At 47.0% G+C, this 71,848-nt stretch overlaps 1 long non-coding RNA gene and 2 pseudogenes across 1 annotated transcript; 2 read left to right on the top strand and 1 right to left on the bottom strand.

Annotated features, from left to right (window-relative positions):
• Window positions 1–36,345: 36,345 nt before the first annotated feature.
• LOC110558798 (MICOS complex subunit MIC13-like) lies at window positions 36,346–36,707 on the top strand (annotated as a pseudogene).
• A 21,009-nt stretch (window positions 36,708–57,716) lies between these two features.
• LOC132649558 (uncharacterized) lies at window positions 57,717–60,612 on the top strand. The gene is made up of 4 exons (XR_009588060.1): window positions 57,717–57,817; window positions 58,042–58,110; window positions 58,910–59,041; window positions 60,335–60,612. It is a non-coding gene; the product is annotated as an uncharacterized LOC132649558 (long non-coding RNA).
• On the bottom strand, window positions 58,302–58,654 carry LOC110561120 (small ribosomal subunit protein eS26-like; annotated as a pseudogene).
• Window positions 60,613–71,848: the final 11,236 nt, after the last annotated feature.

Below are 71,848 nucleotides of genomic sequence, written 5' to 3'. Positions count from 1 at the left end.
GTCAACAGATGTCCTTGTCTGCTGCTCAAGTACTGGTGATGCTGGCCTGGAACTGTAAAAATATGGGTCAGCCCCAGCCTCCCTTGGAGAAAGGCAAGGACCCAAGAGACAGCGAGAAAGTCACACCTGTGTGCTCTGCCTCATCCCCCTCCCCCATGCTGAGCTCTGCTTCTGTTTTAGGAAACACCCAGTTTGGGTTTGTATCAATGCACTGTGGTGGCACTGATATGGTGGTGGGCAGTGCTGCAGTGGGAAGCAGCGAGTTCCCCGCTACCATGGGGAAGGACAATGACCAGACCAGGAAGGGGCATTTCCTTTGGCCCCATCTGGCAATCAGGCCTAGCCGTGCAGCACACAGTCTGAGGGTCTTGGGGTGTTTGTCTTGGCAGGCGTTTTTATGGCCATTGCTGTTATTCAGGACCACGGTTATTCTTTCCTGAAACCTGCTGTTGCCTCATGATGCCACCGCACCATTATGATATACGGCCATGACAATGGCACTCTAGGTGGAGGGGAAATCTCATTTCCTGGCTAGAGGACATCCCTCAGGGCATGCTGGCCACCTCGCCATGGCCTTTGGAAAGAACTTTTCTAATCATTGTGGTGGCAGCCCTGCTGGAGTGTGGCCTTCCATGAACGCTGCAGACCTCGGGGACAACTAAATTCAGATGCTTCGTTTATGGCCTGGTCACCTCCTACGCAGTAACAATGGCAATCGATGTCTTGTCCTGAACACCGGAAATAGCACCACAGAGCCAGTGTCCTCTCTGTTTCCTGAGACCCGCTGGACACAAACACAGCTTATTCTTCATGCGTCCTGAGCTGGCACGAACCTCTCAGGAGAAATCCTTTGAGAGTTGTTTTCTCTGAACATGTGAAGTCCTGGAAATACCAGGGACAGGAGGGACTGTCCCTTTCTCCAGGTTCAGCTTTGATGACAACATCCAAACTGCTAAAATATCCCAACGTAGCTTCTTTGTTGCTCCTCTCTGAACCATGTCCGGGTGTTTATTGGTGACAGTAGAAACACGGACTTCAAAGAAGCTGAAGCCTCTGTGCCTAGCTCAGGGGAATCTTCCTCCAGTGAGGGAGCCAAAGTGCTCTAAACAGGTCATACTATCTGGGCAAGAGGTCTTGCTCTATTATGCAGCCCAGACCTTCTGGTTGAACTTAGGGGTAATTTTGCCAATCATGGTGACTATGAAGAGCTTATCATTTGGGAAGGAAGGACAGAATGTGAGAATAGTCAGCTGGCAGGGCTTGGTGAATCTTAGACAATCACTGACATCCCAAGAACCTGACTTATAGGCATTGGGATGGTGTGCACCCCTGTGTAAGCACCTGTGTCCACAGCTTGTTGGATTTCTACCCCCCCGAACAGTCCCAGCCCTGTGACAGGACTTAGTCCATAAATGGGGGATTTCGGCTGCAAGTACCAGTGGACAATTTGCTACCTTAGACTTCACTCACTTTGCCTGTGGCTTTGCTCAACAGCTGGTCCTCAGATGTATGTGGAGGAGAATGGGGACAGCACTAAAGTGCTATTCTTTGGCTTCTAAGAGAACCCCAGAAAACCTATAAAAACAAAATGCCTGTGCCTAGCTCAGAGGAGCCTCCCAGGCTTAGGAGAGGAAAGGGTAGAGCCACGCAGAACAGAGGTTTGTGACAGGGGGAATGAGCTGAACTAGACAGAGGTGGGCACCTACCTCTCTTACAGAGACGGGACTTCCCATTGCTAAGGCTGGCCTTTCCCCACCCAAATTCAAAGAAGTGTCTCATTTGTTAAAATTCCCCAGCCACTGCTCAGAAAACTACCTGCCCCGAAAGCTCCCCCATCTCTGGCAATCTTGAAACGGGCTATCCTGATGGGTCCTTCTTGGACATAAGTAAGACCATGCCTGCAGTTGTCCACCTATACGCGGAGTGTGTCCCTGATCCTTACGAACTTTTGTATCTGAGTGTGAATGGAAAGTTTAGATTCAGTAAACATGTCCTTTCCAAGGTCCCCACTGGCTCTGCCCAGATATGTCTCACTCACACACACCCCTTCCCACCACTGTGAGTAAGCATCTTTGCTCTGAGATTGGGCAAGTGAGGAGGGACACCTTAAACCAGTGCACACCTGGACCTTGTGCTGTGGGAACACGGAGGTTGGAGCGAGGTGGATGATCTCAGTAAGGGTGTGGTTGCCCACCCCGGCACACAGGAGGACAGCAAGACTAGGCCCTACCATCTTCTTTGGGATCTGGAAGGAGTTGCCTCCCTCCCACTCCCCACTCCCCCAGCCCCACATCTCCGCTTGATAAGGCTTCTCCCAGACTGCCTTCTCAAAGATTAAGACCTTGGATAACATCATACAGAGGATGAGTCTATGGTTGTGAAGACCTGGCACAGCGGCCAAGCCTGTTCCCTACGGGACCGTTAGCGGCTGGAGTAGTTCCCAGCTCCAGCTTGCAACTGAGGAGAAACAGGCGGGGAGGGCCTCTGTGTGGTTAGTAATGGCTTTCCACACAAGGCAGCTGAAGGCCCAGTTGGATTCCTTCCATAGGCTCAGAGACCCGAGAACATGGGCAACCGCAAGAACTGCAGAACCGGCCTAGCGGAAGGGCAGCCACAGGGCTGAAGAGCAACACTGAGCTCAGGCAGTCCGTCCTGACACCGCTGCCAGGCCGCTCACGCTTTCCCCGGGAATGAATCTAAATTAGTTCCTTTTCTCTTTGCTGAGGCAAAAGAATACCTGACAAAAGCAACTTGGTTAAGGTTTGTTTGTTTGTTTGTTTTTTCTTCTCACAGTTCAAGTGGACAAGCCTGTCCCCTATGTCAAGAGGGGAAGGCGTGGAGTATGAGGCAGCTGGCCCCACGGCAGCCACAGTAGGGAGAGGAGGTGGAAGACGCAGGTTCTTTACTTGGCTTCCCCGTTGGTTGCAGTTCACAGCGTGGCCACGCCCACATTCAGTTAACTCAGGAACCGCCTTCTAGACATGCGCAAAAGAAAAGTCTCACCGCAGTGCCAGGGCCCTCCCCTGCCCGGGAATCAAGGTCTTAGACCCTTGTTCTGGGCAGCCTTACGGACTGAGATGACTCACAGAGAAGCCACTGCCCCCACTCTTGTCTGTACCTGGGTGTCACCAGGTCTCAGAGACTCCGGCACTGTGTGACCTGGAGTGCGTGCCGGGGAGCCTCATGCCCTGTGTCTTCGCCTTCCCTTGGCTGGCCACAGGCCAACTCTGCAGGGCAGTGAGGAGAAGCTTTCTTTGAGCTTAGTGGAAGCAAGGACTATGTTAGTTACACTCCGGTGAAGGAGCGGTCAGTGAAGGCGCAGGGACGCTGAGATTAGACGGTTAGATCCAGTATCCTAAATCCTGGCTAACTAAAGGAATGATGTTGCCCCCTGCTTCTCTTGAAGGATGTGTCATGCACCCTACACTCGACATTAAGGGAAGCTGGAAGGACCGCTCCGCTTTGGGTAATACTTTCAGTGTCGACGCTATGCTGCCTGCTTCTGTGCACAGGCAGCCCCCTCTCGTGCAGCCTTATCGTGTGACTGTCGTTGACATTCCCTGGCTCTGGGTCCCACAGAACCCTCGGGCCTGTGATGGAGAGCCTGATCTACCCACCCTCTCTGTGTCTGTGGAGGGGGTGGAGGGCAGAGGACTCTGAGGCCCTGTTTGCTCCTGAGAGTGCCACTAGGAGACTGACGTCATGCAGGCTTTGCCGTTGATATTTGGACCTAAAGCTCCCTGTGGCGGTTTGACTAGGAAAGGTCCCCACAGACTCAGGTGTTTCAATGCTCGGCCCTTAGGGGGTGGTACTCTTAGGGGGCGTGGCCTTGTTGGAGGAAGTTTGTCATTGGGAGGTGGGGCTTTGAGGTCTTAAATGCTCAAGCCACACCCAGTGTTAAAAAAAAAATTCTAGTCTCCTTCTGTCTGCCTTGGGATGGAGACTCTTGGCTCCTCCAGGACCACATCTACCTGCAAGCTGCCATGCTTCCTTTCATGATGATAATAGACTAAACCTCTGAACCTGCAAGCCAGCCCCAATTAAATGTTAGCCTTTATAAGAGTTGCCTAGGGCATGATGTCTTTTCACAGCAGTGGAAATCCTAACTAAGATCGTCTCGGCAGTGGTTAAGACTTGCCCTGGGTTCTGTGAAGCAGCTGTGGCCAGAGCATCCGCCTCCTCTGCTAAGCCGTCTGTCCTGTGAGACCCAGCAGACCATTGGGGCACACCAACATGGAATTACACAGAACAACAGCAGCAGACCTTCCCTGGGTCTGTAGCTTGAGGCTCCGGGGGGAGGAAGCTAGGAGAGGGCCGGGCCCAGTCCTCCTTTGCAAGGAAAGATTTTGGCCATCAATAGGCTGTAGTATGATGGTCCTATGACCAGAGTCCCCTTTGGTTCATGTATCTGTTTATGTCTGCAAAAATCATTTTCTCACAAAAATACCAGCCATGGTGAGTGTCCTCTTTGTGACTAATGGCATTGGTAGTGACCTTGTCTCCAAGCAAGGCTATACCCTGCTGCATAGGAGCTTAACTCTGGCAAAGCCCTAACAGATACAATTGGTAGGCGGCAGAACCCTGCTGGCACCCAGGTGCCCACAAGGTCCCCCACAGCTGCAGTGGAGACCCCCTAGGTCCACCCAGGACCACAGCTGTTCTGGTGTCAGCTCCCTCCTGGGACCCAACTGCTGTAGTCTGCAGGTCTGAGACTCTGCTCTGTCTCTGTGGAGAGGGGAACCAACCCGGCTCCTGGGAGTCTGCAGGACCCTGCAGATGCCTTTTCCAGACTTGCCACCTGATTTGTTTTCTCAGAGGAAGCTGGTAGCAGTATGGGCCTGACCCTACAGCCCCGGCTCCTGTAAAGTGATCCCAGCATTGCAGGAAGCCAGCAAATCACAGCCTGTGATGACAAGAGGGGCCTCATTAAGATCAGCACCCTGCGTGATGGGGGAACTGGGCCCCCATCTGCCAGCAGGAAGTGATTTACAGCCTCAGTGGCCACTATGGGCTGGGGGCATGACTGTTGCCTGTCCTGTGAGGAGCAGGAGGGCAGTGGAGTGAGTACAAGCCTTTTCTGTTCTGTTCTACAGGAAAGGCCTGTCTGGGAACAGCTAAATACCAGCACAGGAAGGGTCTCAGCCCAGGGCTCCTGAGATCCCAGGGTATCGAACCATTTCTCCACTCTGAAGCCAGAAGAGAAGTACCGTAACCATGAGAGCATTGTGGAGATCTCTGCAAGCAACAAAGAGCAAGTGATTCAGGCTTGGGGGCCTGATGAGCTTCTTAGAAGGCAAGGTGAAAAGCCACATCTGTCACACGGATTTTTTTTAATCCCTTCCCAAGAAAATGAAAAATACTCTATATAAAAGAAACTATAGACAAATATGGCAAAATGAAAAAAGCATTACAAAAAAACACATTCACAAAAGCATCAACAATAAAAAACCATATAGAAGAAACAATTTTAACAAAAGAAATGTATGTATGCATACACATACATGTATATATACACACCTACACACACACACACACAAAACCCAACAAAAGGAAAGCCAATCTAAGGATAAGGGATTCGATCTTCATGGCCTGAGAGAACCAAAGTGATCAAGACAGAAGTTCATCCTATTGGGCCTCCATTCCCACGAGAATACCAGCAACCCTTTTATACAATTGGTAAGCGACAGACCCCTGCTGGCACCCAGGTGCCCACAAAGTCTAGGACTGCAGCTGTTATGGTGTCAATTGATAAGACAATCTTAACATTTGGTGTGAAAATGAAAACGACGTAGCCCACCAAACAAATCTAAAAAAGAACATAGCAAGAGGACACGGCACCTGATGCCAAAACTCACAGTAAAGCAACTCTAATTAAGACGCTAGCCTTGGTGAGAAGGTGGATAGACGGCCAGGCATGAGCTCCAACATTCTTGTCATTTGATTAGGCAGTGACACCCATGCAACTGACCAGAGAATGAAAAAATGATTTAAAAAAATCCATTAGATTGCAAAGACAATGAGCTAAACAGAATGGGATAGTTGGGTTCACATAACGAAAAAACAAACCAAGACCCTTATCTTACATCGCACATAAAGACCAAATGCTATGAAGTAAAGATTTTAAATGTTGAAAGTACAAAACATCTAGAAGAACAATTTGTGACCTTGGTTTAGGCCAAGACTTCTTAGCTGCACCTCCAGAAGCATAGTTCCTGAAACAAAATATTGCTATACTGTGTTTTGTAAAAAATAAAGGAAAAAGTAAGTTATAGATGGGTGGAATACATTTTTAAAATGCGTATTTTAAACATAAAATTTATGCCCATAGTATGTAAAGACGTGCTATTCATTAATGACAACCACTATATAATGTTTTTAAGTTATTTATTTTTTGAGATTCTATCACTTCCCCTTCCCTTTCCTCCTTTCAAATGCTCCTATGTATCCCTCCTAGCTACTTTTCAAAATTTATGGCCTATTTTCTCATTAAATGGTTTATTCATGTATGTATATATGATATATTCATGTATGTATATAGATATATTCTTAAATACACAAGTAACAACCTGCTCAATCCGTATGTTATACATACATATATATGTGAGGAGATGATAGTTTGGTATTGGATAACAAACTGAGACACTCTTCCCTGGGAAGGATTATTTCTCCCACACTTGGAATTTCTTTGTTACCTGTAGTTCTTTGTGTAGGGTTGAGGTCTCCTGGGTTTTCCATGTCCATATTAGCATGTCCATTGTGGTTGTCCTTATTCAGCTCATGTTTAAGCAGTCATGTCATTAAGACTTTATGAGTGTAGTTTTTATCGTTCCTAGGAGACCCAATCTCACAGAAAACTCCCTGATCCTCTGGCTCTTACAATCCTTCCACCACCTCTTCAGCAATGACCGCTGAGCTTCAGGGCAGGAACTGTTTTGCAGACCATCCTAGGCCTAGACTCCACAACTCTGCATTTTGATTGCTCATGGTGATGATCTCCCTCTATTTAAAGAGAAGTTTCCTTGATGAGGGGCGAGGGCTACACTTCTCTGTGGGTAGAAGGACAAATACCTAGAATGCAGTTAAAGATTATGCTGGTTTAGTAAAGTGGCACTTATAAGGTTCTCCAAGACCCATGACTTCACTAGCCCCTGGGTAGGGAGGTTGGCTAGGTTTTCAGTACTAGGCTTAATTTCCTCTGTTGATCACTATAGCACCCTTAAGGTGCTGGTCATCGTTCTGGCTCACAGGCATCATGGCTGGGTAGGACTGTTGGTTGCTTTCCTTCTTTGAAAGCTCGCCTCATGTGTTCTGGTACCATGAGAGATAGTCCTCAGGGAGAAGGATTTCAGGTCAGTTGTAGCTCACAGCCTCTGGATCCTGTGTCTTAAGCACATGGTGTCTTCAGCAGTAAGGACTTAATTTCTACCTCTGAGAGGCAATCAGGGTCAATAGGAATGGCCTGTCACGCTTGTTAGAGTCTCTCAAAGTCAAAAGATGGTTTTTCATGCCTGGTGTTGAGGTTTTTGTTTTATGGCCTTTGACTTCTAACAAACACTTCTTCTCCCTGATGGGAACCCCCACTTTTCCCCATTTGATGGTTTATATCCTGCGATTCTCCTCTTTTGCACCCACCCACCCACCACAGGGTTGTCTTTTTACTGTCCCACATTTTTGCGGTTACTCCAGGATGTGTCTCCTTACTGATATTTGGAGGTAGGAGCCTCATATGAGAGGAACATGAGACATTTTTCTTTTTGGTCAGGGTAATCTTACTCAATATGATCTTTTCTAGCTCCATCCATTTACCTTCAAATTTTATTATTTCATCTTTTCCCTAGAGCTGAATAGTGTAAATGAACCACTTTTTTTTTTTTAAATTTTCTGTTTGTCAGCTGAAAGACATTGGTTTCTTTGTCTTACCTAGTGTGAATAGAGCATCAATGAACATGAGCAAGCAAATCTGCAAAGTACGATGTTAAGTTCTCTGGTATATGATAAAGAGAGGTATGGATGATCATATGGTAGATTTACCTTAGCTTTTTGAGAATTCTCCACACTTGATTTCCAAAGTGGCTGGAACAGTTTTTAATCTCACCAATAGTGAATGAGTTTCATTTTCCCCACATCCCTTCCAGCATTTGCTGTTGGTTATTACGTTGGTCTTTGTTGTTCTGCCTGAGACAAGATAAAATCACAAAGTTGTTTTTGATCTTTATGGAAGGTGAATTTTTAAAAGATGTTTCTTAGACCTTTCTTCTTCTTCTTCTTCTTCTTCTTCTTCTTCTTCTTCTTCTTCTTCTTCTTCTTCTTCTTCTTCGAACCCTCTGTTCAGATACTGGGCATTTTTTTTGAATGGGTCTTTAAAAAAACTGTTTTAATTCTTTTATATGTGCTAGATTCGATTCTCTGTCAGATACATAGCTGGCAAAGATCCTTTCCATTCTGTAGGCTTCATCTTCACCTGATTGATTACTTTAGCTGTGCAGAAGGTTTTTAGTTTTTTGAAGTTCCGCTTGTCAATTGGTGGCCTTAATTATTGGCCAAATGAGTCCTATTCAAAATGTGATGTATTAGATTGGGTACTGCTGATGTTTTCTTCTGCCAGCTTCAGTGTTGCACATTTGGGTCTTTTACACATTTGAAGTTCGTTTTTGTGCAACTCAATCTTTCCACATGTGGCTATCCAGTTTTCCCAGCACCATTTCTAGTGAATGATGTAGGCACTGGATTTTCAAATGCTGCTTTGTTTGGGGGTTCCTTAAAGCTTATACCTCCCTTCCACTCACCTAACTCCAGGTGAAAAAGAAGGTTGTAAGAGAAAGGACACATAGCCCTCTTTACTTCTTGTGCCTGGGTAGGGTCGTAGGAATCTTTTGGGGGCAATACCATTATCTGTCATCAGGAAATCCAGAAGTCTAGGTAACCAGCAAACCAGCAAGCACAGCAAACTGTCCTCCTCTGTCTCCTCCAAGCCACTGTGCTCACCCCCCCCCAGGCTATCCTATTTATACCCCTCAAAGTCCTCAGACTTCAACTAATTCCAGCTGGCAAAGACCATGCTCCACAATTAACAGGTATGGACCACTAAAATCCCCCACTTGGGATTATAACAAAAACATGTTTAGAAACCAAAATGTCAACACAAAATGTTTTTTCTCCAGTGTATGTTTTGACTTTTTTGTTAAATATTAAGTGGAGGAAGTTGCTGTACTCATGCTAGGGTCCTCTGTTTTATTTTATCGGGTTACATGTCTGGTTTTTGTTTTACTTTAGCCAGTACCATATTGTTTTTATTCCTATGGCTCTGTGATGTATTTTGAAACCTGGGATGGTAATCCTTCCAGCATTGTTCTTTTTGCTGAGAACAGTTTAGCTGTCTAAGGTCTTTTGTGGTTACATATGAATTTTAAGATCTTTTTTTCTCTATTTCTGTGAATAATAATACAGGAATGTTTGTTGGGATTTCAATAAATCTGTAAACAGCTTTTGGTAAAAGTGATCATTTTCACAATGTTAATTTTACCAATCTATGAGCATGGTGGTGTCTTTTCATTTCTTAGTGTCTTTATCTCTTCAGAGACTTAAAGTTTTCATTGTAAAGGTACTCACCTTCTTGGTTAGGTTTATTCCTAGATGCTTTATTTTCTTTGAGGCTATTGTAAATGGGAATGTGACCATGAATTTACTTTGCACATTCTTATTGTGGTGATATAGAACACGATTGATTTTGTATATTGCCACATTGCTGAATTTGCTTATCATTTTTAGAAAATTTCTGGTAGAATTTTGAGGCTCTTACTGTATACTACCATGTCATCTACAAATAGAGATAGCTTGATTTCTTTCCTATTTGTATCCCTTTAATTTTCTTCTCTTGCCTTCCTGTGCCAGCACTTCGGGCCCAGTATTGAAAAGGCATTAAGATAGTAGTGAGCTCTGTCTTGTCCCTCACTTGAGTGGGATTAGCTTCAGATTTTTCTCCATTCAGAATGACATTGGGTTTCTTATATATAGCTTTTACTATGTTGAGTTATTTTTCCTCTAGTCTTACATTCTCTAGCACTTTTATCATAAAGACAAGTTGGATATATCAAGGCCTCTTCTGCATTTATTGAAATGACCATGCGATTTTTGCCTCTAAGCCCCTTTTGTGGTTTATTATATTTATTGACATGTGTATGTTAAACTCTTCCTACATTTCAGGGATAAATGAACTTGGTCATGGTAGATAATCTTTTTATGTATTCTATGTCTATATTCTGTTTGTAAGTATTTTATTGAGAATTTTGGAAACTATGTTCAAAAGAGATTTTTCTTTCTCTTTCTTTTCTTCCTCTTCCTGCCCTTCTCCTCTCATTTTCCTCCTCCTCCTTTTTTGAATAGTTTCAGAAGGATTCAGATATTCATTCAAATCTGGTAGAATTTTGCTGTGAATCCATATGGCCCTGGAGTATTTTTTTAGTTGGAAGGATTTTTATTTTTTTGGGTTACTATTTCAATCTCCTCATTTTTCATGGGTCTATTTAGGTTTTTTTTTTTAACTTCTTGGTTTAATTTTGGTGGAAACCACTACTTGTAAAAAAAATTAGGCAAAATAGTTGAATAGATAACTCACTCAGGAAACTATAATAAAATTAACAAATCACAGGACACCTAACATTTCTATTGATTAGAAAAATTCAAATCAATGCCACAGAGATGTCACAACAGGCTCATTAGGAATGACTGGATATTTTTAACTTCTGGCAATATCAAATGTTAGTAAAAACAGCAATGTGGAATTCTCCAGCATTACTAATGAAAATGAAAAAAAAAAAAAGAGCACAGACACTTTGGAAAACACTTTGCATTTTTTTTTAACATTAAAACACAAATCAGCAATCTCTTCCTAAGTCTTTTATGGGGAAGTGAAAGTTTATGTTCACACAATGTCATGCTCAGATCTTCACAGCAGTTTATTCATGAAATGACCTCAATTGGTGAAAGAATAAACACGCTGTAGTTCCCTTAGAAAATGAAACAGATGCAGGGGATTGCACGTTGTATGATTCCATTCATATAAAACCGTTGGAAAGGCAAAGCCACAGTGGTGAGGGGTTGGGCCCAGCCTGACTGTAACCTACAATAACACAAAATAACGTCACAGAGATGGAAATAGCCTGCATTTGGTGGTGGTACCTTCATGACCATAAGTCTATATTGGTCAAATCTCTGAATGCTGCCCATGAACTTAGTGAATATTCTTTTATGTGAATTACACCTCGAGAAATTTAAATTTGTTATTGCTAATAGGAATTTAGCTTAGCTGCTAGCTCCTCTGTAACTCATTTGCTTCTTTTGGATTCTTCAGAATTAATTAGGGACAACTTTTAGGCCAGGTTCAGGGTAGATCTCTGTGCTCAAATGACTGGCAGGTGACATATAAATTTCATAGAACTTCTGAACAAATAAGTTTAAAAAAGAAAAGTTCATCAACTCAGTAGAATTTCCCAAATCACCTGATGTTTAGGAACTCGACAAGACTGACACCATTCACCTCTGACCTCTGACTTGCCATCTTCCCACAGTGGTCACAGGGTCCTAGGGCTGAGTGATAAGCTGTCCAGCCACTGCGCCTCCACCAGCACCATTGCTGGCATTGCCTCCTCAGGGACCACACCGCAGTCAGATCTTCTTAACACTCTCCATGGCTGCTCCCAGATGACACCACTAGGTGTCTGGTATCTGTAGGCGGAAACACTTCAGGATCCGACAACCTGGAGCCCATGCCGGTGACAGAAATACTACCCAGATGTTTGCTCAAAGTTGCTTTTAGCCATGGTGTTTCCACATTGCAATAGGAATCCCTAATATGCAGCTAGACTTGACTGGGAATGTTCGGGATGCTGGTAAGACGTTGTTTATTTTAAATGGTTGCATTGATTACCCTCAAAGCTTTGGTCAGCACTAAGGCATCTGTCTCCCACTGAAAAAGAGAAGCCAATTAGTTGAGCCCTTGATTGGGCTAGCTGGAAATATTTCCAGAAGATCTGCATGCGAGTTAGTGGACAGAACGGGGAAGGTCTGACCTCAGCGTAGGTAGCTCTATGTAATAGGCTGAGGCCTCAATAGAATGAAAGGGTGGAAAGCCTGAGACCCCTCCCTTTTTAAAGCTGGGCTACCCTCTTCTTGGGTCTCAACTCAAGGGTCTCTGGCCTTCAGGTTCCTTGGGATCATTTCAGGACTGTTCATGCTCCTGGGCTATCATCCATAGCTTAAGAGTCACACCATCTGCTTCATATGTCCTAAGCCTTCACACAGTTCAAAATATGTCGCCCTCCATAGACTTTTCAGCTGCTGAATGCCATGAGAGGGTTACTGAGCTCCAAGACCTCCAAATCTCTTCTCCTATATATACCTGTGTTTAAATACATTGTGCTGGTTCTATCTCTCTGGAGAGCCCTGACACCCCCCCCAAAGAATACCATAAGACACTATTCAAAATAGCTAAAATATGGAAACAACCTAGATGTTCATCAACTGATGAACTGAAATAAATCTCATAAGGAGTACAACTGCAGCTTCAAAAATGTATTTTTAAAACACTGAATCTGAATCTGTACTGACCATATACATCCTGCTTGCCATAGTTCCCTGAACAACATCAGGTCACTATCTACAGATATAATTTATAATATATTATATCTCATGAGCCATCTAGAGATGACTTAAAGTGTACAGGAGGGTATGTGCAAGTTACAGTATCCCATCTTGTGTAGGGGACTTGAGCATCTGCAGATTGTGGTATCCATGATGAATCTTAAAAAATCCCTCATGGAATCCAAGCAACAACTCTTGTGTGTGTGTGTGTGTGTGTGTGTGTGTGTGTGTGCGTGTGCGCGCGCGCTCGTGCGCTATTCAGCCATTAAACAGGAACAACTATTCTAACACATACTAAGATGTGGATGAACAATAAGCACATGAGGCAAAGTGTAAGTACTGAGTCACAGCCATCAGGCATTGAGTAAACCACTGTCAAGACAGGACAGATGACAGAGACAGAGACACAGCTTAGATCAGGGTTGCCTGTGGCTGCAGGGAGGAGAAAAATGGACAAGAGTGTTGATGACAGCAGGTTTCTTTTGAGGGCTAAAGAAAAGTTCTAACATTAAATTATGGTAATGATTGTGAAACTCTGCAAGGATGCTAAATCATTGAATTCTACATTTGAAAATGGGTGAGTTTTATGGCATTTAAATTTACACTTTAATAAATCTGTTAGAAATCTTCTTTGAGTGACACTTGAATTGTTAATGCAACAATATTTATAGTCTGGAATTTCTACAACTGTGTTTCAGAGAGTACAAGTGCTTTACCAAATGTTAATATATGCTTTTCTTTTGTTTCCTACTTATTTATTTATTTTATTTAGTCACTTGACATCCCTACTGTAGCCCCCATCCTCATGTCCTCCCAGTCCCACACTCACTCCCTCCCTCTTCCCTTTTTTCTCCATCCCCTAGTCCTCAAAAAGGGGAGATCTCCCTTACCATCTGACCCCTAGACTATCAAATCCCTTTAGGGTTGCCTGCATTCTCTTCCTCTGTGGCCTGGCAAGGCCATTTCTCCAGGGGGGAAGTGATCGAAGATAAGGCAACAGAGTTTATGTCAGAGACAGCCTCTGGTCCCCTTACTAGGTGACCCACAAGGAGACTGAGTTGCCTATCTGCAACATCTGAGCAGGGGACCTAGGTCCTCTCAATGCATGGTCCTTGGTTGGTGCATCAGTTTCTGCAGGCCCCCTGGGCCCAGATTTGTTGGCTCTGTTCTTCTTGTGGAGCTCTTGTCCCCTCTGTGTCCTTCTATTCCTCCACTCTTCCATAAGACTTCCTGTGTTTGGCCCAAAGCTTGGCTGTGAGTTTCAGCATCTGCTTTGATCCCCTGTTGAGCGGAGTCTTTCAGAGGACAGAAGGCTCCCATTTTGTTCCCTGTCTTCAAGCACTTCTGGTGTCTATTCTATTTGCCCTTCTGAATGAGAATTAAGCATTCTCCCTAGAAACCTCCTTGTTACTTAGCATCTTTAGGTCTATGGATTGCAGTGTGGTTATTCTATATTACATGGCTAATAACCGTTTATAAGTGAGTATATACCATGCATGTCTTTCTGGGTCTGGATTACCTCACTCATGATGAAAATGGGGTTTTTGTTTGTTTGTTTGTTTGTTTGTTTCAGAACCATTCATTTGCCTGCAAATTTCATGATGTCTTTGTTTTATGCTGGCGAAGTTGTGGAGAAAGGGAAACCCTCCTCCATTGCTGGTGGGAATGCAAACTTGTATAACCACTTTGGAAATCAATCTGGTGCTTTCTCAGAAAATTCAGAACAGCTCTACCTCAAGACCCAGCTATACCACTCCTTGGCATATACCCAAAAGATGCTCCACCATTCAATAAGGACATTTGCTCAACTATGTTCACAGTGGCTTTATCCATTAATAGCCAGAAACTGAAAACAACCCAGATGTCCCTCAACCGAAGAATGGATAAAGAAACTGTGGTACATCTATACAATTGAATATATATTTCTCAAAAAGGAAGGAAAATGCTGTGTACAAGTGAGCTGGAGAAATGTTAGAAGGGTGTTTGTGGTGCTGCTGTGTGTGTGTGTGCACGCACTATCCAGTGGCCCTGTTCCCAGAGGAGGTTTGGCAGTTTTGCACAGCAATGTGAACTTAGGAGGACAAGGGAAAATAGCTGACTGTGAGCGTGCAGGCTGTATGAGGCTTCTACATCTCCTGCAGAAACCAACGACAGACGTGGAGGATGACGGCAGACAAGGCGGGAGAGGACAGGCGACTCCTGAATTCCAGCCAGGCTCATCATGAGGAGAATGAAGTGTCCTCTCATTGCCCTGAAGGTCCCTGGGAGTCTCAGCCCCTTTTGACAATGGCTTTGAAGCATCTGAAGTTCCAGCTGACACACCCAGCACCAAGGGCACATATTTTGAAAAACACTTTTTTTTTCTTCCTTGTTCTAGGTGTGGGAATCCTGTACCTGTGTGTCCTGTACTGACCGGTACACAGTGTGCCAGTGTGGACATTGGTAGCTGAGCATTGTATGTGTTTCAGACAAGTCACTAAGCTCTCTGGACCCTGGGAGTTCTTCCCTAAGCCCTCAGTCCTCCTAGTGGTCACACTCATGAGATAGATTCCAAAACAGGCAATGTAAGCACCTGCCTGTCCCCTGGGAGAGCTCACCACGAGCCCAGCATTCTAGAAACAACAGCGGTCATCTTTTACAGTGACCTCAGGAACAAAAACACTGACTATGAGACACCTTTGAGGAAAAAAATTGTCATTTAACACCAAAGAAAGTAGAATGGAGGGAGAAACTGGCTAAACAGTAAAGCCCCAGGCAGGAAAATGGGAGGAGCAAGGCTGCAAAGGATGAATAGACTCCAAGGGGTCTTTTGCAAGGAGAAAAACCTCTGGAACCCAGAGGCACGGACCTGTACGGTGTCTGGAAGTCTTTATAAGTATATACATTAAAAAGCCATGTTCCCTGGAGACCATAAGTAGTGCTGACAGCCTCATGTCGTTAAACGGTGACCCTTAATTTAGGAGTCAAAAGTTGTTTGTTTCCTTTTTGCTTAGAATGTGGGGATAGAGGAAGGCTTCAGATTTTTGTCTGAGTTGGGAGATGTCCAGAGAGGAAATATATTATAAGCAGTGCTTTGAACTTTAAATAATCAATACACGTACTTTATTCGGACCGTTCATATGTAGACTGATGTTGGTGATGGCTCTCACCTTTACATTGAAATGTAAGCACAGCATCATACACAGGTGATTTTAGAAGGTCTTTTAGTTAATCATGCTGCCAGAGGAAGGCCATAACCAAAAGAAGGACAGAACAAAGAAGTGAGAGAGGAAGAAGTTCTGTCAAAAATGTGGAGCCCTTGAGTACAGTCGGCGGGAATGTGAAACGGCACAGCCACTGTGGATACACACGGGTTCCCAGAAGCTAAGCATGGAAAATAGGATTTCCATACAATTTAGCAGTTTCATTCCTAGGACAAAAAAACAGAGACTGAAACAAGAATATATACATAGACGCTCATCACAGAATTGTCCACAGAAGCCAAACAGTGGGAACACCCAAATATTCCTCAACAGATGAATGGAAAGGAAACTGAGGCCGCTCCATGCAAGGTGATGCAGCAGCCATAAAAGAGGAAGTTCTGTGTGTGTGTGTGTGTGTGTGTGTGTGTGTGTGTGACAGTAGACATCAGGCTCGTGAAAGCGGTCACCAGTATGGAGGTCCTGCTTCTGTGATGTGTCCGTGGGAGGTGTGTCCATCGAGATGTGGATGCCAGTGTTCACAGGACCGGAAGGGTAGGAGTGGGAAGAACCCACGAGTGGACCTCAAGGTCACTTCTTGTGATGGAAATATTCCAGAACTTGACAGAGGTGGGGCCTTTATTCTTCGAATCATGTTCTTCAGTCAGGCTTATTTCAGGATGTACAAAGCTCACCTTAACAAGTTGTTATTCTTTTTTAAACGTTCTGGGCCAAGCCTCGGATCTGTGCTCACTCACAGTGGAGCTGTTCATTTGCCGAGATCAGTGAGGTGGTGGTGAGCTCATCTGCAGTCGGAATGGGCTCCTGAGAGTGGCTCAGTACAGTGGGTGGAACAGAGACAGGAAATACAGCTGAGCCAGTGTAGTACTCAGGGTAGGAGAGACACGGCCTGGCTGTTACCTGTCTACCTTGAGTCCCCAACAGGTCGGCTGTGTGCTACCCAAAAGAGCCTCCTCTAGTGACCAAGACCTCTCCGGGTGGATGCAAACGGGGAGTTTTCTCTTTCTAACCACAGAGGTGGGGCCTTGAGATTGCGCATTAAGGAGGCTTCCCCATGTTGGCACTTCCTCCCTCTCCCTCCACTGCCTCTTCCTGCTCTCCTTTCCTATGTCTGAGCCTTTGGCACTTCCTCCCATCCTGTGCTCTGATCTAGGCTGGAGCTTGGCTGAACGTTAATGTGCTATTTGGTCCTGTCTAATGAGCTGCAGTCTGGGGTGAAAAAAATAAACCTCATCTCTGGCTGCCCTCAGGCTGGGAAGACCTTGGAATCCAGATGATCACAGGACAGGAAGGGATACAAGAGAAACAGGAATGCTAAACCTTGGAGGAAGATTTCTCCTGAAGGTCTCGAAGGCAGAAGCTGATAGAGTGGCAGAGTTTGAAAAGAGAGGAGGCTGCATTGGCCTGCAGAGGGGAAAGATGAAAGCCAGACATTGGGTACCTCCTCAGAACCTAGCTGCCTCATATAGCCTAGAGCAGCTTTGGGGTCTGGGGCACGCCACAGCACTGGAGGCGTGGGGTGGGAAGTCCAAGGTACAGCTCCCCACAATCGGAGTCAGGCAGACAGGAACAGGCTGCTTTGAGGACAAAGGACACATAATTACTCTCCATGCCTATTATTTTATCTCTCCTTTGATCTTGAGGGGAAATTTGGGGTGCAACTCCTGGAACCTGACCCTTAGACCATTCCCAGCTTGTCATTTGATGTTTCTGAAATTACCTGAGGTCATACATAGCAGCCTCAGTTGCTGAGATCAGCTCTTCATTCTCTATGGAAGGGCCACAAAAGAAGAAGGGAAAGCCTTGTGCTGACATGAGAATTCCATGGACAGCCTCCACTGGTCCACCCCCCCCCCCAACACACACAAGCTAGCTCTCCACCCCTCGGGGCTTTCCAAGGACCTCCAGAGCATCTGCTGAAAGGCCAGACGTTTCTCGGAAGTTAATTGGCGATGTCTTGTGCCTGTCCTAAAATGCTATTAGCAGAGTTCAGTCAAAGGTTTAAATCAATTTGGCCAAAATTGTTGAGTGGCCACTGTAAATAAGGTTCTGAAAAGTCTGAGATGGATGGCTTTTCAAACATGGATGTGCTTTTGAACTTGAAATGAATGGTTTTTAGCAGTAGGGGCAATAGAAATTCTGTTATCACACATCTAAAGAATAAGAATTAATTTAGGATTTGAGGGAAAACAGAGTCATTTGGCAAGTGGGAAACACGGAGAAATAATTAACCATAACAAGAAATCCAGGTATAGTTAACTTACACTAGTTTAAAAAAATTAATAGCTTTATCTGTGGCTTCGCAGATCTAAGATAGCGGTTAATAATACATGTACCTGTGTCATGAGGAGTGGAAAAACCACACTCTTTTCCTGGCAGTGGGACTGGTTAGGCAGCCCCTACAAGGAAGTCAGAAGAATCCCTGGGAGGGAAGCAGCAGGCATCTAACAAACAGGTACCAGGGGGCCGTGAGCTCATCTGCGCCCTCCAGCCAGGGAGAGTAATGCAAGTTCCTGCTTCTAGGAGCTGTCCTACAGGACTAGCTGAAGTAATGGAAAACTTCCCAGAGCTGAGGGTACAGTACCAAGCAACAAGTCACAGAAACCCTAGAAGCCAGCAGGTGCAGCTGAGGGCAGGAGTTCAGGCACTGGTCACATTTCATTAATTTAGATGCAAAGAAAGACCCAGGGCTAGAGTTTGTCATATTAGATGGTACAGTTCTAGAAGATTCTTCAAGGCACTCAACTTAATATGTCTCTCCAGACACTCTTCTGAAATCCTTGTGTGATACTAGAGGAAAAGCAGGGGATGGGAAGGGTATCTGGAGGACCCTCCTCCTTTAATCTCATAACCGCACTGTGAGAATGTGGGCTATGGTCTAAGATCTTTGGTTCCAAGACAAAGTGTGGTTCCCATCACAAGACTTGTGCTGAAGGGAGTGTTAACTGGCAAGGCAGCTGCTTGCTTCATCCTAAGAGCCTGAGATGTGAGGAGTCCCTGAACCTTTCTTTCTCAGCTGTGATCACAGTAGTGATCACCCTGGTCATAGAGAGAAACATAGACCAGCAACGAAACTGGGAACTGGAGCTCAACAAACCCCGTGGAGTCCAACAAGCCTGGAACCCCCGGAGGAGCCACACGAGGCAGGATGTGAGGTCCGTGCATGCTGTGTTTAAGCTTCCAAGCCATGTATCACCTGTGAGTCTGGGGGTGATTTTTTATTTATAAATAGGACCCTCTCCATCATGTACCTCCCCAAGGTACTGGTTAAGGACAGGTCCCCACAAGACTCTGGAAGTGGTTTCCTAAACGTGCGAGGTAGGAGGAGCTCCCGTGTCTCCATAATGACCTTGGGCACAGTAGACCTGAAGTAGCCCTTCAGAGGATGTGTTTCCCTGAGGAAATCCCTGGACTTCATTTAACCTCTGACCTTACCTCCTGTCCTCACCACCGCATGTCAAAACAACACCTTGGAAGCAGACAGAAAGAATGATGAGTTTCTTTAATTCATTGGTGGTTTTTTTTTCTTTTTTTTTCAAATGACTCATTTACGAAGGAAGATTGACCTACGGTGGAAATACTGAGCCTTGGAGCCTCTTACGCAGCAGGAAGCCAAGAGTCACAGATGCCCAAACAGAAATGACAGCCAAGTTCCTGTGGACGTCCTGCAGGCCATGGACACGGACACAGCTGATCTAGCAGACTTCCTACACAGCACACACCCAGCCCACACCCAAGAGAGCCTTTTGTATCTAACTCTATGTAGGTACAGAGGGTACTAGGCTTCAGTCAGAACCCTAGGTGACTCTAAGAGCCTTGAGGCGGAGAAATGAAGGTGTGAGTGTGTGCATAGGGAAGTCATGGGTGGCCAGACCTGGAAACTGGACCAGTGGGTCAGAAAAGCAGCACTCTGAAAGAGACTGCAATGTCACCTAAACATGAGCAAGCAGATGAGGACCATCTCTGCCCTTCTTCACACTGGCATGTCCTCCCAACCCAGAAGAAACCCATTTCTGTTCTTCCTTTAATAGGTACATTCTCCGTATGCTGAGGAGACCCATCTTTGTCTCTCTTCACACAGGCTCATTATTGATACAACAGGGTTCCAATTCTGTGGTTTTTCACTTGCGTTAGAAATCTGAGCCACCACCCGAAGCCTTGGTGTTTTGTCCTCAAATTTCAGAACTTCTATGAGAGTGTTCGAAGGAAGCCTAGACATGGCAGAAAAGGCTCACAATTCTGACAGGACTTTGAATGTTGTCCTACGCTGTGCTGCGGTCCTTGTTTGGGGAATCTAGTTACGGATTTGTTCTGTGCTGGACTGTTCTCCCCAGCCCTAATAGCCTTTGCCACAACCTGTGAGATCAGTGACCAAGGCTTGGTTCAAATGTCAGACCCAACCTGAAAGTGATACACTATATCAAAGAGATAATATCAGATTCAAGGACAAGTGTCAACTCCTGACTCTTGTCACTAAGATGTGAGATGTCACTTCCCTTAAGTACCATAGAAACCATCCTTTTTCTCCCTTTCACCTTTTTTTTTCTTGTAAGCCCTCTCAGTTGTCCCAAGAAGCAGCCAGAGTGAACCACCCCAGTGCCCATTCACCTGGCCCTGTGAGTTGGCTATAAATAGCCTTCCACTTCATTTTCAGTAATTCAGTCCACCAAACTTCCTATGGTATGAGAGAATTCAACTGTTAGCTGAGATCTCATCCTACTCCTCGACCTCTGCTATAAAAGTTCTGTAGATGCTACCTTCTCTCCTGTTGAGACGAGGTTGGCACACAGCTGTTGAACTGAGCATGGAGGAGAAGGACAGGAAAGGAGGATCTAGACACTGACCCTGTACAACTTAGTCAATGATTTGAACTCACAGAACTTGCTGACTGGTGGAAGGGGAGGGGGGTGATGGGTAGGGCTCTGAGCCACAGGTGGCAAGGAGGAAGCCTCTTGCACTCCCACCATCTCTCCTTCTCTAGAGTGCTTATGCTAAAGACTTACTTTTCTTCAACAAACAGGCACAGGGCGCCAGGGGTCATGTCTTCAGCTGGGTTTTAAAAAGACTAATTTTCTTCACTGTAGATGCTCTCACTTTCTTTCACACACCACGCTTCCAGATGCTGTGTTAGCTCCAGCACTGAAGAGGCATTGCCGTGGATGGCACGAGGTTGTGTGCCCAAGATCGGTGGAGTCCTGCACACCCAGTATTACACCCCAGCCATCGGACCCAGCTGCAGAAACAGAGAAATCCCTGCAGCTAGTGTGAAGACACTGGACAGGAGCAAGAGGGGACCTTGCATGCTTTTGCCAAGGTGCATTACTCTGCCCTGTAGAGGACAGGGTGGGGGTGAGGAGAAACTCTTTCTGTTGCCTGTTTGGATTAGAGCTCTGTCTGCATAACCTGAGTCCAGAGTGAGCAGAGAAGAGGGCAGAGGGTTAAAGGTAGCAGGTTTGGGGTAGTAGGAAGCTTTGCCTCTGAGGATAGGAAGGCCTGGATGTAGGCAGGAGCCCACAGTGAACAGAGAGAAGAGAAAAGTGGGTGGTTGGAGACAAGGCTTACAGTAGGCATTCTGGGATCCAAGTCAGAGATTTCAGACTCGGAACACAGAGACGGGTGCAGGCGGAGAGCCTTCTGCTCTCTCTGGAGCCTCATGGGAGGGAAAGCAAACAGCAGTGTGTGTGTGTGTGTGTGTGTGTGTGTGTGTGTGTGTGTGTACCATCCACTCTGGGGTAGCCTGATCGTTCTGTGAGTTGTGACTAGTGAGTTGTCACCATGGACAGCAGCCTCTAAAGCCTGCCAGGGCCAGGGCCTGTCTCCAAAGCTTCAGAATCAGCCCTGAGCGGGAGGTTGAACACCACTGCTCAGAGCCTTTGTTCCTGAGCCTTCACTAAAGCTGGGCCTATCGCTTCTGCTTGTTCTTATCATACAGCAATTCTACGGCTCTTGGGGAATCATATCGATTCCCAGAGACCTCATCATGTGAAGTGAAGTTCACTCTCTCACACGGAAGAGTCATTTCGAACAGTGCTAAAAACGGCCAGTGACAGTGAACCGTGAGCAGCGCTCCGCTTTCCTCCCATTGCAGCCTGTGTGGAGTGTGGCATCCGCTCTGACAGCCACACTTCAGTTCATGCACTGAAGCATGAACACATCAACTAGAATTCAAAGATGGCAAGCAGAGAGCAGTATTTCAGCTCCCTGCAAGAATTAAGTCACTAAAATAAACAGTTTTTTCTTTAATTACTTTTTAAGTAATCTAAAACCCCTTACAGAAAAACCTGGCCATATAGAATTATTCGAGGTGGATGACAGCTTTTCCTCAGCCCTCAGGCTGCGGAGAGGGAAAATTCCATTGTTGAGAAGACTGAAGCTTAGCTCAGCTCTTATCCTTGGCAGCTTTGGGACAGTGATGCACACATGATCAAAATCCCTTTGTTGCCCTCCCCACACAGGAAGAGAGTGAGGATCAGCAGTGATTGGCACTCAAAAACATCTGTGCAGAAGGCGTGACGTTTCTATCCGTAGAGACGCTCTGGAGGCTGCGCTGAATTCAATTCACCTTCCCACCCCTCGGCCTGCGGCATCTGGCACTCAGCAGCCAATGTGAGCTGGCTGCGGCTGTCCAAAATCTGTGGATTCATGAGAATGTGGGAACTGGGCAGCTTCACTGATGCCCAGGGTCACTGGGATGGATGAATACCTCTCTGTCTCACAGGGAACAAAAAGCACATTTGGGCAGGAAGCGTCAGAGCCGGTGGAGCTGGGCAGAGTTGATCCAGCCTCTGGGCTCTACAATTCACCTGTTGTGTTCCATTTGGGCAGATCCCTTGCGTTCCCGAACTCTCTGCATTTAGATGTGTCTACACGGGGCTTTGTGAGGATTGAATGAGATTATTTATACACGAGTTCTTCCTATCTCTATAGGTGGCAATTACTTGCACTTTTTTTTTTTTTTAAGTCACAACCCTGGGACTCAGATGAAACCTGTCTTCTCTGTTTTATATTTCCATCAGCCCTACCTTATCCCTTATTATGTCCTGTCAATTCTACCTTCAAGATACGCTGCGCATATTCTTATCTCTTCCTGTGACCTCCACCTTTTCTCTGGGCTGAATGGACATGTCCCCAAGTCCCCTGAGGGCAAAGGATCTTTCCAGGTCAGCTCCAGCCTGTCTCCATTCTCTGTCAGTTCATAGAGCTGGAGCCACAGTCTATAGGACTTCCCTTTGCAATGAATACTTCTTTTGGAACTTGGGACGAAACGTAAGCTCCTCACATGGCCTGCTCCCTCTGCTGTCTGTGTCTGCGCATACTGGCCTTCTCTCCTGGAGGCTAGCCTCCATGTCATGGTGTGGAGGCTCCTGTCACCCTTCAGGCTTCACCATACAGGTCAACTCAGGAGGACTCACTCCCTCCATTCCAGGCTTCTCCAACCTCAAGCCTCCTTCCTTTCACTTCACTCTTGTATCATTAGCCTTTGCCAGTATTTAGCTCTGTACCCTTTTATGGGATCATACGTTCCCAGGGCACAGCCCAGGTTTATTCTATCCCTGTGCGGATCCAGTACATTCAGACACCGTGGTGGGGCATCCATATCAACCAATTGTGGATTAAGTAATACTTCGGGAGAAGCTGTCTTACTGAAAACATACATCTTTTCTTTGTCATTGTTCCCCTATGCAGTACAGCGAGTTGCAGCTTCCATTTGGAGATGATTTCAAGCATGTCCAAGAATGTGGCAGATTCTGTGCAAATACCATATCATCTATGTATGGGCCCTGAGCAGCTTTGGATTTTTGGTGTTCATGAGGGTCCTAAAACCAAACCCAGTTTCTCCTGAGGAGTGACAGATTTGAGCCCAGCCTATGGATGGGACCACATATGTCAGCCCTTTCCCCTCCCTTACTGGACAGAGCGGGGCAGTTCTGGAAATTCTCTGTGGCTTTGTGCAATGCTGCTCTCCCACACAGGTTGCTAAGGCATGCTATGTCTTTCTAATATGCGACTTGTTAATCCTTAAAAGATGCAAAGGACCAAGAAAAAAAAAGCATCTCTTGCATGATATGTTGCCACTTGATAATACTTAAAAGATACAAAGTACCAAAATGTATCCCTTGCATACTATGTTGCCACTTGATAATCCTTAAAAGATACAAAGGACCAAAAAAGTATCTCTTATGTACTATGTCCTGACCCCAGAGGGAGGAAGGAAGGGCGCTGAGGGCAGGGGTCGCCCGATTTCTGGGAGATCGCCTTTGTGAGATTCCAGGCAACCCCATGGGCTGGGTGGTATTTTCAGAGGCAGCATGGTGACATGCTGCTGTGAGGGAAACTCTCACCTGTGCAAATCACTTGTCATCGTAGATAAGGAATTTCCAACAGGAATTAAAGAAATGCCCCCCTCGCCAGCACCCTACACATTGTTTCTTCTTTAAGTGAGTTTGAGTATATGAAAATTTGAAAGATAGTGTTATGGGTTGAATATAAAATATTCCCCACAATTTGTGTTAAAGGCTTGGTTTCCAGCAGATGGAGTCTTGGAAGGTGATGGGGTGAGGAATGCTTAGGCTTCATCAGTGGTTTTACCATTTACTAGAATTTGGAGGTGGTGGAAACCAGAAGGTGGGCCTAGTTGGTAGACACGAGTCACAGGAGATATGCCTTTCAAGCACCTGTCTCATAGACTTGTCTCCTCTCCTGCTTCCTGGCTGCTCTGTCATGCTCATCCACCATGATGTTCTGCCTCGCCACAGACCCAAAATCAGTGGAACTGGCTGACTGTAGACTAAAACCTCTGAAACTGTAAGCCAAAGTCAGCTTTCCCTCTGTAAGCTGATTTTCTTAAGTGTTTTGCCACACAGATACATATGTTGAAGAGAAATAGATCTTTCTTTTAAAAAAAAATAGGTTAAATTCTTGATGACACAAGAGAAAGACAAACAGGGCACTGACCAGAGACTACAACTAATGGAGAGATGGTTATTGAACCTTTAAATTCAGGGTATAGGAAGACAAAGGGTTTTATACACAGAAAAGAAGAAGACAGAAGCAGCAAGTATGTTTCTATGTAGGAATACAGTAGCCAGTCGATTCCTGTGAGATGCTGCCTTTCCTTGGAAGCTATAGCTCAAGGAGCAGCAGCTTTGAATGTTACCCTCCTTTATAGAATCCATGAGGTCTACTGTCACCCTTAAGGTGGAGGGAAACATATGACCCAGGCTGAATCTTGAATGAGTAACATGACAGGAAGCAATCCCTGACTGTCACCATGTAGTGTGGATCCCAGGAGACCTGCTGGGATACAAGTTCTCGGTGCTAGGATCCTGGCTCTCTGGGACCACAGGTTCATCTTCCTGCTGCAAATCTGTCCATGCCCACCACCAGCAGACATTCTCCACCTGGGACTAAGGTGTGAGCACCAGGAAGTGAAGGAGAAGCAGGTGATGGTCTGCGAAAGGATACTGGGTTGCAGGAGGAATGAGCAGAGCAGGCCACAGGACAAGGGAAGGTGGGGCAGGTCTGGATCAGTATGTCTCTCAGAGAGAGAGACAGAGAGAGAGAGAGAAAGAGAGAGAGAGAGAGAGAGAGAGAGATGTGCACAGGGATGCCAGAGCAGCAGTTGCTGGAGTTTGTGGAGCAGAAAGCTGGTGGCTTTGTTCCTCACATTTGTTACATTTTCTTTTGAAAACAAAGAAGCAGTGTGCTACACTTGATGGATGTATTTCAATCCATGTTTCTGTTACTGATTTCCATCCTACACCGGGCTCTGTTCACCTGCCAAACCTGCCAAAGACAGATTTGACCACCATCTTTAGCCTCTGGAAGCATTTCTCCTAAATCTATTAGTAGACAGGAGAAGCCATGACTGCCCTTCTTCCTGTCCACAGCCAGAAGCATCTGGCTTACCAGATGCCATTGGGTTAGATCACCCCTTAACCACCATGGGCTCTCACTGCTCTGCCTGTATCCCACTGTGTAAGCCTCCCCTAACCTTCTGTTTCCTCCTAGAGGCCTCATCTGGCCTCAACCACTTGCCACATTCGCCTATTTGCTCCCCTTCCCAGACAGTCTGACACTGGGCAGAGGCAGGTATGGTTGAAAGGCATGTGACAGCAAGGGTGGTCAGTGAAAGGCACAGGCAGGTGTGCTGCAAGCAGGTGTCAGCACAGGTTGTGGTGGTCTTTGCCCACAGCACCCATCAGAATCTTTGCAAGGGATCTTCATGAAGTCTCAGAGTCGGGAAACTTGACAATTAGCCTGTCTCATTCCTTGTGTGACTAGAGATGATGCCATTGGATAGACGGAAGGTAATTGGGCCTCTCTCTGGCTATGGATCATCCTGGCATATCCTTTGATTCCTCAGCAGCCTGGTATAACTGGCACGTGGTGCCAGCATTGGTTTGCGTACCTTGCAGTGAGGCAGGGACTGTTGGAGTTCTTGTTGTTCAAAGGGCATGCAGGTGATTTACCGCAGTCAGGAAAAGGGCCCCACATGGAGTTTTGCAAATACTCCCACTGGAGGCTTCAGCGGTTCTCTAAGATGAATGAGAACAGCTTGTTTGCAAACAAATGCAAACCTGCTGCATGCTACAGCAGCACTCTGCAGCACTCTGGAGTCTGCAGCACTCTGGCTTGGTATAAAGCCCTTTTCTGGTCTATGTTCCACACAGTTTCCTGCCCTCTGACCCCAGGGCGACTAAGCCCTGTGCTGGAAGGATTACCTTTTCCTCCTCTTCCAGGACAGAGGATGTTTCCACATCCTAAGACCTGGTGGTTTTGGCTAGTGTTATTCATAGTGCTTTGCCCCGGATTAACTAGGAGAAGCTAACCTGGAGAGCTTGGGTGGGCGTGGCCTGTTCCCCCCCCCCCCCTGCTCTGCGTATACTGTGCCTGAGCCTGTGAACTGAAGGGAGGCCCACCAGCCGCCCCAGCCCCTCCTCTGTGGGAACAGAGCCGCCCTTGCTGGTTAATGAGGTTTTCTTGTTAGAGCCATCTGCCTGCTTCTTGGGAGCTACAGCATGTGATTAACGGCTGCTCTGGGGCACAGACCCTGAGTGCTTTACTGTGCAAGGACTTGAGCCCTACGCATTTACAGCCACCTGCCTGGGGCAGCCTTTACACACCTCTGACAGCAAGCAAGCAATGGCTGTGTGAGGACCCTGCCCTACTCCTGGAAGGAGACTCACCTGGGAATCCACTCCCACACACAGGCACTGAGCATTGAGCAAGGGGATGTGGCTGTCATCAGGTCTGCTGGGACTTGTCTCTTCCACCCCGAACCAGGGCTTCTTATGTGTTTGGTTCTATGGAGAGGAGGTCGTTTTTAGAGTCCTGTCCTCAGGATAAGCTGGCTCCAGACAGAAGCTGCCCCAATGGGGCAGAGAGATATTCCTAGACAAAACACGCCTGTCTCCAAGCCCTGAATATCACTTGGTGAGTATCATTAATGGATCCCAGTGGTCCTTGGCTCAGCCCCTGTTATTCTCTTCATCCCACCCAGGAAGCTATCTCTCCTGCGGAACTGGACTTCTCTGGGATCAGGGAGACTTGCTGGATGCATTTCCTCACATCCTCCATGAGCTTTTCTCTGTAAATGATTTAGCTCTCATTGGAAGTGGGAGCCACGAAGGAAGTCCTACTCAACTTCAGAAAGTGCTACAAGCAATGCCCTGGTTCTCGATCCCTTGAGTGCGCTGCCTTGAGGCAACACTGCCGACTGTACTTTGAGCAGCATGAGGGTCCTGCTGAGCATGAAACACAGAAACGCTGAGATAGGGCAAGTGGCTCTGGGGCACACAGCAGCCTCCCCTACAGCTTATGTTTCACCCCTGCAACCAGAAAGAGAAACGCCCAATTCATAGTTTCTTACAGTCTTTAATGAGAAGATTTTTAGAAAGCGAAAACAGAACTAACAATGAAAATGTCGAGTATACCACAAGACCCCTCAATGAAAACACCTGCGACAGCCCTATGTCCTCAATAGAAGCACCAATCACAGCCTTATGCCCTCAGTAGAAACTTCTGTTAGCTCTTAGATCACCCGAGAAGAAACAGCCCCCATTACCCCACAGCCTCTAAAATGGAAACTCCTGGTATACAGTTTGCACGCCCCAAGCATACCTGTATTCTTCCCAGATCAGTGTCCTAGTTACTTTTCTATTGCTGCGATGAAAGACCAACACAAAAATAACACATTAAACATTAGGTGGAGCTCCAGGAATCTTGTAGAAGAGTGGGAGAAAGGATAGAGGAGCTCAGAGGAGACAAGAACTCCACAAGAAGACCAACAGAGTCAACTAACCTAGGGCCATGAGGGCTTACAGAGACCAATAAAAGAGAAGAGTAGGCACTGACTGAACCTAGAGCCCTACACATCAGTAACTGATGGGCAGCTTGGTCTTCACATAGAACTCCTAGCAAGTGGAGCGGAAGCTGTCTCTGACATGAATTTTGTTACCCGCTGATGGATCACTTTCCCTTACTAGGGCTGCCTTGTCTGGCCTCCGTGGAACTGGGTGGGAAGCAGGGAGGGGCCTCCGATCAGGATGTCAAGTGAATAAACAACAACAACAACAACAACAACAAAAACAAATAAACAATGAAATAAAAGGAAGTGAAAAACAAAAGTAACCTAAATTTAAAAAAAAAATGTTTAATTGAGTTCATAGTTTCAAAGGGTTAGAGTCCGTGATGACTGAGCAAAGACGCGGGGACAGGAACAGCTGAGAACTCACAGCTTGTTCCACAAGTAGGAGACAGAGATAGGACTAGGAACAACGAGAGGCTTTTGAAGCATCAAAGTCTGCTCTCTGATACGCCTCCTCCAGCAAGGTCACACCTCTGAATCCTTCCCAAACAATTCTGCCAAGGGGATCAAGCATCCAAACACATGAGCCGATGGAGGCTGTTCTCATGCAAACAACCCCAGTCATCCAATAAAAAGCCTCTTTCAACAGCTCTGACCCAACCAGGATTGGCTGCCAGTAGCCTGGATCCCAGCAAGAGACAGTTCCTTAAGCCACCGGATCACCCAATAAGAAGTATTTGGACTAAAAAAAATATATATATATACTGCAAACCCTGATTTCTCCAGCAAGAACCACTAATCATTTGATTCTAGAGGATACTCTAGCAACTCCATCTTTTCCCTCGGATGGCTGGGCTCTCGGGAACATCTAGCAATCCTGGATCCCTGCTTCATCGGGGTCTCCAGAGAGATGGCAGCAATAGTAAATGTGGAGACGGGAAGACTTACTGCGGCATTTGGTTCATGTGTGTGGAAGCTGAGCTCTACTCTAAGCTGTCTGCCAGCTGTAAAGCCAGGGCTCCTGTTAAGAATATCTCAACCCACGACTAAAGGCCACAGAACCAATCTTGAAACCCTGGAGTAGAGGGTTCCAGAGGCAGGCAGCATGGAGTCCGATAAGGAAGAGGGAAGGAGGTTTCGACAGTTCTAGAGAGAATCCCCTGCCTCTGCCTTTTCATTCCACCTAGTCCCCGATCAACTGATGGAGCCGCCCACACTGGAGGCAGATTCTTCTCCACTTATTCACCATCACCATAAGGATCTTCCAGGATCACTTTCATAGCCAACTCGGTGCCAACCAAAGTATTGAAGGTGATTAATGCAGTGACTGTGAATAAACAGTGCTTTGCCAGCTTCCTGGGTATTCCCTGAAATCAACTCACAGACCACAAGAAACTCATTAGTCTTCATCTCCTAACAAGGAATGCCTGGCACTCCCCACTCATCCTTCACAGGAGCCTGTTCCTGGCTACTGCTCAGTGGGTACTTTGGGCAAAGGCTCCTCCGTGAGCCCGTGCATCTGCAAGCCTGAAGCAGGTTAATCTTGCCATCCACCCTGATCATGGCTTGCGCCACTATAGAGCCTCCACCCAACGTCTGGGAGAGCGGGCGATTCTGCCTTGCCCCAGGTTGTTTCTGTAACCCTGAGCATGGGTGGCCAATGCCTTTTAGGCTGTGCTGGACAGAAGGGTGGACCATGACATCTGGTCCTAAGAATGTCTGGAGGCCTCCCGTGTAGCCGCCTCGACATTGTTGGTAGCTTGAGGTCTGAGCCCTGCCACACACATGCTGGGGACATGTGTTACATTTGCAACAGGACCTGTGATGGTTAGAGCAGAAAGCCTGGAGAGAGGTAGCTCCCAAAGTCCATACTGTGTGAGAGCTACCTCCAAGAAAGCCTGTTTCCTTCCTTCTGTTCTGACCCCTAGAGCACATTTAAGGGGTATGAAAACATGAGCCTGCTAAGTCCTCACACACAGTCTGCTGGGAGCTGCTGCCCTGAGGCACAAGCCCTGTGCGGTCAAAATCTTCTTCCTGCCTCCCATCTAGGTATGAACAGTCTTGAGAGTTGTCAGTCTGCTTGCCTCTAAGAGTGTAGGGAAGTCAAGTCTGTGAATCTCTGTAATACATTTTTGAAATTAAAAACAAACAAACAAACAAACAAAAAAAGCCACCAGAATGTTGCCTTTGGTCATTACTGCTGTTTGAAGTCACCCCAGACGCTTTGGTCCTGTATGATATGGGAAGCCAGTGATAGTTGATATGGAGAGGTCAGCAGCTTCCCTCAAAAATGTGGTCTGGGATCTCAGAGCATGCTCTTTTTCTCTCTTCCTATCCTCCTTGCTGAAGCAATTGTGACCCTCGTTACAAAAATTAAAGAAAGCCACTCACTGCAGCCAGTGCAAGAAAGAAATTTATTCACATCTCGCAAAATGAGGAATACGGGCCCTCCAGGCGCCCTGGGTTATTCTACTTTACCTTTTGGATGCACGACTCTCCTGAGAGCTAACAGCCAAAAGGAGACAGAGGGGGCAGGATGTGCAAAACTGCAAGCTGCCAATTCTGGTCTCAGAAAGCAGTGTGCCTCAGAGACTGATGGGGAAGGGGGCGAAGCTGAGGCTCCCTATAAGCCTAGGGCGTTCATCATGCAGGGCCCTCTGAAAAGAGTGTCCCCTTGGGGAGCAGGATCCTGGAGAAGCTGGACACCCTTCCATGCACACATCTGGGACCCTCCTTGCCTGTGGGAGCAATGGACTGTCACACACCAGGCATTATCAGTGTCACTGAGCTCTGGCATTGCCTGAGTTGCGACCCCCGGACTAGGTCATTATTTCTAGGGTGTGGTCTGGGATGAGGATGATGTGGCGCCTAGGATAATGAGGGTCCGACGACAGGCAAGACAGAGACACAATGGAGATTCATCTGAGGTTTGGCGAATGCCACGATGCAGACTGGGTGCTGGGGAAGTCTGGTTTCTCTTAAGCTAGAACAACCCTAAGGGAGTATTCTTAGCTGTCTAGTGGGCAACTTGTGTGAGCGGCCTAATCCTGGTGCTTCCCAGAGCCCCAGGTATAGTTAGGTATTGGTCCTCGCTAACCCAGGTTCTCAGTTCTCAAGGTCATTCTCCTTCACCCATAGTCTTCATGCTTCCAATAGACCTATTTCGCCTTCTGCTTCTACATGGGCCATATCCCAAAGCCTGGCACCCTACACATTGTTCATGAGTCCTGGGAATGTCAGTCTAGCTGTATAAATGAGAACTCTGTCCTGGGTACTGTGAGGCCACATGCGGTTGTCCCCCCCCTTCCCCTCTCCTATGGCCCGGCATAAAGAAGGGGCTTTTCCCTCCACCTGTCATCTCTATTCTAGGACCCGATTCACTTGGAAGGATGCCAGGCAGCCTTGGGGAGGCCTAGGTTTAGGTTGAGAGCACATGCATGGGCAGTGGGAAGGGTTCTCTCAAGAAGGTGAGTTCAGGGTACTTTTTGCCTTCTGGAAAAACAAGTGTTTCTAATTACGAGACAATGGGACATTGGGAGAAAAATGAGACATCTGCACGCAGCAGTGTCTGAGGGCAATTAAGCTTTGGTGACCACACGTGAGCAGACAGCGTAGCTCTAAACTTAGGACTCAGACCTCAGAGAGGCATGGGGGACCTGAGGGCACAGGCCAGGTCTCCAGAGGATAGTTAATAGTTACTGTTTTTTCAGGCTCTGACCCTCCTGCCTCCCGGACCAGGTGACAACAATCTGTAGGATGGGGTTAGAAGGACAATGGGTTTCTGGAGGCCCCTGTGTGGGCAGAAGGTGGGGCCATTGTTCCTTCAAACCAGAACACTTCCAAGCAACATGTGGCCACATAAAAGGCACTGACACAAAGGCTTTGTCCGAGGCTCTCTGGGCTGTGCCTAGAACCAGGAGCCTGAATGAAGGTGTATGTGTCCCGAGGAAGAGACAAGCAACAGCCAGAACGTTGGAAAGACACATCTGCCATGCAGCCCCCAAGCGCACAAGACACAAAATACAGTCATACCGGAAGCCTATGTCAGAATGGCCACAGTGCACTTACAGTGTTGAGGTTTCCTGGTCAGTGAGTGAAGCGCAGGTGCCTAGGCTGTTGCACCATATGGCTGTACTTTTCTCAGTTATGCTGACATCTTCTCGCTGTTGGGTGTCATGGTTGTATGTGTGTGTGGAGGGGAGGGGTGTAGCGGTGGTTGTGATTTCATGTATCTGTTATGTTTTCCACCTGTTGTAAGTATGACTAACTAATGGCTAAAACCACAACCCTCTGGGGGGGGGGGTGTCCATCCACCTGGTGACAGGCACCCTGTCTTGTCCAAGCCATGGGGACTCTCCACCAAAATACATGTTTGTCTTGACACAGAGGTTGTGACTCACATTTGTGTCCTTGGCCACTTGTAAGGCACCTGACACTGCGGTTGTTGGAATGGTAGGTAGCCCCGTATTTACATTTTCTTTAACCATCTCACTGTCTGCGGGTCACTACTGAGTCACAGGATGGACAGATGATTTGTGTGTGTGTGTGTGTGTGTGTGTGCTCAAGCCTCTCCCCATACTACCAGAGAGAAAAATGAAGAGTTTTGCTCCTTCCTAGACTTTTGTTGATTGCTGTGAGGGCCCGTGACTCCATGTTTGTGAAACTTGCTCCCTTACACTGTTTCCTTCTGTTTGTAGAAAAAGCCATTGGGTCTCTCTTTCCATTATGAAGTTAGTCCTTTTCTTTCTTTCTTAACTTTTATTGATTCTTTGTTTCACATCATGTGCCCTAATCCTACCCTGTCCTTCCATATCTGCCCTCTGCCCTTGCAACCTCCTCCCCAAAGAAAGCAAAAAATAAAATGAAAATTAAAAAATAATCTTGTCATAAAATCTGTGGTATGTCACACGTTATACCCTTGTGTCCACACATCTTTATTTGCAAATGTTGGTTGGAATGAGTCACTGGTCTGGTCTGAGGCCTCTGACTTCTGCTACACCATCAATACTAGGACCTCACTGGGCCTCCTCGTGAATATCTTGTTGTCCTGTGTCACGGAGATCCTGTAGCTTTGGTCCTGTAGAACCAGTTCCTTCATAGCAGTTCATAGATGGAATAGATGTTGGAGTAGGCCAACTCAAAGCCCTGAATCTGGGCCTGGGTGGTTATGAAGTTAGTCCTTACTGTACTTTAACTAAAGTAAAACATGCTAATGGCAAGAAAACATTGGATGTTTGGGCTTGAGAAAGTGGTCCGGCTGTGATGCTGGAGTTCAGCAAATCAACAGGGAGATGGATGCTCCTGAAGGTCTGTGTTCTCTTTGTCCTGTTCATGTTGCCCAGCCACCATCATGCACAATATTTCACACGTCCTTTCATCTCTGTGGTTTATTTTTTTAAACCAGATTCCAAAAACTGTAGAGCCCATACTAGTCCTAAGCTCGAATCAGTCTTCCTGCCTCAGCCCCACAAATGCTGAGATTATAGGCATGAACCATCACATTCAGCTCAAACTTAGTTGTTGTTGTGAGTTTCTAGGGACCCTTCATCACAGAAGTGATGGCTTGGTCAGGGAGAGGACCCAATGGAAGCCTGATGGAAAGAGGAAAGGTACTATCTCAAGGCCCAGTCCCAAGGCTGTAACCATTCGGCATCTGTTTCTGTGACTTGCAAAAATTCCAGGTCTTGGTCTCTGAGTGGTTGCTGGGCCCTGAAGTTGATTTTTCTGAAAAACCAACCACATGTTACCCTCTTGACCCATCAGCCTTGCACTCTTAGCTTTTACAGAATCTTACTCCAAGGGTGATGTGCTCCAGACCCCTGTGATAGGAGAGAGAAGATAGGCTATACAGGTCCACAATCATTCTGTTGTGTTTTCACTGAATAGGATTTTGATGCCAGTCTACACCTTACCTGGGCTTATGCAATGGGTATCTGTTATATGCACACACACACACACACACACACACACACACACACATCCCATGCACACTGGGAACCTTTTCTAGAAAGCTCTGATCAGTAAAACCTGCAGATGAAGGTAAACACCGCCCACACCCAATGGATTTCACTGCTCACTGCAGGTTCTTGACAGCTCCCTGTTTCCTGCCCTAGTCTCCATACTGGCCTAGGTATGTGTAGAGAAGAAATGGCATCTCCCTGAGTTGGTCAGGAAAGCACAGGCCATGCACACTTCAGGTGAAGTCCATCAAATATAACCAAAAGATTCTCAAACTAGAAATCTTCATGTAGGGTCCAATCCCAGTAAATATATGGGATCCAACGGCCTCTAAACAGCACTGTGATGCCTGGAAAGATGGATCCCTTGGAGAGATACCTCCCAGCCAGAAGACAGAGCTATGTGGAGCAGAGCTGGCCTTTCCTGCTTTTTATTTTCTCTACTGACTAGTGACAGCCACCTTTTCCAGAGAGAAAGCTACATCTGATGAGGTCTAAACAAACCAACAGTTGGCTCAGATACCTTCATGCTCAGGAACTAGATTGGTCCAATGGTCTAGGGCCCTGCCTTTGGAAAAACAAAACAAAACAAAACAAAACCCTTCCACAACGGCTGGGGGAAGGTCCAGTCCAGGTATAGTAGTCACCAATTGCTTGCACATTGGAGCTAGGAGCCTTCACAGGAACCTGCTATCTCGCCATAGTTCTCACTTGGCCTCTGAGGCCAACTATGATCCCTGAGCAATGACCACTGGCAGTGTATGAAGGAGCTCCAGGCAATATTGGAGGTGAACAAGAGAGAAATGCCAAGGCTTCTTGGTTCTTAGAGTCATGACACCCAAAACAGCCTGAGTGTATGTAGCTTTTGAGAGCTCAAAGACCAGTTTACTGTACATTTTTAGACCTCAAATTTTAAGTGTGCCTGACTTTCTAACCTTTTGTTTTCAGAAAATCCAATCTTGGGGAGGATAATGAGGCCCCAAGTGACTCCTAACAGGACCAATGATGGAGGTTTGCCTGGCTCTGAGATGTGGTACAGGTGAGACCACTGGAATGCTGTCATCGACAGAAGCAGTTTTCCTATCTAGGACATCACTTTTTATGGTGCCCAGGTATTGATGCTGATGTCATCGGAATATAGAACCCACAAGCACTCCAGGGAGAGCAGGAACAGGTACACAGACAAGCCATCTCATCCTCTTTACCTTGATTTTTCTATCTGGGATGTGGGCATCCAAGGCCCCCAGCTGTTTTTAGGACTATCTGAGGGCTCACCCAATTTCTGCAAAGCTCTTTGAGTCCTGGGTCAAAGTGCCTGGGAACTGACCATCAGTTTGTTGTGCAGCCTTCTGGCGTCTGGCACCCTGTCCCCCTTAGCACTCATGTGGCTGTCCGTAGGCTGCTCTAACAGAGAACAAGGGAAGCTCCTCGTTGGCGTCAGTGTGGTGCCTGCTCGCACCCATCCAGCCAGCCAGCAGAGCCTTACATTCGGACAGATTCATACATTGACAGGTGAAGGTCAGGCAGTCCTTTCCTACCTAGTATAGCATTCAGGATGACTTACAGCAGCGCGAGCGCTACCACCCCCTCATAGCCACATGGCCTTGAAGCTTTCTCTACCATTTTTTTTTTCTTGTTTGCTTTGCTGATTATGAATACTTCCTTCAAAAGAGGAAAATGCTGGCTGTGCCCTTTTGGGCGTGGAGGTGCCTGGAAACCCTGGGCTCTGAACAGGCAGATGACGTGTCGTGGGCTTGCAGAGGTTCAGGATGTGTAAGGAGTGACACGCTGCCCCGGAGGCAGCCCTGTTAGCCTGTGTGTAGGAAATGGCGATTAACCCCGAGAGCCTAATTATGCCCTTCCTCCCCCTCCTTCTTCCTTTCATTCAGCAAACATGTAAAAGTGGTGCTGTGTCAGGCGCTGTTCCAGGGTCTAGAGAGGACCAAGAGGAAGGGAGCGATCTTGGAAAGAGCTGTGTGTGGAGGGAGGAAAGCCAGTGCACAGGGGCCAGAAGGGAGGTTGTACCACAGGCACACTGAGGAGCTTTCAGGTCCCACAGGGAAAGTATAAGAAGGTTCCAGAAAGCAGCGAAGCTCAGATGGAGTTAGCATAGAAGGTGTCTGAAGAGGGAAGGGCCTACGTGGAATGGTTCAGACTTGGGCCACACTTTTCCTGGAACCACAGTGTTTCAAAAAGAAGAAACATGGTCCTTGCACAGGGAGTGAAGTGAGAGACGATCATGGCGACTTGAGTGTGGTCCCCAATGAGATTCCTTATTGAGGGAAGTGTGTCGGGAGGAGCAGTCTACCTTGTTTATGACCAGGAGCTACTGGGGCCTCGTGACAAGAGCGAGGTGGCCTTAAGGAAGGCGGAGGAGGTAGTGCCACGAGCAATGGACCAGTTCAGCCAGTATGCGTGCCAGCAGACGGGTCTGGAGATGCCACAGCTCCCAGCCCCTCCAAAGATGAACTTCACAAACTTGCGTGACTCCTGGAATACATGCATCATCTCAGTCATGGAAGCTTTGCCTGTGGCCCCCTCCAAGGCCCAAGAATACTCCAAGGAGGGCTGGGAGTACGTGAAAGAACACAGCAAGTAACGGATGCAACCTTCCCCAGTGTTACGGGGGTGGTCAAGACCAGGATATGGCAGACCTGACCACAGTGGGAACTCCACTCTGAGGGCAGCTCCCAGCATTGCTGGCCCAATAGAGGACTTGGGAATGGTCCCACCAGTGCTCTGGTGGGAGCATGTAGAGTGCTTTTGAGGGACCTGCATTACCTGGGCTTTGGGGGTAGGCATTCCTGACTCCTGGCAGCCTTTACTTTGAGGTGGGGGGAGGCCTAGCTAAGGGATCCCTATGTTCAGATGTAATCTTTTTTTAACTTTGAGAAGAAGAAGAAGAAGAAGAAGAAGAAGAAGAAGAAGAAGAAGAGGAGGAGGAGGAGGAAGAGGAGGAGGAGGAGGAGGAGAAGAAGAAGCAGAAGAAGAAGCAGAAGAAGAAGCAGAGGAAGAAGCAGAAGAAGAAGAAGAAGAAGAAGAAGAAGAAGAAGAAGAAGAAGAAGAAGAAGAAGAAGAAGAAGAAGAAGAAGAAGAAGAAGAAGAAACATGGTCACAATGTCTTCTTAGTGAGGTCAGTTCAAGACCAGGCCCCAGGCCAGGGCCCAGGAAGGAGAGGTGGTGGTCAAAGGCAGCTGGGGCTGGCAAGGACCCTGTGCCAAAGGCCATGGGCCCCAGATGTCTCTGTGTGTGCTCCATGAGGAACGGTCTAGAGCAGGCACCAAGCCTTTGGTCCCAATGCACTTTTCAGGATCATGGACTCCACTGTGCAAACAGTTTTGAGTGCAGTCTACAAGGTGATACTGAGAGCCCACACCTGTTGAAACTTGCAGGAAAGTGGAAGTTCAGTGATCAGTCACTTGTAAATGAACTCAGTGTAGGAGTGCAAGAAAGCTGAGAAGAACATGGGAAGAACCAGAGGCAATCGAGTTAAGCCCAAGATTTCCTGTAACACCCTTCTATTAAAGGAAAATGGTTCCTCTTTGGTGACAGCACTTTTCTGAGAGGCACCAAGATGGTTAATTAATGGAAATCTAAGTTTATGAATAATAAATAATCATTCTTAAGAAATAGCTTTCCATCTGTTGGATCTTCTGCTGCTTCCATTTAACTACAGCTGGAGCTCCAGGAAAACCATCAACAGAAAAGGAAAAAAAAAATCATGCAGCCTTTCATTCAAAGCTGTATCAAAGGCTCACTAAGCAAGTGGAGGCATGAAAGGCAGCCAAACCCAGATATGTGGCCCTGCAGCCTTGCCTCACCTGCTGCTCTGTGTGCAGCTGGCTGCTCACTCTGAGCTCCGCACTGGTCCTGTTGTCAGTCAAATCTGAACATGTCAAAATGAAGCTTTCCAGCTACATTTTACTCACAAGGAAATGACTGGCAATGCTCTTTGCTTTGCAAATAGCACTCATGTTTTCTTAAGACCTCAGCGGCATGGCCTCCGGATGCAGACAAGCTTGTCAAGGGCACGATGACGTCTGTTGTTGTGACGTGCACCCTGGAGGTAGTGTGTGCTCTGGGGACAGCTCTCCTTTGCTTCTTGGGATTTGTTGGGTGAATGAATATGAGAGAAAGGAATTGGAAAGGGTTTTCTTTGTCCTCTTGAAGGTTCATCTCAGTGTTATCTTCCAGTCCTCCTGCACCTAACTGCAACGTTCAGAAGTAGAAAGAGGACTAAAACTAGGCTGGATACAGAGAAGAACATTGGGAAGTTGTTGGGAGCCTGGGCAGGTAAGGTGCTTGGAAGGAAACACAGTCATGGTTGGGTACCATTCCACTGTATCCCAGCCCCTTCATCCATGTCATGTGCTTTATGCTGTGTGGAACTTGTCCTCCATGGTCATCATGCCCTATGAGCTGTACTTTTACTGCAGCTCACTTAGAATGTTCTTCCCTGCCTTATGGTGGCCATGGAAGGCATCCGCCCATGTCCTAAGTGTGCAGCATCCTCAAATGCTACTCTGCCCTCGGGGGTGGGCACCATGACTGTAGACCCCTTGTCCAGCAGCTCCTGTGTCACTGAGCACTGTAGGCCACCAAGAATCTTCTCACCTCAGCCCCAGCCTTCTTCAGAGATGAGGCATAGAACTTGTGGACATTTGCACATGCCTGTCTGGGCATGGAGTTCTTGCTCTCTAACATAGGACCCTGATTTTCCTGGTAGAGCTTATCAGACAGAGGCCTGGGAGGGGGTCTTACCTTCACTGGGGAGACAGACACCCTGAGACAGGTAATTCTTTTCTGGTTTAGATCTGCCATGTGGAAATGGATGTGCTTGTATGAGGGACCCACTAGTCTTCTGCTGACAGGATGGCCAAAGGGGGAGGTAGCAGGTCCCACAAGTGTATAGGATGGCCTGGCACAGGCCTGTGTGCATGTGTTCCCAGACTCTTCTCCAGCAAGCAAAGGATGTTGGTTGTCCAGGCTCTAATTTCTCAGGGATAGGGTACTCACTGAGCAGTTTTGCCATCCATTGTTTAAGTTAGCTGGAGACAGATTTTCTCATTTGAATTCCTGGCCAACACTAAAACCTCAGATTACCAAGCTCTGTCTCTCTCACACACAACCCTTTCACACACACATGGCCCATCCACATTCAGCCAATTCACACACACACACACACACACACACACAGCTTCCTCATACATTCGGGTCTGTCAAACACCCACAGCCCATCATATACACAGCCTTATCACATACAGGCCCATTCACACTGACATACAGCCCATCACCCATATAGCCCCATCGCACACTCCGTTCCAACACGCAGGCCCACTTGCCATTTCCACTCCAGCCTGCATGGTTGTGAAGAAATCCCCAGGGAACAGGGCCAAATACACAGGCATCTGAGAGGGCATGGGGGAGGGGTCAGGGAGGGTGACAGCTGGTGAGTTGTGGCCACCTCTGCGTAAGCCATCAGCCCCAGGTGGGAGGTAAATCAACAGTCCCTAGGTCAGATGGCACCGGCCGTGTTCCCAGGATTGGCTGCCCTCACCCCGGGAAGGTAAGCAAACCCTGCATGTGTTGTCATCAGTCAAAGGGCCCTGGGGGGAGAAGAGGACGCAGGGCTGACCGCCCGGGGTGGCAACAGGACACCATGCAGAAGTTGCAGGCCAGCACAGCTGAGTCCAGCAGGGATTTAGATCAAAGGCTGGCAGCTGCGCTGCAGTGGGGAGGGCCAGGAGGGAGCCTCTTGGGGCGCCGAGGGGGCGCCCGGCCCTAGCAGTGTCCACCCTTCTGTGTCCTGCCATTTGGAAGCTCTTTGTGTGTGTGGCACATGGGGGTTCGTGGTCCTTTGTGACAGGAAAAGCTGGGTAGGATGCCCATGACTCCCAAATGTACCATCTATCCTGAGCGAATACTTGGGGTCCTGGGCCTCTGCATGGCAGAGAAAGAGCATGCTTTCTCGTGGGCAAGGGGGCCAATCGATGCTCTCTAGAGACCATTTAAGTCTTTCCAAGCCTGCTGCGCTCATGGCTCAGTGCAGCCACGAGTACTGGCCTCTGAATTCTGCTAATGGACAAGGCCTGGAGGATGGCGCCCACGGGCAGCTATGGCCTCTTCTCTCTCTGCTCCTACCCAGGTCTACAACCTTGTATGAGCCAGATAGTTGAAAATTCTTCCTGTGCTGTGCAAGAATTAAATAAGGTCATGTGTCCACATGAAGCTTGTGCAGGCTACGGACTGGAGAGGTGGCAGCTGAGGCCTCTGTAAGGGCCACAAGGCCTGAGTCATGGACCCATGGGGCAACAGCTGTCTCACACCGTGGGGGAGGAGCTCTTTGAGACACTTTAGACTGTGTCCTCCTGGAACATAAAAGGCTGAGGAGATGGGAGTAAATATGAGAGGTGGTGACTATTTGAAGGAGACACCCCTGCGTCAGGGTCACCCTCAGCTACATAGAAGGCAGATGGGCTCCAGCGATAGAGAAACAGGACCTGGGGAACCTTGAGGCGCTGTGCAGCTCCCATCATGGGCTCAGAACCGTGACCTAGTGAGTGAATCATAGTCCATCTGCACCTTTCAACACCATAGAGACATGTGAGCCTGGGTCTCACCCTGGCTTCCCTTCCCGAAGAGAAAGAAACAGTGACTAAAAATAGCCACTCTGGGGATGTCTGGAAGTGATGGTGTTAAGAACACGGCAAGTAGAAAAGAGCTAGATGTTAGGGAATGAGGAAGGGCTGATGCAGGCAATGAACGTGAGGTAAGGGGGATATGGAGCTACGTGTTTCCTGGTCCTCATTCAAGCACGGATCTGTTTGTTTGCTGTGGTGGGTAAGAACACAAAAAATATACGTGATAGTGAAAGTATCAATCTATGTGAACCTCCTCAGCTTCTCTTCTGAACGTTCAACCTAGCCATGTAGAAGTTTATTTACTTGCATAGCTTTGGGGTCAGGTTAATTGCAATGTATACCTTTATTATTATTATTTACAAGTTTTTTTTTATAATAAGAATTTTTAAAAACTGAAGGTTGCTCATTCAGTTCAGGAGCTGACATAGACGCTCCTTAGAAAACAAGGTAGCTCACTGGTGCAGTGGTGTATGCGTAGAATACTAATACTCTGGGTGAAGATAGAAGGATAGCAAATTCAAAGCCAGTCCAGCAATGAGACTGTCAATTTTTGCTCTTGTTATGAAAAAAAAAAAAAAAAAAAAAAGAAAAGAAAACAAGATGCCTGTCAGGTGGCCAGTAGGTCCCAGACAACATAAAAGGATCAGGTTTGCTGTTGGCCAGTCCTTCCCTATAGCCTTCTCTGGGAATGATGCTGGAGAACTAAGAACAGAGAATACAGGCTCAACAATTCACCATCTCTTAAGTTTTCCCAAATGCCCTTGACAGAACTGGGCTCACACCTAGGCATATTCCCAGCTTACACCCTCTGAGAGAAGCTTTGTGGTGCATTGGTCGAACCCTACCCTACAGGGAAGTAGCAGATAGACCCAAGAGGCAGAGATTCAAACTGGCGACGCTTCATAGGTGCTGAGCCTTGGGGCCTCTGCTTCTGATGAGTCCTGGTCCAGGTTTCAGTTTACCTGTTCGCTAAGCCTTACTGGTTCTCGTCAGCTTTCTGGTGGGCCTCGGGTGTTGACCCCGTAGTCACTATCTATGTTGATTGTTGGGAGGACCGAAGGCTAAATCTGGAATTTCTGCGTCCTATTACCCCACCCAGCAGGATTTCAGGTTTGGATATTCGGCCTTGATGTTTAGACTTCAAAACCTCACGGTCAAGACTGGAGACAGCTACTTTGCTAGAGTGACCGGTGTTCAAGCATGAGAATGGAGTATGACCCCTAGTAGCCACATTAAAAAAAAAAAAAATCAGGACAATCCCAGTGCTGCGAGATGGAGACAGGATGACCCCTGGGCCTCAGTGACCAGCAGCTTAGGCCACTCCTTGAGTGCTTGTTCCCAGTAAAAGACCCTGTCCTAGAAACAAGCTGGGGGGCTCCTGAGGAATGATCTCTTCACTCCACACAAAGTGCACACACGGGCATGCCCACTCTCCACCCCCCACACACACGCACACTGGCACACAGACACACAGCCACACACTCATGAGCACACATACAAAAACAGGTAAACAAACAACAGCAGAAAACCTCACATGGGGTGACAGTCACCCAGCAGTACTACCCTCTCCAAGCCTCCTGGTGAGATCCAGGCAGCCTTAGGACACCGAGGCCTCACTCTGGACCTTACCAGCACATATCCTGTTCACTCCGAGCTCTCAGCAGAGGGCTGTCCCCATTATGGTGATGGCTGTTACTTCTGAGCCTTCTAGAAGTGTGTGAAGAGACCGGGAGTCACCCTGTGTGGAGGTGGCCTAGACTACATCTCAGGAGCCGCAGACCAAGTTAAGGCCGGGTCCTAGTCCCACAATGGGCCATTGTGAGTGGCTGCTGTTACTGGCCAGGGACAGGTAGTTCCTGCAAGCTCTCTGATTCTCAGCAACCTCATCTGAAATGTGACCCCGTCCACCCCCACAGACACAGGCCTGCTGCCTTTCAGGATTAGCGTCAGCGGCTACTCACTGTCCTCAATGCCATGGTTCCATCCCCGGAACTGTGAGCAGCAAACGGACACAAAGCTCACCTCAGGCTGCTGGAAGGCAACTCTCCTTCCCTAAGGCTTGACCTGCATGTTTACCAGTCACAAGTAAAAAGACCTATCGTGGCCCCTGTGACCCGGTGACATGTGTCCTAGCATAAAAACATCAAAGCTTGTGTATACCGCTCACACACCCCTCGGCTTGCACACTGGCCTGCACTGCTCCTGCTACCCATCTAGATCAGGAACTTAGGCTGAACACTGCCTTAGGCTTCTTTCAGGGCAGGGTTTAGAACCCAGACGTGTGTGAGCATACACGTCTGGTGAGGAGCTTGCTGAGTCACACAAGGTGGCCAGCATGAGATTCCTGGGACAGGCTCCCGAAGCCCAGCCTAAGTACGACAGCCTAGGGTGTGGCATACACCCCGTGGTTGAAAACTATCACAGTTACAGCCATTCAGGGGAAAGGAAGGCCCAGAGCAAAGCAAAACAAACAAACAAAACAACCAAACAAACATGAAGCAAACCGGGGAGGGCTGAGCCTGTGATGGACAGCTCTGTAGGAGGGGATGGTAGGTGCAGATTGCTTATTTGATCTCAGGATGCACCTGAATGCCTCCTGCTCACCCACACCTATGGAGCAAAATTCTAGTCTTCAGACCCGAGACTTGCTGAAAAGGAGAGTAAACAGGCGAGGCTTCCCCTCAGCTGGCTGTCCATAGAAGTAAAACCTGCACTTCTCAGCTCACTGCCCGACTCACCCCACGGCTCTGGCCCTTGTGCCCACACTGGGCAGGGATCTGCATCACAGCTGCGATTTGTTCAGCCTGTACCAGGAGCAGGTGAGATGGGAGAAAGAACTCCCCTTCTTCACCATTAGCACCTGCAGCACAAAAAAAAAAAAAAAAAACAAACCCAGAAGGAGTCCTCATCGGGAGTGAGCGCTAGACAAGGTTGCAGTTACTGTGGTGACATTTAGCCGGCTGTCAGCAACACGTCAGGAGAAACCTCCATGTGGACCATCTCCTCATTTCCCTATGAAGGGATGTGGGAGCTGTGGACAGAGCACCAGGCCAGGCGTTTCCATGGCAGCGTGAGGCCTGGAGGGAACTGACAAAGACAGCATTGATGAGGCAGCTCTGGGAGGGAAGGCCAGGAAGCCCCTTCTAAAGGCAGCCAAACCCCAAGTTACAGCTTTGCTCTGATCCCGGGCAGCCCCAGGCCTGAGAGCATGGCTCTAAATGCTGAGGCCACCAAGGCACCAGGGCCCTATGCCATCCGCTGGCACCAAGGCCCTGTGCCATCCACTGGCCAGGTCTTTTGTTTGTATCACCTGCTCCTCTCAGCTGGCAGGGCACAGAGGCCTCTTTAGCTCTGCATAGAGAGTGTGGCTTAGAGAAGAGGGCAGATTACAGAGCCAAGAAGCTCATGCATGACCCCTATACAGTCTGTCCTCACTCCCAGAGAGGCTCTGAGATGAAAACAAACTTTGGTACACAGCAACAGGACAGAGTTGAACAACTCACAGCGTCCTCAGGGTCCAGACCCTTGCCAGCTACGGGGATAAACAGGGCTCCACAGTCCTGGGATCCAACAGGCTTGGGGTTCCCATAGCCCTGGGGTCCTTTGTCTTTGGGTTCCTACAGCCCTGGGTTTTTATAATCCTGGAGTTCCGTAGTGCTGGAGTCCTGAACCTCTGGGGTCCAATAGCCCTTGGGATCTTCAGTGTCTATTTTTTACTCAAATACAGCCTTGCCTCTGAGTGGCCTCGATCTGTTCCCAAAAGCAGCCTGTTCCCAGTGCCTTGCCATAAGCAGTTTCTGTGAATTTAAGTCACTAGTATCACGTACTAGTCCTGTGTGCCAACAACTGGGCTCACTCTTCTAGAGCATGAGCTGCCCTTCTGGAATGCCATCACAGAACTGAGGTTTATGACCCTCTCCACCCAGGGCTCCGGATCCATGGCTGGCAGGGCCAGTTTTTCTGTCAGGTTCAAATGATCTGTGTCCATCTGTTCTCTTGCCCATTAAGGAATTAATTTTTTACCCTCTAAAAATTAGACAATGGGAACAAAGGAGGCAAGCTCCCTGAATTTAGAGGGTCCCAGACTACCCAGCTACATGGGTCCTCAGAAGTAGGCCTCATGTCCCATAGCAACCTGGTGAGCTAGGCAGAGTTTAGAGGTTGTGATATGTCTGTAAGATGTAAAATTCACGGTTCTCACCGGCTTTCTGGCCTCTAGACATCCCAAAAGCCATCTTGAGATATCTGGAGTGACCAAGTCATCTTCTAGATGCTGCAAAGCATGCTCAAAGTTGGTTTACTCTGGCCTCTGAAATGCAAGGCAGGAAGAACCTTCCTCTGGCCAAGCAGACCTGAGGAAGCATTGCTGGCTGGGTTATATCTAAAGTCAAGCCTTTATCCCTTGCAAGGTGGTCATGCCTCACCTCCGTCCATTGCTTTTCTTTTCTTTAGTCAAATAAAGCAAATACCTGTGATCCCCTCTCTTCTCCTTCACAGCCCAGGCTTATGGGAACCTCCTTCCTGGCCACTTCTAGGTAAGATGACATTTAATGGTCAAGACCAACTCTGAATGGCACCCTTCCTTTCTTTATTTTATTTTATGTGCATTGATGTTTTTCCTGCACGTATGTCTGGATGATATTTTTAGATCCCCTGGAACTTGAGTTACAGATAGTTGCGAGCCTCCATGTGGGTGCTGAGAATCGAATCCAAGTCCTCTGGAAGAGCAGCCAGTGCTTTTAATGGCTGAGCCATCTTGCCAACCCCCAATGGCACTTTTTCAAAAGAAAAAAAGGTTTTTTTGGTTTTGGGTTTTTACCAATAGACACTTCATGAGTGACCTTGAGCATCTATATCGCCTTGTCATGAGAGGGGGTGTATGTCAAGCTTCTGTCCACATGAATTCTGAGGGCAAAAGAGCAGCTTCTCAGGTCGGCCTAGATCAGAAATCCACTGTGCTCAATGTCACAGAAGCTATGCTGAATTCTGCTAATCTGTCAGTGGGACAATACAAACCCAGAGAGAGCCAAGCCACAGTCTATCGATAGGACAGCTTCTAGCCTTCTACCTGAGCAGAGAACCAAGAAACCATTAATGCTACTTGGCAGAAATAGAACGTGAGAGTGTCTGGTAGCTCTGGCTCAGCTGGGCTGGCAAAGGTCCTAGGTGTGTGAAGAGATTAGACTTGGGGCAGGCACCCCGTGTGTTCCAAAAGGACCGGCCTGTTATGTGGATCTAGTGACCCTCTATATGCTTCCTAGGGTCCTTGTAGCCCCATCTTCTCATGGTCCCTAAAAAGCTCTATATCACAACACAAACTGAGTTCTGTGGGTGGAGTGTGGACTGTGGGTGGACAGAGGTCTCCTACAGAGTCTGGAAAAAAGGCCCTCCTTTGGAGTAGCATGCTGAAGTGCATTGAGTTTTATTTATGTTGTGGCATTGAAAACAGATGAGGCATCAATTGATCTATTGAGGGTTCCTCTGGGGGTTACAGACAAAGTAATCTGAAAAATCTTTTTTTCAGTGCTTTTTAATTAAAGCTCCAGATGGTGGTAAAAGACGTGTTAAAGGGATTCTGTATAAATCAAAAGAATTAACAACAAAACACAAAACAACAACAACAACAACAACAAAAGAAATGCAAGGACAAATGTGTGTCACGACTCATTTATCCAGCTGGCTCTAATGCAAAGAACATGGGCTGGTGCAGCCAGGGGCCCAGTCGCATGCCCTGTGTCTGGCTCTGTCTTGCCATGATGTGAGCAGCTGAGGTTCATGAGCTTTCTGACTTCTTTAGAAAGCAGGACCGACCTCTTCTACAAGGCTGTTAGCATGTTCAAAAAAGAAATGTCTATCTTAAAAGAAAACTTTTTAGACACTACCAGGCTGGAAAATATGTAAGACTGTGGCACAGAATATGTGTTCAATAAATGTTACTAATTTCTTAATGCCTTTGCAAGCGCATATTCAACAGAATTAAATGGAATAAAGTGCCTTCAAAGAACTGAACAGGTGAAAGGTTTATGCCTGGAAAACTATATATATAAAAAAAAAATGTTCCTTAAAGAAACCAAAGAAGATGCAAATGGTGTCAGAGCTCTCTACTGCCTGAAGCCATCTTGGGTTCCTTATCAAAACCCAGCAGCATTTGTTTTGCTTTTAAATCTATAGTAATCAGAATCAGAAATGCAGCTCTATAGAATGGAACAAAGTCAGAGATAAACCTTGCTTATGTGACCAAATGGTTTTTAACAGGGCACAAGACTGTTCATTGGAGGAATGGCCTCTCCAACACATGAGGACAGGAAAGCGCGATGTGCCTGTGCAAAAAGAAAGTGTGGGCACACTACAGCAATACATATAAGTAAGTCAAACTGATCGTACACTTACAGAAACAACCCAAAATTCTTACGGTACAAGGGCTAAATCTAGCATAAGAAAATAATTTTTAAAACTCTCTTAGAAGGGAGAATAGTGGAAACTTGATAGCATTAGATTAGTGAAATTGTTCTCCATATGACACCAAAGCACAGAGAAAGATGAAAATGGATGAAGGGAACAACGGAGAGGTAAAAGCTCTATGCATCAAAGTCAAGATCAAGAAAGTATGAGAACGTGTTTGAAAACCATGTATCTGACCAGGAGCCAATATCCAGAATATGTTTAAAAAACAACAACAGCAACAAAAAACCCCACAAAACCAAAACAAAACAAAAACCTTACAACTTGACAAGCAAAAGTAGATAACTCATTCAGTAACCCAGCCTACCCTGAAACTTGTAGCAATTCTTTCTCAGCACCCCCCCCCCCCCCCCCGCAAACTGCTGTGATCAGTGAGAGCCACCCGCCATTCCTGAGTCAAGGCTAGCCCTCTAACCGTAAGAGAAACCTCGCTGAGTGCCAGTGATAGGCCTGTGTTTGTAGCATGAGAAGCCACCGCTCCTCTCAAGGACTCAGCATTCGGAAGGTGAACAGACGGGTGTGAATGCAGAAACGGAAGGGCAGGGTACCCCTCTGACGCCAGTGTCTGCAGACACTGTGGACTGTGAGCATGTTACCTGGCGGCACATTACTCTCCCCTGTCTGCTCTTTCAGCTTCGACAGGTAAACAGCCCTCTTTTTTTTTCTTTTTTTTTAATTTTTCATCAATTACACTTTATTCATTCTGCATCCCCCCATAAGCCCCTCCCTCCTCCCCTCCCAATTCCACCCTCCCTCCTCCCTCTGCATGCATGCCACTCCCCAAGTCCACTGATAGGGGAGGTTCTCCTCTCCTTTCTGATCTTAGTCTGTCAGTTCACATCAAAAGTGGCTGTATTGTCCTCTACTATGGCCTGGTAAGGCTGCTCCCCCCCAGGGGGAGGTGATCAAAGAGCAGGCCAATCAGATTATGTCAGAGGCAGTCCCTCTTCACATTACTATGTAACCCAATTGGACTCTGAACTGCCCTGGGCTACATCTGTGCAGGGGTTCTGGGTTATCTCCATGAATAGTCCCTGGTTGGAGTATGAGTCTCTGGGAAGTTCCCTATGTTCAAATTTTCTGGTTCTGTTGCTCTCCTTGTGGAGACCCTGTCCTCTCTAGCTCTTACTATTTCCCAGTTCTTACATAAAATTTCCTTCACTCTGCCCAACAGTTGCCCATCAGGCTCAGCATCTGCATTGATAGTCTGCAGGGCAGAGGCTTTCAGAGGCCCTCTGTGGTAGGTTCCTAGGTTGTTTCCTGTTTTCTTCTTCTTCTGATGTCCCTCCTCTTTGCCTTTCCGGATGGGGATTGGGCATTTTAGTTAGGGTCCTCTCTCTTGCTTAGTTTCTTTAGATGCACAGGTTTTAGTGGGTTTGTCCTATGTTGTATGTCTATATGAGTGAGTATATACCATGTGTGTCTTTTTGCTTCTGGGACAACTCACTCAGGATGATCCTTTCCAGATCCCACCATTTACCTGCAAATTTCATGATTTCCTTATTTTCCATTGCTAAGTAATATTCTATTGTGTAGATGTACCACAATTTCTGCATCCATTCTTCAGTTGAGGGGCATCTGGGCTGTTTCCAGCTTCTGGCTATTACAAATAAAGCTGCTACAAACATGGTTGAGCAAATGTCCTTTTTGTGTACTTGAGCCTCTTTTGGATATATGCCCAGGAGTGGTATGGCTGGATCTTGAGGAAGCGCTATTCCTAGTTTTCTGAGAAAGCGCCAGATTGATTTCCAGAGTGGTTGTACAAGTTTACATTCCCACCAGCAGTGGAGAAGGGTTCCCCTTTCTCCACAACCTCTCCAGCATGTGTTTTCACTTGAGTTTTTGATCTTGGCCATTCTCATGGGTGTAAGGTGAAATCTCAGGGTTGTTTTGATTTGCATTTCCCTAATGGCTAGTGAGGTTGAGCATTTCTTTAAGTTCTTCTCTGCCATTCGATATTCCTCTACAGAGAATTCTCTGTTTAGCTCTGTTTAAACAGCCCTCTTGAAGTGACCCCTCCCATTGCTACCTGGGTAATGGCCTCTGGATCCAGCACAGCCATGTAGGAACCAGGCCTCTTAAAGATTCGTGTCTTTCTCCTTGCGCTCCAGGTTTACTGTGCTATAGTTGCTGCATAGACCCAGACTCCTAAACTTTCACATTTCCTCAGACTCGAAGGAAGTTTAGGAACTTCATCCCTGCTTTATGGACCAAGGATACTTCTCAAAGCGAGGGAAGACTATAACTGGACAGAGAAAGTGACCTCTGCTCTATGTCTAGGTAGGTGGATGCAGGAACCTACAGACTGGAGTTCTCCACAAGCATGTCAAACGAGAGCAGGCATTGATCCGTACTCCACAGACTCTGCTCCTTCCTTACAGCATCATGAGAATCCCTTGGCCAAAGCCTGACTTCTTATGACCCCTGTAGGAAGAAGCCCTAGGATAAGTCTTCCTTCCTTCCTTCCTTCCTTCCTTCCTTCCTTCCTTCCTTCCTCTTTCCTTCCTTCTTCCTTCCTTTTCCCTTCCTCCATCCTTCCCTCCCTCCCTCTCTCTTCCTTTCTAGCATTTTGAGACAGGGTCTCACTACGTAACCCTGGCTGTCCTGGAATTCAGTATGCAGACCAGGTTCGCTTCAAATTTACAGAGCTCCCCCTGCCTCTGCCGCCTGAGTGCTGAAATTAAAGGTGTGCACCACCACAGCCAGCCTGAGAGTCACTTTTTTCATGTAGCATCTCTGTCACTCTACCTGAACAGCCCTTGAGTCGCAACGCAGAATTGACCACTTGCCTGTCTGAAAGTGGGGCATAGTCGAAGGCAGGCACTCAGGAAACACTCTGTGACACGTAAGACAGGTGGGAAAATGAGCAGTGCTCAAATACGGGGATCTTCCTCGGAGACTACGTTCCAATACAGGCAAACTGAAGAGAAACTGTCTTGCCTCTGTCAAAGACTTGATGAATCAAATACCTTTTTAGAGATTATTTCTTTCACCAGATTTTGCTGCTGAGTTGGGGCAAGAAAAGCATTGAGTGAGGTGGAGTATTTTCTTGCCTGGGCCAAGAAAGATACAGAACAGGGTGTCACAGCTGCAGGGCCTTGAGTGCCATGAGCACAGATAAGGCTGGAACCATGGCCTTGAAGAGACATAGAGGGATTTGGGTGGCAGGTGGCACTTAGCATCCTGGGAAGAACAGCTGTGTCTGGCATGGACCCCTAGGAGTGAGCTGAGGTGCTCTCAGCTTGCCTCCCGCGTGGATGAACCCTTCTATCCACAGACCTCACCAGCTGTGCAGCCTCGGCAGAGTCTGTTGATGACAGACAGACTCAGGCATTGGGACTTCTCAGAGTGTTTCACTGGAAACCCAAACTGAACTTTGGAAAAAGAGAGTAAGACCAAGAGAAGCCCCAGAAACTCACTGATTGGTGAAAGCTGCTGCTTGGAGCAGCCAGGGTAGGCCGAGCAGGCTGAGCTGGCTGCCAGGCCTCTCTGTGACTCACAGTGCGGAGCCAGATCTCATTGACACTGGAGGAGATGGGGAGCGCCCCTGTATCACCTCTGGCGCCTGCTGCTTTGATGGTTGTGTTCTACGTTACATTTTAAGTATTTTCTAAGAACTTTACTGTATATTTTTAAAATTATTTTTAAATGTGTTTAAAGAAGTAATAAGCATAGCCCTTTGTTTGTTTGTTTGTTTGTTTACTACACTTATGGGTGTGTGCGCCCATGTCTGTGCTTCGTACACTGTGGGAGTTGGTTCTCTTCTACTCTGGATTCTGAGAATCAAACTCGGGTTATCAGGCTGGAAGGTACCTTTATCTGCTGAGCCATTTCATCTGCCCACATAGCCCCCTCCGCCCCTGTGTGTGTGTGTGTGTGTGTGTGTGTGTGTGTGTGTGTGTGTTAAGAACTTTTCAGGCATCCAGCCATCATCCTCTACGTGCCCACCTGAAAGTCTTCAATTTCCTTGAAAGGTAAAGCCACACATTTTTCTAGAGTTGTTTTAGTTCATTTGTTTTCCTCTAGTTTTTGTGTTCTACCAACAGCCTCTGAAGAGGCCAAGAGGGCCTGTATGTTTATAGACCTCTACGTTCCTGAAGAACGACGTAGAAGGGGGTGGTTTTGTGTCCTTATGTTAAAGGGTATTTGGAATCGCTGCATTTGGTAGCAGTAGCATGAGCACCCTTGCTCCACTGGCTGCCCCTGTAGTGTAGTGCTGACTAAAGCCAGGGATGCTGCAAGTATCTAAGGTCCAGGGCAGGCACCACCATCAGCCCAGTGCTCAGAGAGAAGCCAAGAGCTGATAGAGAAGCCTTCAGTGTGTCGCTGTGACCAGGTGGCCACAGAAACCTCTGTGAGCCGGGAGATGAGCCAGCTTTGTCCTAAGGAGTTCCCAGCATAAGCAGAGGCTGTACTTTTGCCAAAAAAGTGGGGGTGGGGGTGTGTGTCTCATTGTAACACCAAGCATCTTAGCCTCTCTCAACAAGAGTGTACATCAAAACAGCACTGAAACTCCGCAGAAGACTGGCTACTGACGCCAGCCCACAGCAAAGCTAAGATTGCAGTGTGGTGGCGGGGAGGCAGCCCCAGAGAGCCCCGCAGACAAGGCCATGGGTGGGGGCTGCCAGCAAGGAACGCCATGTTTGGGGCCCTCTGCTTCGATTTTTTTTTTTAAATGAAATTCAGAGTATGCTGAGCAGATGGTCACAGCAGACTGCTGTGCCAGGTGTGTTAATGAGTCGAGCCAGCGGCATTCCCAGAGTTACCAAGGATACTCAGTTACACCAGGGCAGGGGCCTCAGGTGAAAACCTGGAAGCGCCCGCCTTGCATTTGCATGACAAAAGACCAACACCTGGGACTGTGCCAGGCTCCACCTCCCTCTGCTGGACACACGATGCCCTTGTTTATTTTGTTTTGTTTTGTTTTGTTTTGTTTTCTTTTTGTTCCTCTCACAGAGCATCTTGGAGACCCGCTCTCTGCCCTGTAACTAAGCAGCAGGAGTTTATACTCTAAATAGACGCTGTTTGTAATTTTTCACCCCAGTTACCCTAGAAATCTCTCAAATGACTTCTTTATGTAAGCAGCCGGTTAACTCCATCAGCACCACCCACTGGCCCCGTCCTGGGGGATAATGAGCCGGGATCGGCCGCTTTCCTGGTTGCTGTTTATTAAGCCCCACTGCACAGCAGCACCTTTCTCCCTTTTATCTTCTAATGTGTCCCTGTCCTGGGCATACTGTGATATGAAAACGCTACCACAGACCCACAGGGAGACTCTGGTGAAGACAGTGGGGAGAGCTACCAGGAGAATAAAAAATGAGATAGCCATGTTTGCAACCTGTCAGGGCCTTGGTCCCAGAAATGCTGTTTGTGTTTATAGGGTATGAGAGAGCTCATCCAGGACTTCCGGTCCCTTGCAAGTCTGGCGCACGCGCGCGCGCGCGCGCGCGCGCACACACACACACACACACACACACACACACACACACACGCCATTGCAGCTCAGCACACTTAGAAATACGCATCCCCTGGCCAGTTGTGGTGACGCATGTCTTTAATCCCAGCACTTGGAAGGCAGAGGCAGGCAGATCTCTGTGAGTTCAAGGCCAGCCTGGTCTACAAAGCAAGAGCTCTGTTACACAGAAAAACCCTGTCTCAAACAAACAAACAAAATAAAACAAAACAAAAAAACCCAACAACAAAAAAAGAAAAACCAACCAAACAAACAAACAAACAAAACCTAAAAAAGAAAAAAAGAGAAGGAAGAAATATGTGTCCCCAAGTGCATTTCCCTTGTGTCTGCCAACTTGTTCACTGAGGCTCAGGCTGGAGATGGTGTGGGGAGGGAAAACCCTTGCAGTAAGCCCAGTGTCTGGACCCTTTAAGTGTATTTCCCTAGTAACTGCTTAGTCAAAACCAACCCTGTGTTTCAGTCATGAAATGTAGCTGGAGTCTGTGAGACGTTCAGTTGGAAAAACACAGCTGATTACAGTTTTTCTACGGCCTAGAATTCTGGGTCAGGGAGCTGCTGCCCCACCCCCACCATCGTGGACTGAAATTCCTGAGAGAGCCATTCCTTTGTTTAGGATTCTTCGGGCTAACAAGAACTTCCTAAGTGGGTAGAGTTGGAATGCTGCAGATCCAGAGCCAGAATTATCTTGGGTTATCTGTAGCCCCTGTAATAGCCATTTTCCTACCTGTATCTGACCTAACACTCCTTAGGGCACAGAAAGAAAAAAATCTTGGAGTGTGTTAACCTAGGAAACCATTAGCTTCCACCAACACAAAGCTCAGGGTGCAACCGGATAACATCTGAAACTTTAACAGAGATCTCCCAGTATCCTAATGTATTAGGAGGTGAATAAATATATAACTTTCTGTTCTGTGAGCAACATTAGCATGTGTGATTTCTTCCACCATTGAACATGCCATTGGGGCAACCCAACTTAGTCATTCCTATTTGTCTCGGAAGAAACTGTTTCTTATCCCCTTTGCCAGTGTTTTGAGTGTTTTGCATCAATAACCCCTACCCCGTGTCAAGGTGTGGTCTCTATCCAGGGACTTTTCCTCGAGGAGATTTAAAGAAACATCTATTCACTAGGTGGGTCCACCAGTTTGTGGACTGCTGCGTTTACTGGGGTTAGTTGAGGAATGAAGATGACTCAAAGGCAATTGCCCTTTGGGGAAGTCCTCTGGGCTACTTACAGAAAACATCACTAAGTCCTATCCAGTTAGTTGTTTGCTGATTACACTGGGGAAAGAGGGGCCTGTGAGGATCTGGTGAGCCCCTAGGGAGATCTCCCTCCTGCTACAAGGGAACCTTGGTAGGCTAGATCTCATAGCCTATTATTATCCCATGGACTACGGTCATTTCAGCTAATCTGAGATGGTAAAGGTCATGTCCAGTCCTAAGCAAGCAGCTACCACAAATCCACAAAGGGAAAAGCTTAGCTCAAACAACCATTTCCACATTCCTTTATCGCTTGGCTTATTGGTTTCACCCCCAAGGGGGAGTTGTGAGTTTACTATGTCAAAAACATAGACAGGCATGCTGTGTCTTTCCACAATATCAGAATATTGAATAACAATATAAATGCATAAGCCAGGTAGGTCAGTTTTACTGGTTGTGGTTTGCCAAGCAATCATGATTTCTTTTCATAGTTGATTGCTGGTAAACAAGATTCTTTTATTCCAATTGTAGTTACCAATAGCAACTGTCAGATCATACATTACACTTCACAGAATAATCTACAAATATGCAAGTTATAAAAATGGCCAAGAAAGGGTTAACGGGGCAATAGAATTCAGAGAGGAAAAAAGCTGATAAAGGTGCAAAAGAAAAAAAAAATCTGTATAGGGCCAGATGAGACATTTTAGGAAGGGACTCTATTTAGGAAGCAGAGAGGGAGATAAATACAAAAGAGAGATGAAGGAGGATGAAATAAATAAAGGGATGTCAGGGAAAGTCATAAGGAATTATACTCTTAGCTATCTACCAAGAATGCCTATCACACAAATAAGTCAATGTATAAATAAATGTGTTTACAGGAAATGAAAATTTCCCATCTGTGTTGACATGCTGACATCCCTCCAAGAGCCGAAGACTAACAAAAACCCCAACACAAGGCATGAGAAGTCCTCTTTTGAGTTGTTGGCCAAGGTTTTCCAGGAGACCCCAAAAACATCACAGGCTATTACCAATGCCCTTGTTTTCCCCTGGAGATGGAAGGTAAAGTTCCTGTTGCTAGAGACACAACACATTTCAGACACAGAACCCAAAGACCCCTGAGATGGAACTTCCCTGAAAGCCTTCTCTCTGATGACTAGCTCTCATAGTACCAAAAGGCACCATGCAAACTTCCAATTAAGAGAGGTGACCAACAGTCCTACCCAGCCTAAAGGTCTATGAACTGCAGCAATGACCAGCATGGCACAATAACCCTAAGGGTTATGCATTAGTGGCATGCATACCTTGGCAGTAACCAATAGCTCTCTAATTGGACTTAAAAACAGAGAAAAATCAAGCTTGTTCATGGAACCTAGCCAACACTACAGAGGGCTCACTACAGAGGGCTAATGAAATAATGGCTCATAGGGGAAAAAAACTACACCCACTACATTACTAAACCATCATAATCCCTAACTACATTCTAAATATTTGTCTTTATAACCACAGGTAAGGATAGCACTCACTCTTTATCAAGTAAACTTCTCTTTGCAACAGATGGAGACTATTACATAAAACTGGAACCAATCAAAATGCAGAATTATGGAGCCCAGACCCAACAGATCAATACAATTTCTTCACCTAAGGCTCAGAGATCACTGCTGAAGAGAGGGTAAAAAGATTGTAAAAATCCAGAGGATCAGAGAGTTTGCTGTGAGATTGTACCTCCTAGGAATGTTAGAAGCTACATCCATAACATCTCATCAACCCAATTGCTTAAACATGAGCCAAACAAGGACAATAACAGTAGACACGCTAATGTGGAGGCCAGGTAGCCCAGAAGGCCTCATCTCTACACAAGAACTACAGGCAACTAAAGAAGGCTTAGAATGGAAGAAACAGTCTTACTCCCTGGGAATAGCACACCAACTGTTTATCTAATACCAAATGGTCATCCCCAAAATATATATAGGAATAACATTATGCACACTGAGCAGGTTAGATTAATATATTTAGGAATATATGTATATATATATATATATGTTTGCATGTGTGTATAATATGCATGTGCATGTACATTATATGTAACAGCACATATGTGTGTAATATGTAAATGTATATTATATTTACATATATGCATAGATATAATGCATATATGTATACATATACATACAGGTCCAGGAGGCAGGCTGCTCAGCAACACTTTGGAGTGGGCTGAGGGACATGGACAGAGGAGACTGCTGGACTCTGGGGACAGAAGCAGAAGTGACCTGGTGATGAGTGAGAATGGCTACCACATGCCACATCGCAGTCTTTAGTCTCCTTTTCTCAGTGTTCAGGTGAAGGTTTTCCTATCTGGTATGGCTGATGCATTCATGTGCCTGTATCTGACCATGATTTGATATATTTCAAGTGTCCTTTCTTATCAGTTTGTGCCTCCTGGCGTGCTGGCAGATGGTAACTGCTTGTGTAAACAAGATGTAAAGTCACTCTTTCTTGTCACATGTATCTCAGAATAGAATAACTCATGCCAAGTTATAAGATGGAGTCATTCTAGGCAGTGATGTCCAGCACAAAAGCTGTTATTCCACGTAGCACAGAGGAATGCAGAGGCCAGCTTTTCTCAATTAGAACTAAGACTTGTTGACTGCAATCTGCCTTAATGCTTTGAAATTCAGACCACACCAAAAAACAAAACAAAACAAAAAAAAAAACAAAAAACTTATTAAACTGGATCAATATAACACTTTCTTCTGAGTAGTGATTTTGGGGGAGCTTAAGTGGGTGCTCAGACACCTGGGTGATTAGATCTCAGAGCTCTTGGACTTTGGGTTGTAATAGAGGGTGTTGAGTTTATTGTTGGGCTATGACCCAATGGTCCTGGAGTTGCCTATCATGTGCAAAGCCCTAAGTTCAATTCTGTACACTCCCAAGAAGAATAAGGCACAAGGCTTTCTATTAATAGTTCAAAAAGTAATGTGTCCATTGAGCCTGGTGTGGTGGCATGTTTCTGTAATCTCGGAAGTTGAGAGGCTGAGGCAAAGAGAATCATAAATACAAGGCCAGTCCAGGCTATACAGTGAGGTCAAGACAAGACTGGGTGTCATAGTGAGAGCCTGTCTCAAAAACTAAATTACCTGTAAGCAAAAGTATTTGGGCATCTAATTTATTTTTTTGTTCTTATAATCCGTATTCTTTGCCCCTCATAGATATCTGAATACATTCTTCTAGAATGCCAACCCAGGAGAGTTAGAGCATTGTCAGTGTTGTGTTCCCATGTTCTTGGCTCCTGCCACAGTTTTTGGTGCCCAGAAATGATTCAGGAAATGCCATTGGATGAGCAAAATGTGCCTCAGACACAGCATACACCCATGTGCACACCACACGTATGCATCATGCCTGGGTGCGCATGTGCATAACACATAATGTAAGTAACCTGTTCTATCGTGTGTCTTGGTTGCTTATGTTGCCAGGGTTGTGTAAGGAGTTGAGGTAGTGAGTTTTCCAAGTTTGTGTTAGAAAGAAGCACTTTGGATACGGAGTTCATGTTTTCAGTGGAACCATGTCTGGCCGGAAGTCCAAGCCCTTACGTCTCAGACACCCAACCCCTCTCCTCCTGGCCAGGGACTCAGCACGGGTCTCAGCTGTGGTCTCTGCTCCTGAGGTTCTGCAAATGCCCAGAGCTCATCAGAGTACTTTCCAGCCACAGTGCTGGGCAAGCCCCCACGGCAGAGCTGGCCTCTCTCAGAAACTCTGACCTTTGTGATTTAAAGGTGAAGACAAAGGTCATATTTTTACCTTTGGCCAGACTGAAGTGAGAGTCTGGGCTCCAGGCCAGCATGGTGCACAGTGCAGTGTCAAGTGGAGCTAAGACTCTGAGGAGAGTATACAACAGGCACCTCGAGGTTGTGGAAGGAGGGCATCCCCTCGTCATGCGAAAGGTCAGTTCCTCCGGGTCTCTCCTGACCCCCTGCAATTTCAGACACCCTTGTTGTGGGCTTTAGAACCTGAGCCTTCACTACCAGTATCTCAATATTAGCTCAAAACTGTGAGCTGATCACCCTTCCAGTTCCACTAAGTAAGAAATCAAGGAGGGAGGGAAGAATAAAAGGGAGAGAGGGAGCCGAAGACAACACCCATCTCATGGCTCATCTTTATATACCAGGCCCTGCAGATGCCGCTGTGGGAAGCAGCTCCCGCCTGGTCAAAGAAGGGACAGCTGTGAACTCCTCCTGTAAGTTATTTGGTCACATCAGTGAAGAAGCATGGCAGGCTAAGGGGTGTAGGGCCTTGAAGATGGCTCTAGAAATGCCTCAGGCTGACCCATCGCTTATCAAACCAAACAAATTCTTTTTTTTTTTAAGTATAACTTCCATTTTATTTGTCCAGACTATTTTTTCTCTGTCCCTCTGTCACCAACGCCTTTGTCTTTACATGGGCTTTGGTGGAGGTCGTGGCACAGCACCAGCAGGTCTAAATCGTGGTGGAGGTGTTCGGTCCTTCCGGGCCTCATGGGATCCATTCCTGACCACCTTGCTGTGAATGGCGCAGCTCACGCAGTAATGCAGCTTGACATAGAGTTTAGGAAGCACTTAAGCATCGAAGACACTTGCTCCGGATACGTCCCTCACAGCTGCGGTCTCTACAATGTTCCGAATGACGAACTTCTTAATAGCCTTATCCCTGGGTTCGCAGCGGGCACAGTTCATGCAGCGAACTAGCTGCACATGGCCATGGCCCTTTTTAGCTCGACCGTTGTATCTTCTTTTTTTGGTCATCTTGGAGTCAAGACCTGAGAGAGCACAAAGAAATTCTTAATCCACCCTGTGAACAGCCTTGACAAGGAGGACATCTGGCAAGGCTCACTAAAGGGGTCACCACATTCATCCCTGTGCTCTGGCTAGCTAGGGTTCTGAAGGGCATGAGAAAGCAGGCCAGGAAGTTCAAGGCCAGGGAGAGAGGTTGAAGGTAGCGGGGTGGGACACCCTGTCTGCACGGAGGCAGGGTCTGGAGGAAATTGCTCTCTTCCACAGCCCTGACTGCTGCTGGCAAGGAAGCAACATGGCAGCCGTGCCAGCTAAGAAGAAATAGAGGCCAAACAGCCTCTTCAAGGGAAAAGATGGCACCCGAAGAAAAGGTGCAGAACTGTGACTTGCACATTTCATGTAAGAACCAGCCTGGGGGGGTCTTTCTTGTAGGCTCAGGGTTGAACCAAGCATAAAAGGAAATTTGTCTCCAGGAAGATAGGCCAGAAAGCCCTGGTATGTGCCAGTCTCTGAGACACTCACAGCAGGTACGAGCTGGAGGAACACGGGGGTTCTTGCCTCACCTGCGTATTAAGGAATTTGTATATGATCTTCAGGATGGTAAAGCAAGGGCAGGTTATAATGGCTGCAGTGCAGAATGTAGACAGAGAATGAGTACAATGAAGGCCCAAAGGCTAGTGGTGGAGGTAGAGGGCAGCCGGAGGGGGAGGAAGACCGTGGCAAGGAGACATTTGTCTAATTTGATTTGATGATTTTACTATAAGGAGGAAGTATCTTCAGTAGATGAAGTAAGTGTGTCCTTAGTTCTTTCTCACACCTATGTGTGAGGGAAAAATATCCACTAAGACTAAAGCCGAGAGAGGCAGAGGTCTGTATATATGGTCAAAGACCCACCCCATGCCCCAAGCCAGCACTGTGGTCAGGATGAAGAGTTTAGGTGCTCACTGAGGTCTGCCTGCCATCACAGGTACTCACCTAGAATTCCATATCGCTAGGGACCAAACCAGAGATTTAACTCCTTAGGGCTCTTTCTCAAGTTCCTAAGTCCAAGGAGACATCTGATCCTTCTAAGACTTAGGATTTTCTTATTGGTCTAAAAGTTATCATTTTAAGTGGTTCAATATCAAGATCAAGTGGATCGCTGGCTATGATTAAAAGTAGCCTTAATCTCAACAATAGTCTAAAAGCAAAACTTTTGGAAAGGCTCAGGCATCAGTGAGTCAATAGAGATCTAGAAAACGTGGTCTCAGAAAAGATTTCATTAACTAACAAAACTCTCCATTTACCTTGGGATTTTTCTACTTATGTAAGTCAAGGGAAAGAACGTTATTCATTTATGTTGATGGACCTTTTTATTTGGATAGCATTGTTTGATGTTCTGGGAGCCAGTGCTGAATTTCTGGAGGTCACCCTTTATATAAATCTATATCCCACAGGAAAAGCAGTGGTCACTCAAGCTTCTAAGCTCCTGTAATGCAGACATGGTGTGAATGGCTTGTAGTCCTGACCAAGCATTCTAGTGGACATTAAGTGAAGGGAATAAATGCTTGTGCCCTGAATTGCATGGGTTACAGAGAAGGAGCTACCTAAGACTGCATTGCCTCTGTCAGGACAGGCTAGGTTATGCTTATTAAGATACGTTTCCGAGCTCTTCATGGATAAGAACCATAGATTTATTCTTTTACTTCTTAGGCTTAACCTGTGAGTCCACAGCAGTTCTCTGCAGGGACTTCTCACTGGGAGCACACTGTGAGGAAAAGAGGAAAATAGCGGAAAAGAGGAAAACAGCTAACATGAAGACCACAAGCTCCCATTAACACCTGCTTTCCTTTGTCAGCCATGTGGCCACAGCAGCAGCCAGTTTGTGACTCCACCCTTTTCTGTAGGAGAACCACCGAAGTTGGATGTGTAATGGTAAGGTTTTGCCCCAATGGCAGGCAGGAATAGCAATGATCCTTGTGTAATGTTGTTATTAAAAAGCATGAGGCTGGTTAACAGATATTCTCTGCGAGAAGTTTATTAGGAGGGTATGGAGGAAGGGGGAAGCAGGACATGAGAGAGAGAGAGAGAGAGAGAGAGAAAGAGTGTAAGAGAGAGACCACATGTCGTCGGGGTTGGCCCTTTAAGGGGCAAGGTAACCACGCCTTCCAGGTGTGGCCACCTGGCTGGCGACACATGATGACATCATATGTTGCTGGGTAACACAGGAGCAGGTTGTGTTCCAAAATACTAACACTGATAGTTTCAATATCTCAGGCCTCCCCTACAGCTTGGGCCTCATAAAAGCTTCATGCAATGGCTTCTCGGGCACTTTCCGCAGTGACTCTGACACTGCCACACATTGCCTGGCCTCAGCAACTCTCTGGAACTTTGGTATGCCAAACTTGATGACTCCCTCAGTCTTACATGTTTTCAAAACCAGTATCACATGGATGACACTACCCAGCTCTGCCATCAGGTTAAGCTAGCCCCTTGGATGAATGCCCATGGGCTGTTGTTTTCAAGCACTGAATACTTTCAGCAGCATCTTGCATGAAGACTCTCTCTTTTCAAATGAATTTACATTTTCACAAATGCACTTTTTGATCGGGTCTTTCCGTTGGGGAATCTTTCCCATTGACCCAGTGGAAAGTTCCAGATTTCTCTTTAATGGTACTCAACTCTTTAACAAACACGTCTGCATGTATAACTTCATTTTCTATAACTTTAAACTTGTTCTTTTCCCCCATCAGAGGCACATTTTAAAAATCTTTCTGACCCTGCTGTTTTGTCTCTCTTAACTGTTGCTCTATCTCTGTGTCCCTCTCCTTTCTGTCTCTCTGTGCCTCTGTCTCCTCTCTGTCTTTCTGTCTGCAGATCTTTTGTGTTTCTGTGCTCTCTGTGTCTCTTTCTCCTCTCTTTACCTCTCTTTCTCTCTCTCTCTCCTCTCATTTGTCATGAACGTTTCCTCCACCAAACAAATTAGTTCATTACTTATGAGCTAGGCCTTATTCACATTCTCAGGTATGAGAAAAGGCAGCCGGAGTCTTCTAGATTCAACTTGAATAACCAAAGAGTCTTTGTTCCCCTCTGAAATCTCTTGAACTATGCCTCTGCAACCGACATTTCTCTTAACAGACTGGTATTCCAAACTCCCACCAGAATGCTCTGTTAAGCTGTCTGTAGCATTCTAGGGCTTTTTCTAGCCAGAAGTCCCAAAGTCTTCTACAAACCTTCTACAAGTCCTCTAGCAAACCAGTTCCAAAGACTTAACAACAGTCATGACCCTACTTGTCATTACCAATTTTCTGAGTCAGTTACTTTGTTCATTGCTTTGGCAAAATGTATAACAAAAGCAACCTAAGGAGGACAGGTTTATTTTGGCATTTACTGTTTTAGAGCACAGCCCACCACGGCAGGTACCAGGAATGTGAGGTAGCTTGTCACAGCGCATCTGAAACCAGGAACCAGAGACTAGGAAGCAATGAGAGTTCAGTCTGCTTTCGCCTTTCCATACAATTCAGAACCCTAGTCCATGGAATTGTGCTACCCGTATTTAGGGTGGGGCTTCTCTTCTCAACGAACTCATTCTACAAACTTCCCCATAGACATTCCCAGGTACAACCACCAGAGTTCAATTCAAGCTATTTGAGCTTGGGACAGTTAGTTACTCGTGCTATGGATTCAGTTTTCTTATCTGTTATCTGGAGCAAATAACGCCTTTGTACAGAAAGCTTATTATGAGAAATACATAAAGTATTATATCAAACCAGCTGGGACTATGGGAGATTCAAAGTCACTATTAACCATAAAACAAATTCTTGTTTTGACAAATTTACGGATTAGGTGATGGACCTGGATGTAAATGCCTTTTCTTTGACAGGCATCGCTGGATGTCCAGCCTTGGATTTTAGTAGACAAATATCTAAGGAAGCACAGCTGAAGTTGTACTGCCATTGCCGCATACAGAATTTATTGCTGAATATGAAAGTTTGAAAGTAGCTTTGCCAGAAACAAGTGCCACTGACCTTTCAAATGACAACTAGTTCCCACTCCAGAATTTTGGGATTCTAGGAAATTCCCTCAGAGACCCAGAGTCCTATTTCCCATGGTGCCTCCAATTAGTCACTGTCGCTCTACACCATGTAAATGGCATTGTTCATCCAGGACGTTATAAGCTGTTTCGTTTCCTTTAACAAGTGATGGATTAGAAAGGAACAAGCAGGCATCTTTTTAACACCTTTTTAAGTGATTATGCTTTGGGGCACTGGTGTTTCGGCTGTGTGTATGTTTATGTGAAGGTGTCAGGACCCTGAGAACGGGAGTTACAGACAGTTATGAGCTACCAAGCAGGGGCTGAGAATCGAACCCAGGTCCTCTAGAAGAGCATCCAGAGCCAGCTCTTCAGCCCTGTATCTTTTTATCTTAAATGTCTTTTTTTCCCCCCAGTTTTTCAGATTTCTCTTTCTTCAGGGGTGACATTAAGCATAGGTGGCTCAAATATAACTGGTGACCTGAGATGCCAGAGAGAGAGAGCAGGCAATGACCCTGCAACTGTGTGTCGCTTCAGTACATGCCTTAATTCTGACTATCCTGAAAGCCCCGTGGAAAAGCAGGTAGGAACCCAGGGCAGAGGAGCATTTCTCTTTGCAAAGCAAATGGGTTAGAGAGCATCTCACAAGCCAGCTAGCAGAAAGTCCCAAGGCTCTGGGCTGCTTTACTTCTGCATCCTGAACAGATGAGGGGCTTTTGCCAAGGAAGTAGGTGAGCTCAGATCCTTCTCAAGGCAACCCTAGGTGGATGACATTGCAGCTTCCCCAGCCTGCCCACAGATAGTCTATGAAGAGTTTCCTCCAAGAAGGACAATGATGCGATAGTGAGAATCGTTTCTCTTGGACATAATAGGCAGCCAGAGTCACACAAGGCAGACATGTTAAGGGGAAGCCAGGCTCTTCTGAAATACCAGCCATCTATCTCCTCAGTCCTTTCTCCCATGGTTTCTAGCTCTCTAGGTTGGTTTTTTTTTTTTTAACCCTCCACTGTCACTTCACTCCTGTCCCTGTTTATGGCCCCACAGGCCTTGGGCCAAGGCTCACAGACCCTAATCCCCACTGCCTATATGGAGGCTCCAGCCAAAGGGCCTTATCGTCCCTGACACTAGCTCTAGCCAATCTTCCCCAGCCTTATGAAGCCTATTGGGAACAGATATCGCAATGGGACCAGAGCTTGAGCTGTACGAGGTGTCTGTAACCAGGAAGGGCTTCATGTGACAAAGGTCTAGGCCAGTATCCTTTGCTTTATAATGGTGTGATCCATCCACTGTGTGCTGTCAAAGCATCTCTTGTTATTACTCATTCTTTCTGCTGTTCACATTACACAGTGAACTCATCTTCTCCTTCTGGATATGGTGGTGGTATTCTCAATGTGCAGAAGAAGAGGTTAAGGTTCAGCCAGGTCAAACATGTTGGTCGAGGCCAGTTATTTCAGGTTCATTGACCCCAGTCTACTTGCTTTAAATTACAGTGTGATATTACCCTCCAAAAACTCCAGTCAGGAAGATTAATCATGATCTCAACTTCACCCTCTGTGCTAACAGCCCTGGCAACAGTGCTGTGATCATGTGTGCCCCATTTGTGGATGAGGAAAGCTAGACATGCCAGCCTCGAAGCGCACCACAAACGCGAGCTCAGGGCTTGGGCTCTGACTGGATCTCTCCTGATCTTCCCCCCATTCTCCTCCCCTCTTTTTTCTTTCTTTTTTTTTCTTCTTCATCTAGTTGTCAATGAAGGATATATTATTTAAAATCTGCTCTTTGTCTGTCTGTGGGGGAAATGACAACTTTCGGGAAGCCATCTATACAGTTATAGCTTTGCGACTGCGTAAAATGTTAGAGTATGTGGCGAATGTGTTGAATAAATATGTGAGCGTGTGGGTTCAAGTAAATGAAAAGGCGTGTATGTGTGAAAATGTGTTCAAATGATTATGAGTGTGGTGATTATGAACATGGGTGTGGAAAGGTTTGGATGTAAGTGTGTGTTTGAGATTGAGAGGAGTGAATGAGTAGGTAGATGCACAGAAACATGACTGTTAGTGTAAATGTATTGTGTTCATATGAGTACATGTATGTTTGTGTAAGCATCTGAGCATATGAGCATGTGTTTCCGCTGATAACTCTCCAGTGTATAAAAATGAGGCACTGGAGCAGAAGGGTTTTTTGCTTGTTTTTTTGTTTGCTTGTTTGTTTGTTTTTTCCCTTGGCTGTCTTGAAACTTACTCTGTACCAGGATAGCCTCGAACTCACAGAGCTCTGCCTGCTCTGCCTCCTGAGTGCTAGGATTAAAAGTGTGCACCGCCACGCCTGACTTAATTTTATTGCTTTTATGATGTTGTTTGATGATAACAGTGAGGACAATGGTCAAGCTCATAAACATATAAACATGCTATTTTGTTATTATTGTTGAAGTATGGAGAAAAGAATGTCGTCATGCCAGCGTATTTTGAGACAGGCTAAGCTTTATTGGGAGATGGAAATACTGAAAATATGAGAGGCCCTTCATAGTTATGGACTTTGGGAAAGAGTTTTCCATTGCTTTCTCTGGGATCCTGAATCAGAGAAAGTAACCAGTTCTGACCTGAAAAGGACAGAGCCGGGTAACCTCCCACCTCATCCTTCTTTGCCCCAAGGCACTGCCCCCATCCGTCAACAGAATACTGTGTGTCGGTGAGAAGTTCAGAGGATGGGTCTACAGTGACATTAAAGGGATTGAATGCTTGGGATAGATATATTATTGAGTGCGCAGGACAGTGATCTCACCCAGATGCTGCTGCTTCCATTCCAAGAAAGGTTTTTTTTTTTAACTTTTATTAATTATACTTTATTCACTTTGTATCCCCCCCATAAACCCCTCTCTCCTCCCCCTCCCAATCCCACCTTCCCTCCCCCTTCTTCACGCCTGCCCTTCCCCAAGTCCACTGATAGGGGAGGTTCCCCTCTCCTTCCTTTTGATCTTAGTCTATCAGATCTCTTCAGGAGTGGCTGCATTGTCCTCCTCTGTGGCCTGGTAAGGCTGCTCCCCCCTCAGGGGGAGGTGATCAAAGAGCAGGCCAAACAGTTCATGTCAGAGGCAGTCCCTCTTCCCATTACTATGGAAGCCACATGGAAACTGAACTGCCATGGGCTATAAGGTTCAGGCTCCTGACATCCCTCTGTGCTATGATGTGGGATCCAAGCTTTGTTCACAGCTTTTTCCAGGAAGTACATTCTGATATGGAATTCAAGCTAAATTCAATCCCTTCCTCCAATGCACTCTTACCTTGACTGTCAACCTTATGTGCTCTAGAATCACCTAAAAGACAAACCTCCGGGTGTATCTGTTCATCTGGAGTCCTAAGACCAATCAAACACTTTCTTCTGTTGCTTTGGTCATGCTATCTTATCAAAGCAACAGAAAAGAAGCTAATCTAGTCATAGTGCCACAAGTCCTGTCTCAGCACAAACCCACGGGCTCCTGGCCAGGCAGGGAGGGAAGTCAGTGATGCTTGTCCTGGTCCAGCAAGACCTCTGAGAAGTGCCCTTTGGCTACAGTTGCCAAGAACCTAACACAGGAGGACTTGGATAGAGACAACTGCTGTGAGCCATTACTTCCCCTTCTTCAAGCCGAAAATAACACTCTCCATTTTCCTACAAATGCACACACACACACACACACACACACACACACACGCACGCACAAAACACCCAGCATCTAACAGTCACATACCTATTGAGACATGTAAAGACAGCAGTGTGCCCTGATTCACTTGTCAATCATCGATAGTGATGTCAGCAAATAAAGGCCTTAGCAGCATCCTTGCCCCTGAGCCTGAGCCTTTTGGTTTTGAGCTTTTAGAGATGCCCTGGCCCAGCACTGTACATTCCTAAGCAGGCATGTGTCTGAGCTGCAGTTTTTCACCATGGACTGAGTAGTAGGATAGTCACATAGTCTGGAATAAGGCCCTCTGTCCCCCGGGTCCCAGGAGTGGCAGCTGCAAAGAGACACACACCTGGCACCTAATTCTGTGTGTCAGCAGCAGTGACAAATCCATGTCTCCTTTGTTGTTTTGAGAATTGCTTCTCTGGCTTTGAGACCTTGGGATGTCCCAAGCCAGGCAGTGATAGGTGGTTGGGGATGTGGAGGACACAGAACCAGGAGGGGTTGGGACAACCTGGGCTATGGGGAGACCTATAGCTTGGAGGAAGCCTTGGAACGGATTTGGGATCTATTCACTTGGGGCCAGCTCTAGTGCCAAGACACCTCCAGAGAAACTGGTAGAAAATTGTCAGTAATGCCCGGACCAGAGGAACCTGCCCAGGCAGCCCACCTCTCTGCCACTCGCCTTCGGCCCCGGGCTGCACATACTTGGATGCTGAGTCACCTCTGCAAATTCCACAGCTGCACACAGTGCCAAACACCTGCCCCTGGGCCAGCCTGCTCAGGTGAAGTGCTCTGGCATATACACGAAGGGATAGGGGCGTGTCAGGTATGTACATGTGCCTAGTGGACACAGGACAGATGGGTCACAGCCTGGTGATGAAAACAGCCTGAAACCCACGTGGCCTGTGGCACTTCAGAGAACTTCAGTGATCTGCTGTGGCACATCCCTCCTGTCCAACCCTTCCTGGCTCCACGCAGGGAGTTACTATGTCAATGATGTCCTATGTCCCAACCCATGGCAGATGAGCATGCTAGTTTCTGTCCTGCACACGCCAAGAAGCAGAGCCTCAGAGCATGAATAACACACCACGGCCATATAGCTGGCTGTTGAATGTGGATGGTGCCTGTGGCACAGCTCACAGCTCATATCCCCAGCCCAGCTCTAACATTCACACCATCTAATGCTGCTCCCGTCACAGCTGGGTCTCTACTTTGGTCCTTCCATCAAAGGATCTTCAGAGATGAGCAGATAGAGAACCGTGGGAACTTGTCCACACGTGGTCAGGCCTCTGCCAGCAGGTAGGTGGCAAGAGAAGGAAGTATCTGGATAGAGCAAACATACCTTAGGTCAGGCAGCCGCGTGTCACCAGCAGCCCTGGCCTGTGGAACAAATGTAGGACCACTGTCTTCCTGAGTTGACAACCAGCAGCTCGTTACTCCTTCCGGTTTCTACTCCAAGCACGTTTCTGCTGTGTCTGAGCTCTAAGAGCCTGATTACAGTGTGAAGGTGGGGTTGGAGGAGCAGGAGGTTCTGGTCTTCTTGGAGCTCACATCCACCTAGTTGTTCCCCTAGATGACATTGCACCAGACCCAGGTGGAAGCAGAAACTGATCCGGCACAGGTCAAAACCAGTAAGTTTTGTCCTTTTCCACTTGAGAAGTTGCTTACAGGTTTTTATCAGGTTAAGCAATCAGTCATATGTGAGTAAGATGTAGACTCACTGAGCACAGGGTGGGTGAAGGGTAGACAGACTATGCAGAACCCAAAGGCAACTGCCAAGTCCGGACCCTTAAGGTCTCCCTGGTGGTCGTTCTCATGCTAAGTCAGAAATGGGGAGCAGATGGAAGGACAGATCTACATCTGTCAGACAGAGTGAGACAGAGCCAAACATCGGTGAGCACACACTCCGTCTCCCCATGGGTAGGACTGCTGTAGGTTCAGGGCTACTGCCCAGACCTGGGAGAGCAGAACCCAGCCTCCCTCCTCTGCAGCCTGCAAGACAGGAGATGTGACTGGCTTCTACATGTTAGTGCCTCTGATGCTAATTTTCAGGAGTATGCCAGTTCACTTTAAAGCTTGTTTTATGATGCGTCAACAGCATCAGATCACAGTAGCTCAAACAGCCCAGTAAATATTTACACAAATCTGGGCTCCGCTGGGATTGTCTTCTTTGTGGTTGATGGGTCTCTCAGCTGTCTGTCTGATGAGTCTCTCAACTGTATGCTTATGTGTCTTTCTACCGTCTGGCCGATGCGTCTCTCAACTGAATTGCTAATTGGCCTCTCAGCTCTTTGGCTGGTGGACCTCTCCTCTGTGTGGCTGACTGTGGGGGGAGGAGGCTCAGGTCTGGGTCAACACTCACCATGAAGCTCTCCTGCACAGGGCTGTAGCTTCCAAAGCTCAGGGAAGCCCACCGCTGATTTTAAGTTTGAAAACATGTTGGAGTGCCCCTGAGTTTTGATTCTCTAGAAACAGCAACAAAAGGCCTCGGCAAAGCCATGCTCATTTGTATGGTGATCATACATACATTCATTGCACACTGAAATATTAAGTGTTCCAAATCTGTGTTCCAGGTCCTCACTGGTGCTCTTGCTGTGGGACTCAGAATTGAGGCTGTTGAGGCTCATCACGCCGTCCCTAAACATTTCTATATTACAATAACTAGGAGATTACACCACCATTGAGAGCCATAATGAAACTCATTTATATTGACATGTGTGTGGACTAGTTCCACACACATCCTGACCAGCTCTAGAGACCTAAGTCACCTCTAAGTCCTTTGTCCCTGAATCAGAAAATAGAAATTCCTGTCTTGGCACCTGGCAGCCATACCAAGGAGCATTGGTGTGTGCATAGGAAAAGTATGTTTCTAGGATGGAGACAGGTGAGAACTACAATGGATCCATCACAGATGCAGGCACGGCACTGGGCACCACAGTGTACTCGAGCCTCGCAGATGAGGAATGGACATCACCCAAAGGCTTTGTGTGGCCTGTGTGCACTTGTCTAACTAACCTGAATTGCAGGCTCAGTGTAGTCAGCAGTCAAAAATAAAGTGGGGAATAGATCTCTCCCATCTAGCTCAACAGAGATAGCTCTTGGTGTCAGGGACATGGAGCTTTAGGTGTCTTGGCTTAACAGAGCCTAGATGTTTAAGGAAAGAGGAGTAGACACATTTCCTGATGCTTGGGGGTCTTGTTCTACTGAGTCAGACATCCCGGCTAGGACTCAGCTCATGAGGGAATGTTTAGACTAGTGACCTGAAGTGAGGCCCCAATTTGTGGATGGCCGACAAAAGCCTTAGACGAAGCTGTGCAAGGGAGGAGTCTGCCCAAGGGTGACTGTGTGGGTGCATACACCACACTGGGCATGGATGCGAGCACGGATAGGAAAGCACAGGTTCATAGCATGTGGTTTGGGCACCCAGGCGATTCTGAGTCTCTGCGGCCTCCTAGAAAACAGAAATGAGTCAGGTGGGGAGCAAGCCAGGACAAAAGTTGGCAGCGGCAAACTCTACAAAGCGTCGGGCAGCTCCGAGGGCTCCTGCCTACAGGTTATTTATTCTTCTCCTCTCTGCCCTGATTTAGAAAGTGTACCCTGGGGGTTCAGGCAGCATGCTCCTGCCAGGGAGCCACCCCCTTCAGGAATGTTCTCAGGCAGAGGCTCCTGCCAGGTTTGCTGAGGGCCAGGGGCTCAGCCTACAGCCCGATTTAGGCCTGTGAGCTGACCCTCCCTGCACCCAGGAGCCCAGCCTTTCCCTACTCTTCAATTAGGCAGACCTGTATGTAAACTCATTTCACAAGGGGGCAGGTAGTTTCCGGATTGTAGGACTTAAACAAACTTCAGGCAGGCCAGTAAGATAAGGCACCCTGCTGCCCATGTTTGGCAAGCACCTCTTCCTGTCAGCGCGTGGTTCTGTGCAGCCCAGAGAATCAGACCAAACAATATTGTTTGTGAAATACACATAGAGGCTCTGCCTGCCTCACGGGCTAGTGAGAACATTTTCAATAATAATAATAATAAATAATAAACACTGTGTCAGGTACTGAGGCTGGGCCCCCTCAAGAACCCCATTCCTAGTACAATAAGAGCAGCCCCCTTGGCCTGTTTGCTCCAGTTACAATTGTGCTTCTGTACAATCTGGAGTAAGAACCCTTGTCTTCCAGGCTGGCGTGGATCACCAGGGCACTCTCACTGCACCTAGAACATGTCATGATTTCTCCTGTGGCCAACACTGGGATGATATTCATTCCTGTGAGAAGAATCTGACCACAGTCACCGCAGTAAGTCTTGGTCAATGGGCTGGGAGTGAGCTTCTCTGTGGACCTTAGACAGTGAAGTCAGGCAAACGTATCGGGGTTCCTGTTCTGGTGTGGCCCATGAGCAAAGACTTTTACAATTTTAAATGTTAAAGAGAGAAAAAAGGAAATGTAGTAATAGTACCATGTGAAAATTACTGGCCACTGCAATGTCATTATTCACTAAACACAACTGTGCTCCTTCCTTTCAAGCTGGCTCTGTCTCAGCCTCTGCCTCTGCCTTCCTTCACTGAAAAGCTGCAAGCTTCACACCTGATGAGAGAGTGCTTTTTTGCTTTTCTAGTATAGACTGTCAAGGACGCTGGGGCTGAACTAAAGTGAGCTCCACCCACTACTCAGAGAGAAAGCTGCTGATTGGACTTAGCAGAGGAAACAGGAAGTAGGATTGGATATGTATTGTAGAGCTAGTATTTGTGTGCTTCCAGGGTTTGGCTCCCCATATCCTCTCTCGGGGAGTCCCCCACAAAGGGTTAGGGTTGGGGTTATTATAACAGGCACCTTGGGAAAGGAGGCTACATCTATCTCCTGGGGGATAAGGTTGGAGGCCAAGACTCCATATCAGAGGCAGAGATCATGAGGTATGTCTTCAGTTTAAGGTTATAAACCAAATTCAGGACAGATGCAGCCTAGAAGCTGGGCCCCTGCTTCTCTCTCCCAAACTTGCACTCACCTGGACACAGATCCACTTGCTTCAGGTCGGCAGGAGGGTGGCCACTGCCCAATGAGTTCATATTCTGAGCAGATCACACTTAAGCCTGGAGGAGAACGGAGTTATCCGGTATCGGAGCGAGGAGCTGCCTTCCAGTTCCATCACCAGCATGTACAAGGGCAATGGACTGATTGGGCAGAGGATTGATGTTGAGAAGGGAAGAGAGAGAACCTCTTCCTGAGTGTCTGCAGCGGCTGAGTCTGGGGCTTCAGCCTCTGACTGGAGACACAAGCATTCAGGCCACAGCTCATGAGGAAGATGAGGTTGGGGACAAGGAGCCAGGAGGAGCCCTTAATGCGTCTCTGCCACGCAGAGTCAGTAGCAAAAAGCAGATCCCATGAAGGTTACAGATGTTTAGGCAGGTTCCCTGTCAGATCCAACACTGTGCCCCACGGGCCCTCCATCTGGCTGTAGCCCATGCCTGTCCCCTTCACTGGGGGTTCTTCTCAGTGGAGTCACCTCAGGATAGACTTTTAGAGGCAGCTTCTCCTAGGCCCCAATAAAC

Source organism: Meriones unguiculatus, chromosome 20, assembly GCF_030254825.1.
Source record: "Meriones unguiculatus strain TT.TT164.6M chromosome 20, Bangor_MerUng_6.1, whole genome shotgun sequence".
Classification (NCBI taxonomy): domain Eukaryota; kingdom Metazoa; phylum Chordata; class Mammalia; order Rodentia; family Muridae; genus Meriones; species Meriones unguiculatus.
This window is presented reverse-complemented; position numbering and strand designations above follow the sequence as displayed.